Source organism: Hevea brasiliensis, chromosome 18 (assembly GCF_030052815.1).
Source record: "Hevea brasiliensis isolate MT/VB/25A 57/8 chromosome 18, ASM3005281v1, whole genome shotgun sequence".
Classification (NCBI taxonomy): domain Eukaryota; kingdom Viridiplantae; phylum Streptophyta; class Magnoliopsida; order Malpighiales; family Euphorbiaceae; genus Hevea; species Hevea brasiliensis.
This window is the reverse complement of record NC_079510.1, coordinates 10,462,616-10,534,704: the sequence shown is the minus strand read 5'-3', so window position 1 is coordinate 10,534,704 and position 72,089 is coordinate 10,462,616. Positions and strand designations below refer to the sequence as shown.

At 32.4% G+C, this 72,089-nt stretch overlaps 2 protein-coding genes across 2 annotated transcripts; both read right to left on the bottom strand.

Moving 5' to 3' along the window:
• Window positions 1-11,954: 11,954 nt before the first annotated feature.
• On the bottom strand, window positions 11,955-23,432 carry LOC110646069 (AT-hook motif nuclear-localized protein 13). The gene is made up of 5 exons (XM_021799385.2): window positions 22,674-23,432; window positions 22,536-22,591; window positions 20,875-21,006; window positions 14,359-14,520; window positions 11,955-12,584 (listed from the first exon to the last, which is right to left on the bottom strand). The coding sequence occupies exons 1-5, from the start codon at window positions 23,179-23,181 to the stop codon at window positions 12,318-12,320; spliced, it is 1,125 nt and encodes a 374-aa protein (XP_021655077.2). The 5' UTR covers window positions 23,182-23,432; the 3' UTR covers window positions 11,955-12,317.
• A 9,736-nt stretch (window positions 23,433-33,168) lies between these two features.
• LOC110646067 (AP-2 complex subunit mu) lies at window positions 33,169-52,574 on the bottom strand. The gene is made up of 13 exons (XM_021799382.2): window positions 52,200-52,574; window positions 50,839-51,016; window positions 50,366-50,456; window positions 50,040-50,134; window positions 49,751-49,840; window positions 49,630-49,678; window positions 49,376-49,514; window positions 45,527-45,643; window positions 37,882-37,972; window positions 37,662-37,804; window positions 35,816-35,930; window positions 33,569-33,613; window positions 33,169-33,488 (listed from the first exon to the last, which is right to left on the bottom strand). Exons 1-13 carry the CDS (start codon window positions 52,280-52,282, stop codon window positions 33,408-33,410), a joined length of 1,317 nt encoding a protein of 438 aa, XP_021655074.1. The 5' UTR covers window positions 52,283-52,574; the 3' UTR covers window positions 33,169-33,407.
• Window positions 52,575-72,089: the final 19,515 nt, after the last annotated feature.

Genomic DNA, 72,089 nt, shown 5'->3' with positions numbered 1-72,089 from the left:
TATCAACCCAAAAAAAAAAAAAAATTTTTACGAATTGACTTGCAAAGTATATTTCATCATTTTCTTTGAGAACACATTACTTTGATGATCCTACATCAAATTTCTATCTTGATCACTTTATGATCATAATAGTATGGATATACCTACTCATGGGCCAAGGGGGGCATTGGCCTCCCTATAATTTTGAAAATTTTCATTAATTTCTCAAAATAACAGTATTTTATTACTATTGTTTACCAGATTTTGATAGGATACTGTGCCCCTTAAGGATTTAAAATTTTTAGGGGTGTAATTGTAATTTCTTAAAAAATTAGCATTTTTTGCTATAGGGGAGGACCATAATACTTTAGCTCTCATAAAGTCAAGAGTGACATAGACAGCCTAAGAGGTAAAATAGCTAGACTAGAGGATGACATAGATGGAGCAAGACATAAAACATTTGCGTATTGTCCTTTAGCATATCATTTCTTTGCTACCTCCACCACCTTAGTAACATTATATAGAATAGATTTAGAGATATTTTATTTATCTATTTCCTTTTAATTATATGTTACACTTTTATCTTACATTTTCTCTTTTATATATATATATATATATATATATATATATATATATATATATATATATATATATATATATATATATATATATATATATATCCTTTATGTTGGATTGCACAGTGCCATCTCTACCCAACTTTTGGTTACATAGGAGAGGGATGATTTGGATGGATTTACTTTATTTTATGGATGACAGTATATTTACTTTTCTACTTATGAAATTGTGTGATGAATGGATGTTAATGATTTCTTTCCATTATGTTATATGATTAATGAACCCCAAATGGTGGCAATAAGGGAATGGTTAGGCTAGTTCACGATATGTCTAATTCCAGTGCTCATATATTTTGGCAGTGTCTCGTATCAGAACCTACCACCTATAGTTTCTAAACAAATGGTATATAGAATAGATTTAGAGATATTTTATTTATCTATTTCCTTTTAATTATATGTTACACTTTTATCTTACATTTTCTCTTACATATATATATATATATATATATATATATATATATATATATATATATATATATCCCTTATGTTGGATTGCACAGTGCCATCTCTACCCAACTTTTGGTTACATAGGAGAGGGATGATTTGGATGGATTTACTTTATTTTATGGATGACAGTATATTTACTTTTCTACTTATGAAATTGTGTGATGAATGGATGTTAATGATTTCTTTCCATTATGTTATATGATTAATGAACCCCAAATGGCGGCAATAAGGGAATGGTTAGGCTAGTTCACGATATGTCTAATTCCAGTGCTCATATATTTTGGCAGTGTCTCGTATCAGAACCTACCACCTATAGTTTCTAAACAAATGGTACTAAGATTCGTAAAAAGGAAAGAATAGATTTTTCATGTTAATACCTTACTATAGAATGCCTAGTTTTGGTTGGGATAATCGTGAGAGAATTAACAACATAAAACCTAAGAAATAAAACAATGTAGTTTGTTTGAATGTAATACTTTCTTCTAGTTTTGATTGTTGCAACATTTATGAACAAATGTTCTTAGAGGAGAGGGGGGGGGGGGGGGCGCGGGAGAGAAATGGAGATTGTCATACCCTTCATTGGTGTATGTCAGAATATGCCTCGAGGGAATGGAATGTCCTCACGGGACTACGTGACTAGAAACCTAGTTAAACTAATGACAAAGTAAAGAGAGTAACTCAAACACTAACTGATACAATAACTAAGTTAGGGATTCTAAAGTATTCAGTAATAAGGCACTTTGACTACTAAAGAACTTAACTTGGGCTACTGAACATAGAGAGATAGAGATATAAAAAGAGAGAGAACCTTAGATATTTTCTACAACCCATTTTCTTTACACTCTAGAACCTTCCTATTCTACTTCTTCTTCCTCTTCCTCTCCTTTCTCCCACATTTGTCCCTCTCTATGTCTCACTCCCTCTCTCTAAACCATTATAAATAAGAGAAATCTAAATATGCCCTAGTCTAAAGAATGCTAGAGAGAACATTAAAGGAGAATCCAAAGTAAAGGGAAAGAATATAGAAATTGGAAACCCTAGAAGCATAACAAATAAGTATCCCTTATGTTCATATTCTTTCAATTGGATGATTAGGATAATAAATGAGTAAGATTATAGGATTGCTTAAAAGTGATACTTGACACTAGGGTTTAAATGGATTAATTAGTGTAGAAAAGAATAAAATGGTTAAATTAATAGTATTAAGGTAAAAGCTACCTAAGCAAAGAAATAATGAGAATGACTTTGAGAATGTATAATGGGATAGTTGGATGTGTGAAATAAAAGGATAAACCTAAAATAGGCATTCTAGAAAATGCAAGTTTGGCAGCTGAAACAGAGTTTTGATAGCCAAACTATGTAAAGAGTAATATATGCATGCAACTTCAGAAGCCTAATATCCCATGTTCGGCTGCCAAAGTTGACTTTCTCCCAAATATATAATATAATCTAATTCTAATAAAATAGTTAAATAAATACATTTTGTATTCTTTCTTCTCTTATAGTGGGGGATAAAGTTACAAGGATGAGAACTAAAAGAAAGACATCTAATTAGAAGTAAGTTTTGAGTGAAGGAGCAACTGTTAAGGTGAGCAGAAATTACAAAAATTCTTTCTTAATTAATGTTTTACTATGCATGTGTATTGACACATCATTTAACTATTTTAATAAGATATACTGCATGTAGGATTTGCATATATAATTTTATAGTATTTAATTCACAAAGAAGTTGAATATTATATATATTTGTGTTATGTTGGGGGTTATGGATGACCAATGTTTCCCAATGGGAAAGATAAGGAAAGTAAAGGAAAAAGAGTGTGTTTGCAATATGAGCTCACATAAGAAAAAAAAGAAAAGGATGTACGGTTAAGGCAATTTTGTGTCTCTAGTATCTAAGGGAACTAGGCAAGGCAATTATGTGTCTCCAACCCCATTGTTTGATATGATATGTTAAGAGGAAATCTTAAGGAGCTTCTATAATGAACCAAACATATTAGACATATGATATGATATGATATGATATGATATGATATGAAAGTAAAGGGAAAGAGGAACCTTGGATGATATAGCTACCTTGTTATGAATTATTTGTTTTGTGAAACCATTCATGTAAATGATGCATCCACATGCTTGAATTGTATTTTAATAATATGTTTTCCTTCCCCATGTAATTCTCTACTTACTCCCCTTTTTTTATTTACCCCTTTCAGGGACATGAATAAAGGTAATAATCAGCATATTTTTTATCAATAAGCTCCTAGGTTTGATACGATCAAGTCTATATATTTTGTACCATTATTGGTGGAGCTATTTTGAGAAATGTATAATGTTGACTATTTTGACACTACGCTTGCAACTGTACACTTGTAAAGAGTATATTTAAGAGATTTACTAAGAAACCATTTATTTTTAAAAGTAATGATTAAAAGCACGAGAGAATAAAAAGACCCATTTACAGAAATTATAGCTTTAAAGGAAATAATGTGAATGAAAAATGATGGAAAGTCTTACCCAGGCCCTATGAAATGAGCTCCATGAAACGAAAGTGAAATCTGTAGTAATTTAGAGAATGATAAATGAAACGATCAAGTTTGATATGATGTAATCAAAGTTGTAATGTAATCATAATTATATTGCACACTTGATTGCCTTGTTTAGAAAAAATTTGATGTAATGGAATGCCAATTACATAATATAGTTAATTACACTTAAAGTAATATAATGATAATTACACAAAAAAATGGATGTAATCATGATTACTTATTTTTTATTTTTTTTTTTTCATTTATTCTCAACATTATCACCACCATGACTACCTGCCACCATTGTCGCTATCACCATCACCACCACTTAACCACTGTCTTTGCCACCACCACTACCCCTTGACCACCGTCACCACTACTTAGCCACTACCGCTACCACCACCACCACATAGCGACTACCACCAACACTACCCCACCCTACCACCACTACCACCATCAATCTCACCCGGTTACCATTATCATCGCCACCGCCATTACCACCACCACTTAGCCACCACCATTACTACTACCATCCCTACAACCTTAGCTATCACTAACACTCAACCACTAATCACTGTAATTATTACCATTTATTATTAAAACCATAAATAAATTAAATATTAAAATAAAAATTATCATTACATTACTTATATTTTCATTTTGTAGCCAAACATAGTAATGTAATGACAATTTTTATAAAGATATACTTATAAAGATATATTATAAAAGAGCTAAAGGAATGGTCAAGGTTAGGCTTGCTATAGGTTCTAATGGCTTTATGCCTCCTAGTGCTCTAGCGCCGATAATGGTCCAGATTTGGGTTGTTACACTAAACCCCTAAAGGAAAGCGAAAGGAAATAGCAGTCACAAGAGGAATATATTTTTTCTTTTGGGTTATAAATTAACTCTTTTCGCATTATTTTTTTTTCTTATAGGTCTCCAAATTCTCTGATTCCTTACATGAAATGATGGACTAAAGATTAGAGAGAGATTTTAGTAGTCATGGGAAAAAGAAGAAGAAGAAGAATGCAATACTGTCATCGAGGCTAGACAAAACATGTGTAGAATGTAATACTGTCGTCGAGGCTAAACAAAATATGTGTCCGGAGTCAGAATATTCGTCAAACGCCTAGTTAGGGCCGCGGGGCGGGGGTTGGGGGGGGGGGGGGGAGAGAGGGGGTTGGGGTGGTTGAGTTTTAGTGATGAGAGTGTATAATAAATTAATTAAGCGTGAGTTGTTGTGATAAGTAACTTTAACTGCCGAAGGACAAAACTTTGGTTGCCAAAAGTCCTTCTATAGGCATATAAATAATGAATGCCACTTCATTTCAATTATTGATCTTTGCTTCATTAATGCCTAACCACATTCTCCTTCCCACTGCTCCTCTTTTGTTTTCCTCTTTTCCTATAAATCCCTTACTCTAAATTATTCTAACATGTATAAACTCCCCACAAACTTCATCAAGGGTTTAAACCTCCTCTCTCTTCCTATTTTACATCAAAGATTCAAAGAACTAGAATAGAGATCTTTGTTCTAATAAACCTTAAGGCTTCTGGGTAAGCATTTATGTTCTCTACAATCTCTTTTTTACTTTCTCATTGTCTTTTTAGGAGCAGGGGAAGCGTAAATGAGGGTTTAGTTAGAATTGGTGTAAGTTAGAGTTTTGGGTAAACTTAATGGGAGATTCATAAATTTAAGATAAATGAGGTTTAGTTAAGTTATTTATAATTGCAACAATGTATGATAACTTGAGAAGAAAGATGGGATTTGGTTTGATGTTTTAGGTTTCAAAGTTGGCAAACATAAACTGAGAATTATATGTTGTGTTTTGCAGCTTTGATGGTCAAAAGTAAACTTTCGGTGACCTAAGTACATAAATAGTAGCATATACGTTGCATGGCATATTCAACCGTCAAAAATTCACCTTTCAATCACCGAACATTCTTGAGAACATAAATTAATTTCTTTATACTATTCTTTCAAATATATTATCCCCCTATTGTATCTTATACACTTGGAGATGAGAAACTAGAAGGGTGACCATTGACCAATGTAAATAGTGAATACAGTGAGGAAACGATTTGCATAAGTAGGCCCAAGGCCAGTATGAATTATATTTTTATTGGGTTTCTCAAATATCAAATGTAAAAAAGAACATAATGGAAAAAAAAATTAAAATTTTAGAAATTTAAAATGAAAAAAAAAATTATGTACTTTTTAATTAAAGTCAAATTAAACCTCAATTAATAAAATATTATTTTTCTCAATTTATGAATATTAAAATTATATATTATTTTTTATTAAAACAAAATTTAAAATGAAAAGAATCGAAGAACATAATAAACAAAAATTATTTAATATCAAAATCACTATTTTCAATATTTTATTATTAAAAATCAAAGAAAATAATCATTTAATTTTTTTTGGCAAAAAAATAGTCTATTTAACCTTAGTTAGAAAATTATGTCCTTATTTAGCACGAAACTTGATTTTGAGCTTATTTAGAGGGCAAGAGAGCTAGATTTTTTTTTTTTCAAAGGCAAGAGAGAAAGAATGCTAGCATCTTTTGAGAGAGAAATGGTCAAGTTGCTTGAACTTTTCCAATAACTTTTTTTTCCCTTCTTTCACACACTACTCTCTTGTCTTTCTCTACCTACCTCTAAAACTTCTTGTAATTACCAAATTAACCATTAAGTCAGTTAATTACATGTTCAAGCATTTGGGAGATTAGTTTTTTTTTTTTACACGTGCGTTGCACATGCATCTTATTATTTTTAACTCATGTGTTTTTACTATTTTTAATTAAAATTTTAGAAATAATAATTTTGATTTAAAATATAATTATTATTCAATAATACTTTATTTTCAAATATATAACACAAGTGATTCTATATAATTTATTAAAACAATATACAAATATAATTATCATATTGACATTTTGAAAAAAAAATTAATTAATGAAAAATTAAAAGTTTTAATCATTATGAAAGTATAACTTTTAATTATTATAATTCTTCAAATATATATCCAAAAAATGAAAAGAGAAAGCCACAAACACTTTATTGAGAATACTATAAATTTTTTTTTGTCAAATGATTAGGAATTGATTTATATTATCTTATAAGTAAAATTATAAATTAAAATTAAAATTTATTTCAACATGTATATTTGAACCAATTATGAATAAAAAAATACTAAAAAATTGCTAGCACTCTTTGAAATATAATCTTACAAAAAAATATAAATATTTTGATAGTTAGATATTTCATTTTTACCATTAAAAAAGAACAAATACATATTATTTAAATATAATTTCCTTTTTTAAGCAAAACATCCCTTTCTTAAATTTTAATATGTTTTTTTATATTCATCATCTATGATATGTATTATAAATTTAAAAAATAATAATAAATAAACCTACTCAATTATAATAAATGACTTTGAAATTCTATTAGAATTCCTATTTTAGGATTCTGTTAATTAAAATTTACAAATATATTGATTAATTTAATTTTTATTGCCAATTAAAACAAAATAAAATTGATCTTTTATTATCATATTAATAAATTATCATGGGTATTTTTGCAAAGTCAATGCTCTTGAAGGAATCACAATCAATTAATCGCTTTGCTCAAGAGTGAAAATTGTTTAAACTTAATAAAATCACAATAGGATGTTTCTCTAACCTTTTTCAGATCATAAACACCCTCATTTATAGTTCTAACTAAAATATGACCACTGGGGTCCATTCCTAGCAAAAAAAGCAGTTACATGTCAAAAATAGCCATTGTAGCGTTCTTAAAATACCCAAGTTTGGCTGCCCATTCATAAAATTTTGGCTATTGAGCCATAAGAGTTAAATCGGAAGACTTTTAAAAAACTAAACGGTGGCAGCTGAAGTTGCATGATAAGGCTCTTTACCTTACAGGAAAAAATGAATTGGCACCAAAAGTAGGAGGCCAAAAATCAAACTAAGGACACTTCAAAACCTTATAACTTTTGATAGAAAACTTTGATTTTCGAAACATTTATGATGTTGTTCTCCTCTCTGGCGAGTAATGGATATTGGATAAAATCTATAAGAAAAAAAGAGCCCTCGGTAGGTTAGATGACCACTGCTCCAATGTCTAAGTCAGTAATGTGAACTAGATAATAAGATGAATGGAAAACTAGATATTATGCCTATGTGATGACCCTTATATAAGCCTTTAAGATAGACTCCTATTAGGATTAAGAGTTCTATGGTTGAGTAGAATTAGGAGTCTACTTTGCTGATTGAGTCCTTTAACGAGTGTGATTCTGATTATAGTGGATATCTTTGGATCCTTATCCTTGGAAGTGATTTGAGTATCGCTGATATAGTTGGGCAAGTAACTTTCTTCTTCGAGAGTGTCCGGATATCAGGGTTACCTGTTATTCGGTTGCCCGTTCCTTGGCCGTTAAGACTATTTTAGTAATTATAATATTATTAGTCCCCTACGAGTACCCAAGTCTTTAGGCTTGGTGATATTTGCTATTTCGTGTTGATTATCTCCTTCACCTATTGCTTAGGTGTCATCAAGAGATAGGAGGCATTTGAAAAGTTTTGAAATGTCTTATCGCTTGGAGAGATGAGTTCTCAATAATATCAGTGTGACAACCAAGTGTCATTTTAGTGTTTCGAGGAGTTTTTGCATTTAAGGCTTTTGCTATATATATCATATGCTAAAACCTTTTTCATTTTCATATCTTTTTGCTACTGCCTTTTTCTCACTTTCTCTATGTTCTTATTTCTCTCGCTGGAGGCCTTGTCTCGCTTTTCCTTATCGTCAAGTGTTTAAGGTAAATCTTTATTTATTTCCCTTTTTTCACTCTTTTTTCTTCTTTTAATCTTCCAATGGCTGCAACACAACAGAGGATTCATTCAACCTAGCTACTCCACCATGGGAGGTACTTTTGGCCGGGAAGGGAAACCCTCAACAAATTACAAATCACTCCTTTCATAATCAGCTTTGTTTTACAGGTCTTTACCGATTCATTTAGAACTTATTTAGTTCTTAAGAAACCTTTTAAGCTCCCACTAGGTACCATACCCATAGGAAAGTTTACAAGAACATAAATATAGTTCTTAATGATTAAATTCATTTTGGATCTTATGGCTTTTACCATTAATGAAACAAACTTATATCAAATATAATTTTTTTCATTAATGTATGATCATCTCTATGATCAATTTCTACATAAATGGACAACTTTTGTACATTAATATGTAGAATTCTATATCTCTACAATAGAAATTAACTTTAAGGTACTATAATGGTAACATTACTAATAGGTATAAGCTCATTACTGTAAGGATTTACATTCATTTAATCTGTTGTTTAATGATTCTTCATCCAATTTCATCTTCCATCCTTTATTATTCTCTTACCGAAACTTTTTTCTTTAGAGAATAACTCACAACTCTTTGTTTAGCAGAAAGATAAAATTATATCTTAAACTTTCTTTAGGACATCCAACAAATTTATCCTTTTACCAAATTTCTCTTTTAAACAACTTTAATTTTAACACTCTTAAGATTTAGTGTTTAACCACAACATATCATATGTGATGTGGTGGAAACTGATATAGATCATAACGTATCTTGAAGATTTAAAGCTGTTAATAATGCTAATCCATATAATAAAGTTAGCAATTTCTTGTAATTCATTATATTCTGTACTGTGTCAAACACTAGTACAATTTTTCTTTAAGATATCTCATACAACTATAAAATTCTAAGAGGATTAAATTGAGATGCAATATTCTGTTCCTGTAGAAACTCATCAAACTTAGTATTTGAGTATAATTTGGCCTTTGATCAGATGAAGGACCTTAATTGATAAATAAGTCATTAATAGATTATTTTCTATTATTTTTTAAATTAATTGATATATCATATATCAATAAAATGATAAATAAAATAGGAAAGAAAATGTTATGCCACATGACAATTTTTGAAATATCATTATTAAAATTTTTACACTTTAAATATAAGACATGATTTTAAAAATTTTTGAAGTTTTATTGATAATTTTATTGAATATATATATATATATATATATATAGGGGTGGCCACTATTCAGTTTTGAGCCAAAACCGAACAGGAACCAGTTTGGTCAAAACTGGACCAAAATCGAAACCGGCTTTGAATCGGACCAAAACCGTCCTTCTGTGATTTGGTTCAGGTTCATATTTTTTAGGAATCGTGAACCGGCGGTTCCGAACCAGATTGAACTGATGGTTCTGAACTAGACTAAACCGGCGATTTAAATACAAAAAAATTCAATAAATATCTTACCCCTCCTAATTCATTTATATATATCATTAATTCTCTACACAATTATTCTCTACTATCTCTTCAATTCTTAATACTTTTTCAATTTCTCTCAAATTCTCTAAATAATTATTTTCTACACTCCTTTTAATTTCCAGTACTCTCTTATTTTTCCTACTTTATTATTTTATATACTCGCTGAAATTTTCAATACTATCTCAATTACTTTGTTATTAGTTTATATCCTCAATAAAATTTTCAATACCCTCTATTTTAATTTTTTTTCTATTTTATATTTTTTTAATTATCAATTATCATATAATTTTTAAAAAAAGGCAAGCAATAGAACTAGAAATTTTGATTCCTCTAAATCCTAAAAGGATACATATACAAAATTAAGTTCATATACTTTTTGCTAATTTCTTTAAAAAAAAATTAATTTCATCTCTAGTTTTTAATCAGATTCAAGTCTTTACTAATTAAATTTTTCTTAAAGATAAATTATTTTCTTTTTTTTTCCTTATTTTATTTTAATTGAAAGATTTCTAAGAAAAATTAAAATATTTTTACAAATATAACTTAAATTCTGAATCAATAAAATTTTTCTTTAATTTTTTTTTTATCTAAGCTACCCTTACACCACCCCTAAATCGCTCCCAAACCGTCCTCCAAACCATCTTGAACCGTTCTTTTTCGAACCGCTCTTCAAACCATTTTAAACTGTGGCTTTCAAACCGTCCTCTAGCGGTTTGGTTCAGGTTCATGATATCATTGAATTTAAACCGGTGGTTCAGGAACCGTAACCGGCAGTTCTTGAACCGTGGCTACCCCTATATATATATATATAATTTTTTAAAAAATAATTTATCATTTTTTAATCTAACTAAAAATTTGAATAATCACACCCTAAATTTTAACAAGATTTGTTTGATTTATATTGAAATAAAAATGTTCCACTTCCAGTGTGATTCTAATTTCTTATTCGCAAATTATATTCGAAATTCAATTCTATTTCACTTAAATTCAGGAGATTGAAATATAAATAGAATTATTATAAAAATGGTACAAAAAATCTTGAAAAATTTTTTTTTAAAAATAAGAAAAAAATGAGTTCACCTAAAAAAATAAACAAGGTTAAAAAAAATTTTAAAAAAAAAATAAATAACTCTGCAAAGGTTATGAGTAAAACAAGGTTAGAAAAAAAAAATCAAAGGTGGCAAATCGATGTTTTATCTTATTGTATAGGAGAAAAAGAACTATGAGCAGAAATAATAATAATAATAATAATAATAATAATAATAATAATAATAATGAGAAAAATGTTTCATCTTCGAGCAAATTGCACAAATCAGTTATTAAACTCAAAATAAAATCCTTTGATTTTAATTTTATTTTTTAAAAAATCCTCTTTTGAAATTAAAAAAATAAATAAATAATCCTTTCAACATCTTTTTCTTCTTTTTCTCTTCTTACCTTTATATTTAATTTTATTAATTATATATATGATTTTATTAATTATATATATATTATTTATTATTAATTAAAATTTAATTTATAAAAAATTTTAAATTTTAAAATAATATTTATTAATCAATATTTTTTTTAAATAATAATCAATAATAAATTATAAATTTATTTTAATTAGATATTAATTTAAAATTTATTTAAAAAACTGAAAATAATTAAAAAATAAAAGTAAAATTGAGGAAGTTTATTTTAATAAAACAAAATTGAGTTATTAAAATGAAAAGCCACCACCTAAACTACCCCCTCAAAGCGTGGCTTACCCTTCATGGCAGATCTCAATAGTCAATTTCACCCCCAAAAATAAAAAATAAAAAAATAATGGACAACTGACATTTTGTTAAACTGGTAACTTTCAAGCTCCAAGCTCCAACGCTATTTGTTTTTATTATCCATTTTCTAAAAAATTATTTTCTAAAAAATTATTGCCTACACGTAAGCAATACCCCTTTTTTTCATCTGTTTTCTCCTAACCATATAGAAATAATTGAAATAAAATTAAAGCAAAATGGATTTGTACTTGAGTTGATGGCCAACTGGGAAATCAGTTGCTAAAACATCCCACTCAAACCCATTGACGGCCTCTGCTATATTCATTCATAACCTCTTAAAAGAGTGTATATTACTTGCAGAAACTAGAAACAGGAAACACAAAACTAAAACAATTATACCTAAATAGTAAATTGAACTAAGCCAAACTTAGAAGGGGTGACATGCAGCTACCACTAATAGATGTGTCCAAATCAGATGAGAAAGATAACTAAAGCTACTCCAGAAGGAGGAACCTGCTCTTGAAGAAAATAATATGAAAAGCTCATCTGCAGCCTGTATTCAATAATGCATGTTAGCATTAGGATTTGACCTCAAATCTGCTATGCAAGTACAATTGCCATGTCAATGCCTCAAGCTCTTCAATGTGGATTTTGGGTAGCCCATAGTTGGTAAAAATTCATATTAGGAATGGGTTGACTTGCATTACTATAGATTCCAGGATCTCGATTAAGTGGGCTACTACCATTTTCGTCAGATGATTCGCTAGAGGCTCCATGAGGAGGGCTGGATGTTGTCAATGGCGCACCAAAATTCAACATTTGGGATGCAGGTGCTGATGAAGGCCCAGACTTTGATACTGTTGAGTTTGATTTTTTTCCATCTGCAATAAAACTGCCCACAATGACCTGGCAAGCAACAAGGAACATGGTGGCAAAGTTCAGTGATAAAACTAGTATCATCAAAACCATCAAACTATCAATCTGGTCAATTTAGAGATCAACTGCTTCAATGGTTGAACCATTAGTTATCCAATAAAATAAATAAAATTATGCAATAAAATATATCAAAAAACTATTTCCAAGATGTCCTTATAATTAAAATTTTGATTGGTTATGATCATTCATCAAAACACCATTTGTAATATCCTATGGAAAATGACTTTTTTCACATACGATTACATTTTAATTAGTTTAACTACACTTTTAGTTATACTTGTAATTTGTTACTTGTGTAGTATGAAGCTAGAATTTTCAGTGTCACAAAAATTTAGTTTTATTTTTTCCTTTTTAACTGAACATGAATAACACAAAGTTAATTGTCCATTCATGTACAAATAATAATAATAATAATAAATAAATAAATAAATATCAATGTTTCTATGTACCTTAGTGAAAGTATTTCATTTGATATAAGGGTAAAATTACTTCAACATAAACGGATATTTTGATTTCAAGCATATTGGTCCAATAGCATTACCTATAGTATATTATTACAAGTTGTCAAACTCGCTTTTTTAAGCTGGAATCAGTAAATGGGCTTTTTTAAGATTTTACAACTTACTTAATAATACCTTTCAAAAACAATATAATTATAAATAAACTTTTGCATGCATTTAAGCACAAGTTTTAAAAAAAAATCTAATATATTGTTAAGTTTTATATTCAAATTATTTAGTTTTAAATTCTTCACCAAGTTATCAATATGATAATAATTAAAATTACACACACACATACATATATAAACGTCATATTAGAAGGTATAATTCCAAGTTTTCAACTTTGAAAATATGTAAACATAAATAATAGAAATATTTGATGAATAATATATAGAAATTAGACCATATTTATCAAAATTAAAAAACAACAAAAGTTGTTCAAAAAATAATATAAAAAATTACAATATATACATGATAATTGTAGTAGCAAAAATAATAGTTATTACTATATTTAAAAACTTACAAAATCATGAAATGATGTTAAAATAAACAAATGACAATGATTTTGATAAATTAAAAGGAAATATTTTAACTTGTAAAATCATAGAATTGTAAACTCGTACAATTGTGTCTCTTTTTATCTGATTTTACTATTTAAAATCGTGATTTCACTTGATTTCGATTTTATATATGTTTTGACTTGTTTTGGTGATTCCAACTCATAAAATCATTCAAGTCAACTCATGATATAACAATTATATTTTATAACTTATAAACATTGTACATGTATACTATATATACAATTATGCATGTGTGATTACAATGTTTTTCATTATATTATTAATTATTGAAATTTTATAATACAAGCAAATTTAGCAAAGAAATATAGCTGATAAATTAATTTATTATAAGTAAAGAATTATTATTAATTTTTGTAACAATTGCATTAATGGATTTAGTAGTAAGATTAAGAACCATACATCACCTCTTCTGCTCTTCAAATAACTTTTAAGTACTGTCCCACTCCCACTAAATAATATAACCAATCAACTTTAATCATATACAATATTCAAAATATAATAACCAATGGAAATTTAACTTCAATCACGCCTTCATAATATTTCAATGTCTGATGTATTTTCTTGTAAAGCAAATGTATCATACTCGTAGAATCATTGATTAATTATAGACAATGATATTATTGTAAAACTACCAAAAAATAAAACATAGTTGCAGACTTTTACCTGTACTGTTGATGCCGCTATAAGCATTCCAGCAACTCCTCCACCCAAAACCCTACCATCTGAACCTGCTAATGATATACTCAAACCACCAGCTCGGCTGCGACTACCATTATCTTCAGAAGGCAAGAAAGAACCTGATAGAGAAATAATCTCAAAACGGCCCTGCAAAGAAAAATGCAAATAAATAAATAAACTGAACCCCGAAAGACATTCAGATTATAAATGTCATTCCTGACATGATGATAAAACTATAGGCGCCTTGATGGTGCAGACCCATAAACTTGAAAACCTCTCTCTCTCTCTCTCTCTCTCTCTCTCTCACGTGCACATGAAGGTCTGCAATATAAACATTTCATTTGCATTTTCAAGCAAACAAAATAGCAACAAAGATGCATACTGAGAGCATGAAGATATCATGAACAATAAGCAGTTGCAGAATAGAAGCACAGGAATGCACACCTTAGAACAGTTCTCAAAAGTCGAAAGGCTTACATCTTATATTATTATGTCCAGTAGTTCTCTCTTTGTTTAGGTGGGAATTGGGAGATCCAAAAGGACTTGGGCAGTTGGGCTACACAATCAGGCCTTCCCCTCCCTAAACCCCACCCAGAATAATCAACAAGTTGTCTACTTGAGGATAAAGAGATAACAGCCTAAACTACCAATACGGATGTTCCCACCACCTACAATTTCTCATTTGAGAGGGAGAGCCAACACTTGGCTTAGAAAGATGGGTGGCAGCAAGACCTATATTAGATCCAGTATTCTTAAACAAAATGTAGTTATGGACTGAATGTAAGTTTATTTGTTTTGGTGAAGTACAGCACTAAGCAGTCAAACTACTGCAGGTATTCTCAAACAAAATGTAGTCATGGACTAAATGGAAGTTTATTTGTTTTAGTCAAGTCCCTCATTAATCAGTCAAACTACGAAAAGGATGTTCCCACCACCTACAATTTCTCATTTGAGAGGGAGAGCCAACACTTGACATAGAAAGACAGGTGGTAGCAAAACCTATATTACATTCATTACTCTCGAACAAATGTAGTTACAGACTAAATGTAAGTTTATTTTGGAGGTCCTGCATTATGCAGTCAAACTACAGCAGGTTTCTCATATTCACCTAGGTATAAACCAGTTGTAGAGAATGACATAATTCAAGTTGGAGATTTGAGCGTTTAATTCCTAAAAATCATAATCATCATGAAGCTCACTAACAGCAAAACAGAAGAAAGTCAAAATTATAACAATTAGGCTGCAAAGATTATCACATAGAACTTTACTTGCAGTTTCATCCAACCTCAATAACCATATATTCAAAATGATATCTCTTTGAACTTAAGTTGATAGTGCATGTTACCTAAGATCTCAGTGACTTGCATTCAAGAGTTTTTGCAAAAACTTGCAGTACAAAACTAGATGGCACAAAAATGTTACACAAAATTCACTATGTTCTACAAACATCCTCAGGTTATAACAAGAATAGGAGTGGTGATGCTGCAAATTATGCTATTCCACACCCATGCCGTTAGGAAATTGGAGAGGGCTTGGGAGCAGGGCAGTGGGCAGGTATTCCAATTTTACTTTTACAAGTTTACAAATCATTAAAAAATTATATTCTCATATATGATTTGGTTAATATTTGAGGGAAAAAAGAATATATTGAGTAATAATATGGTATAACTCCAAAAATAATTAAGTTTTCATATTTTGTAGATTTGTATGAGTAAATATTATAACATAAATATATTTTTTAGGAATCAGGGAGGAAAGTAGCGCAAGAGGTGGAAGGGGCAAAACCCTTCCCAACCCTGATACCTTTGAAGCAGATTAAACCAGACAAAATGGGATGACATTGACATCTGTACAAAAGAAGGCTAGAAAAAAATGGTAGCCACTTCACAAGAGATGGAAAATAACTGTAAAGCTAACTTAAAGGAGCAAAAAGAAGATATATTAGCATTCCAAATTCTCTAATGGCCCCATTCTAGATGCCAAATCTACCTTAAGCAATATTATGAACATATCCAAAGATTCCCTTGGCGCTTCAATATTCCGAATCAATTTAGGTAATAAGACTAGCCACCTCAGCTAAAATAGGTTATTTCACAACACCACAATTACCATGCCCATACCTCTTCCCAGCTATTTTGGTCAACTTGCTTTCTGCCTCTTGATCTTTTACCACAGCCTATAAAAATAACAACTATGGTGAAATGAAATTCTAACTCTCAACAAGTACATCTAAGTGTGCTCAATTAACCCAAGCCTAATCAACTCAATATCCCTTGGGCTATTTTTTACAGGTTAGCGCAGTATATTGGAAGCCATATTAATTCAACATTTCATTTTACCCTGAGCTACCTGTGCCATTAAGGATACTTGGTCATGATAACAATATTCACACTTCAACTAAACAGAAAATATCTATAAACTTTGGGAAATAGGGGAATAGATACTTATACCGCAGTCAAAATGTTCCAAATAGCTAAAAGTCATAGCCTCCAGAAATTCCAAGGATGGATGGTAATGATAAAAGCCCACAAATCATATGACATGCATTTTAATATGAATAGTGGAGATTTAAATTCCTATTGCCCAAAAGCAATTCTAGAGAATTGTTTGGTACAATATTTCCAATAAGCAACATAAGCATTCATCAAAAGAGTAGCATCTCATGAAAAATTGTAGTTTAAGACTTGAATCAACAACTTCCAACTTGTATGCCTAATTTTTTTGAAAATTACAAAATTTCACTTTTTCTGCAAAGATGTGAGAACCTATAACCAAAATGAAAAAGCTGCTAAAACATAATATTCTTGGACAATAAATTGGATAAGTGTGAGTTCAACTATGGAGGTCATCATCCAGTATCACTCTTCAACAAGGAATATTTCTAAGAGTATGAGGGTGTTCTAAAAACAGTCCTAATTAATCTTTTCATGAATTAAGCACCTTCAAAAATTGATCCATGCTTGCACAAATTCAATGTACATCATAGCTATCAAAAGTACAAGATGCACTAAGGTGTACAAGGTACTTGGGACCTAAACACAAGCCACAGACATGCGCCAAATGGATGTGAGACACATCTATAATCTATAACATATGTAAAAGTATGGAGAGAGAGAGAGAGAGAGAGAGAGAGAGAGAGAGAGAGAGAGAGGAGGGGCGGGGGAACCAAAATTATTGGGAAAACCTTCACACGTTCATATGTATACCTAATTAATTTACCGCTGTATGTATATATTTTAATTTTGTATATATTTATTATTTCCTATTAAGATAAAGCATCTACAAATAGCTTCTAATATTAGAAATAAAAAAACTAGCTTAAAATTTAGTCTTAAGATAATATCTTTTTTTTTTAAGCATTTCATTATTTCAATTCAATAAAAAGGAATTGCGAAGATGTCAACCTCTTAAAATATGTTAGGTAGGAGAGAACAATTATATAAGGAGTTGGGAAAAAATTTTCCAAAATTCATTTGTTTTTAAAGTACATAGGTTTTCCGATTATGATGATGATGATGATGATTATCTCACGTTTCCATAGGATTTAGTATACAAAGTATGATTACTTCTACGTTAGGACGTATTACTAGTTTCATTACATTTATTGTGGACTATAGTTTTGCTAAAGAACTACTTTTTCTAATTTCCAATGTTATGGTCTATATTTTTAACTGAAAAATTAAACTTTGGAACATAACATATTAATTGAATGCGACCATTACATGTCTTTTTTACTAGCAACGAAATCCCATCTGCTACTTGAGATACCCCAAGGTTTTGTGTACATGCACATGAGGAATTCTTACATTTGCAAAAATTCAGGATTATTCCCTCATGTTTATTAAAATGCACGTAATTTGTATATTGGTCCAACTTGTGAGTAGGAATTATTGAATATAAAAACATTAAATAATTCATAATCACAAATGGATACTACACAGGTAATAACAAATAAAAATAGTTCAGCACAGGCGATATTCACACTAGATTACAAGGGAAACATGGACACATGAGCTGATCTGAAGCCATATTTAGTAAAAAAATTCATGCGAATGCAAAAGTGCAAAAGACATAAAAGCAACACTAAATAATGTTAGAAACACAAATCTACATTTCCTCCTCTTCATACATTTCCCTTAAAGTTGACCCTTCATCTATAATTTCTAACACAAAAGAACTCCCTATAAGGACTGTGTTCCATACACTTGAATATGCTAGAAGGGAAAGTAGCATCCAATAAAGGAAAACCAACTAACAAAGAGCATAAAAAAAGAATTCCTTGTACAAACCCCTTGAATGTGCATGCCTAGGTGCCTAGCATGACTTAGGAATGGAGCCTGCCCAAGATCACTAGAGGTGATTAGGGGTGTGCAGTTCAGGTTCAGTTCGGGGAATATCTAATAGCTGGAACCAACCTGAAATTTTGGTATGGTTCTGGTTCGGTTCTTCATTATTTCAGTTCCAATTCGGTACGGTTCTTGATTCTCCGGTTTGGTACGATTCTTGGTTCTTCAGTTCGGTACAATTTTAATTCAGTTCTAGACTTTTAAAACAATTTTATGTAATTATTTCCTTAAAAAGTCATACTTTAACTAGCATTTAAGTTTTAAATTTGGTTATTAATACATAATATATCATATAATACATCTTTTAGCTATTTCTGAATTATATAATCTTTAACAATAAGGAGCATATATAATTAGGATTAAATATAATATACATATAATAGTATAAGCATACCATATAATATATATTTTAATTATTTATTAATTATGTAATATTTAACTATAAGATACAAATATAATTAAGAATTATAGGGCAATTTAATATATTTATAACTAAAATTATTAAAAAAATATAGAAAAATAAAATTTAATATTAGGTTATATTTAGTTCATAATTATATATACATATATAAATATATATAATTATATTGAAAGTATATAATATATCTTAAAAATATAAAAAAATATATGTATAAATTCAATTCTTGATTCGGTCGGTTCGATTTCGGTATGGTTCTTAGTGAAGAACCTGAACCAAACCAAAATATCAAAATAATTTCGGTTTGGTACGATTTCCGTTGGTTTCGTACAGTTCCTCGATTCTATTCGATTCCCCCTAAGAACCATGCACAGCCCTAGAGGTGATTGACCTTGACCTAAATGCACTTGGAAATCATATACACTTGAGGAGTGTCTTCGACAACTATGATGTATATGCTCGTGTTCATAAGAAAATAATTGCAAGTCCCAAAAAACTACATTAAGTAAACTAGTCTAAATTTTAAAACCAATTTCATAGTTGACCACACACACACACATATCGAAACAACTCTGGTCTCTCCGTCCTATCACCCTTTATTCTCCTCTTATTCCTATACTTCACATTCCCATTCATATGCACCAATTATAAGAATGTCATTCCAACATGCTACAGTAGTAGCAAGGGTGGTAAGCAAGTTTGAGAGTGATAGAAAAGTTGAAGAAAGAGAGGAAGGACCACAATGTGAGAGAAAAGAATAGCCAGAGCTAACCCTACCCATTTTTGGCCATTATTGATGGCATTGAAGATTGGAAAGCAAACCTCAATGCCAAATGGAACCCCAGAAACAATTTCCAGACAATAGTTTTGCTAGTAATGGTGGCTGGGGAGAGAGAGAGAGAGAGAGAATGGAAAACTTTGGCTCCAGAGCATCAAAGGCCAAATTCAACCAATCTAGGGGGAGTCTCAGCATGTGGAAAAGATGGACAGTGTTACTAGTGGAGATCCGTATAATGGTGTGGTAGCTGTCATCAGTATTCAAAGAATTTTCCAGAATTAAGAGCATAGAAGAAGGAAGACAGGAAGGGCAGGCTGGGATGAGATAATGTTAGGAGGTGTGGGGAATGGAAAAAAGGAAAATAAAAGCCACTGAAAATTCATTTTTGTTCTAACTGGCAATAAAATAGCATTTTATCTCAATTTGAATTGGCTGGCTATAAATGCATTCATTTCCTTAAATCAAGCTAAAAATGAAAAGAAGCAAGCATAAGGGTTTGGATTTTTCTTTTTTTTTTTTTTAATTAGGCACTTTGTTGAGGCTCAAATAAAGGGTATGTTAAACCATAAATGAACTAAATTAATATATTATAGTGATGGTAGTAGTGACAAAATCTCATAAACTACACTTGTAGCAGTGGTGATAACAGCTATGAAGATTCATCCTCTTCTTTTTACTTTCGCATCAGCCTACTCCCTCAACCTCATTTTTAGGTTAAAGGGAGTTAAAGGTTAACCCCCTTTCCATTTTCCCCTCCCTCCGAATTATACCGGATAAAATCCTACTGTAATAACAGCTAACCCTTTTAACAACCAAACAAATCCTTAATGTTGAAGCTAAAATCTTCCTAGGCTTCCATGTCTTTAACCTTAATATCGAAGCTAAACCAAAACTAACATTCATTTCACATGAGTCTAGATATTGTTTATCAATGAATCTTATACAGGCATTTGAAGTACCTCATATGTCACAGTACCACCAGACATTGCTGGCTGACGAAGGGTAACATTACAAACGGCACCATTCGCAGAAAGAATACAAATGGTCCGTGGCCCTTGCTGAGAGAAAGCCATGATCTTCGATGATATGTCCTGCATAACAAAAAGGTATACTAATTAGATGGTTTATATAACTTGAAACTTGAACTTATGACCCCTCAAAGAGAGAAGAACTTTCATACCACATTAGCAGATCACAAGTTAAAACTTACTCGAATATAAATACTATATTTCATCATCCTTTTGGATATCATTCACTCATTCTCAATAACATCTGCTGAGAAATGCAAGAAAAAGAAATTTTGATTTCCAGGATTTCATGCTAACAGAAGTTTTCACAGTATTACTTCATAAATTATTGCAGATCTAAACCTATAAAAAATTGATGAGACCTACCTAAGAGAAAGACAAGAAGGGATGGAAAAAAAACAAGAGCAAAGGTCACAAAATAAACTTCAATGGTCAGAATCCCACATCAGATAAGCACAACAAACCAAGCATCACTTTATTTCACATACTTGTTAAAACCTTGGCCAACCATCTCAATAAATGAGCTGAAGTGAAATATACAAAATTTTCATATCATTTTATTACACCACGTACGAATATAATATAAGTTAGTAATTATGTTAAATGCAAATCCCAATTCATGACGTTGGACAATCCTCTCATTCACATAACGTACATAAACCTGCTTCATTTAAAATGATACCATAAACTAGCTATCAAATTGGATATGCACTATGCACACATGAACAAGTTTCATTCACAATGATCCCATATTAGATTAGTTATCAAATTGAGCACACCTCAAAAAAAATAAAAAAGGAGGTACAATTCAAAGGCTTCAGAATCCCAGGGATGCGTAATTCACATGGTACAAATCCCTCTTAAATTACTAAGATTCTTGAAATCAAGACCATCGAAACTAAGACCGTCTCCTTAAACTGTTAGAAGCAGAGCTGCTATTTGTTATTGGTTGCTCATAACTAATATATGGTAATTGATAGTTGATGAATGTTAAGCATTTGCCATTGGTAGAATTATTATTTGTAATTGTTGTTAACCAATATGGATATTGACAACTTATGGTTAATGTTCATGCAAAAAAAGTGCATTTATCCTTAAAATTAGGGGGAATAAGAAAAAAAATGAGTTGTTGTTTGGAAAAGGGAGGGGGGGGGGGGGGGAACCTCCAAAGAGGAGCATTTGCATTGGCGGATACTGAGAGTTCAAAACAAATAGGAGGCTAAACAGCAATCAGCTAACCTCCATTAAATGAGCAAAACCCTAACAAAAACCTCTAAATCCTCATCAAATTGTAAATCTACATTAAACAGCTTCAATAATTGCATGTCTAATGCAAACTTCAACTATTAGGCCATTTCAACATTCCCTATGCTCTTTGGGGCATTTGCATTTTATGCTTACAATTTGCAATATCATAAAATTCGATGGGATGTATATTATTCTATTGGTTACCATAATAACTTGAATAGCCACAAAAATATCAAACTCTCTATTCTTCTTCATTTTTTTTATAGATTTCCTTAATTTCTTTTAAAACTCTTTGACTAATTGCAATTTACACAACACGATAAAAAAAAAAAAAAAAAACATACCTCCCCTGCTTTCACCGTTATCACATGAGGTGTAAACCCAACACCTCCAATCCCTCCTGTGGAATAACAAGCAAGTATAGATGAATTAAATAATCAAAACAAAATATTGTTCAATTACATAAATGTAAACAAAATTACCTAAAGCATCAAGCTGCTTCTTGCCAGAACCTGGCGGCCTTCCTCTATTACGCTTAGAAGGAGGCTCAGAGGCCACGCCAGGGGTGCCACCCCCAGAATCGGCATGGACTAACGAATTTGGGGAAGAAGAAATCGGGGTTGGCGACAACCCCAATGCAATGTTGCCATCAGGGGTGTACTTCCTGGGCCTCCCTCGCTTCTTCTTCGCCGGCTCCATGCTAAACCTCATCCCCGTTGAAGAAGGCGGTGATGATCCATCAAGAACACCATCCGAAGAGAGAGGCTTAGATTGTGGGCGTGGCGGGCCCACTGAATTAAAAGGGAAACCAGCGGCAGCAGTGGAAGGGATGTTGGGGTTGATCATACTCATTGCAGCGTGAGCGGCGCTAGTGTTGGAGTAAGAGGAGGTGGGGCCGCCGAGTAATATGTTTGGTTGCGGTTGGTGATGGTGGTGGTGTTGTGGATGCGGTGATATATGCGATAGCGGCTGCGATTCTCTCGAGTCCATTATCGCGTTTCTCTTCCAGTTTGTGATACGGAGAAAGGGTTGTTCGAAATTGTGTTTGGAAGGTGGGAAAATGCGAAGGAGAATTGGGGAAGAAAGAAAGCGTGCGGGTGTGAGTTGTGGTAGTAGAAGTAGTAGTAGTGATGGAACCTACCACTTGGAAGAGGTGAATGAGTTTGAAAAGAAGAAAAAGTACTGGTACTTGCAGGGATGTATTGTTAATGTAGGGTTTTTTTAGATTTTAGGGTTTTAAGTTCTCTTTTTTTTTCTTTAAATCATTAAATCTGGTCCTACTCTTATGATAATTTTCAATTTAATTCCAAATAATCATGTTATGTTTTTACTTTGTGAAATTTATTGTAAAATATTAATTTAGGCTAAAAGCGCATAATCAGTGATGGGTCAGAAATTTCATTTAAGGTTTCACTTTAAAAATTTATATATCTTCACTTATAAATAAAAATAAAAAAGTCTTATTCTAAAAAATTGAAAAGCCTTGAAATTTTATATCAAATTAAAAATATTTTAACTTATTATAATTGGGACTATTAATAAAAAAATTATATTTTTTATAGTTAAACTTAATATCGTCACAAAATTTTGATTATTATTTAATTCTTTCAATTACTTCAATTTTTATATTAAAAAATTAAGAAATTAGAGAGTATTTTGCATAAAATTGTATATCCAAAATCTATAAATTTTTTACAAACTCATTAAATTATATTATTAAAGAAAATAATATATTTGGTCAAATAAAAACTCTCAAAATAAGCGAGATAAAAGAAACCCTTGTTAATTTTTTAGTATATATACATTTTTTTTCTAAATTTCTTAGTTAAAATCGTAAATACATCGTTAAAGATAATTGAGTTGAGTTCTCTTTATTGGGAGATTGTTAAACCTATTAATAATCAGTGAAATTTATATTTGTATACTTTATTTTTAAGAATTGAACTAAATTGTTATTAAATTTAAAAATATAAATTTAATCCTTTTACTACATTCTAACCCTTACTATTTAAGTTAAGTAACTTTTGATTCTCTTTTTTAGATAATATAACAGTTTAGTCTTATTTTTTTATTTTTCTTAAAACTAAAAATTAATTTTATTTGAAAGTTAAAGGACTAAAATGTTATTTAAAGCAAAATTGTATAAGTAAAGTGTTACAAAATTAGGACTTGAGTTGTTGAATTTCTCAAAATAATAATAATAATAATAATAATAATAATAATAAAACTTAAATGTAAATTTTATTAAAAATCAAGGGTCTTAAGGTCATTTGTACTTATTTTTGTTCTAAAAATTTTCATGGATGACAATTATTTTATTTAAGATAATTTTGTCATTTTATGAAACTTATAGTATAGTTAGCAAAATTTAAAGTACAGTTAGCAAATTTTAGAGTACGGTCAGCAATAAGTGGGATCATTTCTGACTTTTTTACAAGTCGCCATTTTATTTAATTATTGTGATTTTCGTAAGTTCAAGTATTTGATAGGTTACAATTTTGGTTCAGGTTTTCAATGGGTTAATTGGTGGAGCAGGAATTGGGAAAAAGAATGTGTTGAGAGAGTTGGGATACATATTGTAAAGTGCATGAATTCTCATGAAGTTGGGAATATTGGTGTTATAAAAGAAACAAATGGTGTCACTAGTTTGGGTCCTTATGAAATTGTGAATGCTAGTGACAGCATGCAGAATTCATCACAAAATGAAGTCGTATAAAATGATCAAACTCCATTAAATATAGAAGAAAGTTTATTAGTGGAGGGTGTGATAAGAGTTTGAGACGTCACTGATGGTGATGGTGTTAATGATGTACAATTTCCAAAGAAAGCAGATATAGGAATTATCATGAGCTTTGGAACAACAATTGCAAAGAGTGTTGCTAGTGCGGTTTTGGCCGGTTATAGTTTTGCTTCTATTGTTATGGCTGTTAACAAATAGACGGATGATGGCCACAAAGCTAGTTGTCCTTAAGAAGGTAATAATATATTTGATGGCCACCTATCATTATTGTTAAAATCGCGAGTCGACTCATCTGATTTTACGAGTCAAAAACATATATAAAATCAAAATCAAGTAAAATCGAGATAAAATCATGATTTTAAATAGTAAAATCTGATAAAAAATAATACAATTTTACAAGTTTATGGTTTTACGGTTTTATATTTTTTTAATTTTAAATTTTCCTTTTAATTTATCAAATCATTGTATTTTTTTATTTAAACATCATTTCTATAATTTTTTAAGTTTTTAAATTAATAATAACTATTATATTTGCTATATATATATATATTGTAATTTTTATATTATTTTTTAAAAACCTTTTGTTACATTTCAATTATCATAAATATAATCTAATTTCTATATATTTTTCATCAAAAGTCATTTTCTTGCAAATGCTTCTTGGAAATTTGCAGCAAAATTAGATTTCTCGAGGACAAGGAATCATGAGGAGGGGATTATTGATATGAACCAGTAGCGCTATTGATTCAAGGTTCAACGTGAAGAAGAAAGGCCAAAACTAACAAACCCTTGACATGCCTCTCAACAAGCTTTGTGATTGGTGGAGTCAGATGAAATAACAACTTGGAGGAGAGAGAGAGAGAGAGAGACAGAGAGAGAGAGAGAGAGAGAGAGGTTTTTGTAATTGTAAATGGGCGGGATGTGCCATTTAATAAAACCCATAAGAAAAATTAGATAAGGGAGCATATATGCCCAATAGACTTGTAATATCATCAAATAGAAGCTATTACAAACCTAAAAGGTAGTCTTCTATGCCTTTTTAAACATATGAACCACATTAACACATTAATCCTGTTGCAACATTTGAGAGTAAGCAGCCTCTAGATTTGAGTCAAACTTCGATGTTACCCTTCTAAATTCCTTATTTCAGCCCATCATTAGCCCTTTAAGGGCATCCCATAAATTAGCCTCAATAGTTGTACGATGTCTGATGTTCATAATAAATCCACCTAGTCATCTCCCAAAGTGATACCTAAATTAAAACCATAATCTTAGCTAAATTTGGGTTATCCTTAGAGCAACCAATTGTATTAATCTTGACATAATCCACAAGAAGGAACTACCATCATGCAAGCTTCTCCACATACCCACTATCCTCAATTATAGTTGTGCCATTCCTCCAACTTTGGTCAACTTGCTGTGCATAGTGAGTCAAAATTCTTTTTGTACACCACTTCAGTCTCTACTCTAGCAAAAAATTGAAACATTCCTCCACTTGTAAAACCACTAGATGGAGATTGCAACAAGGCTATTCTAAGCCCTCTCATGGCCATTCTCGTAAAGCAAATTAAGATTAGAAAGTAACTAGCAAGACGATTTTAGAGTGAGAGCTATTGATAGCTTCTTAATGAGTTGCTTATTCTTACGCTGCTCCAACCCAAGCACATTTAATCTAGGACTCCTTAGGATCATGTCCAATCATTTCAACCAAAAGCAATTACTAATGGTAAAGACACACCATCTTTAAAGCATTACAGAGCCTCACATCTTATATGTTGCAAGTAGGTATAAGGGCTTCACAATCATTCGATACTTATATGACCAAAAATCTTCCCCTCAACAATCCTCTTGAGACTCCAATCCAAAAACCTACTATGATTCACAATAGGTCACCTATCCTTATGTTACTCCAACTTGAGCACATTTAATTTGACAGCTCTTAACGTCATGTGCCACTATTTCTACTGAAAACAATTATTAATATCTTTGTGGTTGTTAGGAAATTCCACCAAAATAAGAAAAACGAAGAGTCGTCATTCTAATTATGAGGGAGATTAGAGAAAACATATTTTATTTTCTCAATGTCCTAAATTAATGCTTCTATGCCAAAGGTCCAAGGTTTGGAGTCTTTATGCATGTCGACAAAGTATTAGGCACCACATGATTGTCCTAAAAATAAGGTGGGTAGATTTAGATTTGATAATATGCTTGCCAATAAGTCAATACCAATAGTTCTTATGGAGTTTAAGTTATAATATTGATTCTTTGTATTTATTCAAGAGCAAATAAAGAACACATTTAAATAAAAAGCTAAATATGAGCCAATAGTCACATAAATCCTTTAACTTTTTTAAGGTCTGAACAAATCTTTCAAATTTTAAAAAAGATCAAATAAATCTTTCAAACTTTAAAAATAAATCAAATTAGCCCTTTATCGAATAAGTAAGTTCTTCAAATTTTAAAAATAAATTAAATAAGATGAGCAAAAGCAAATGCAATAGAGATAGTGAGCCACTAATAAAAAAAGAGGATAATGACGAAGAGAGAAAAATGACAAAGAGAGAAAGAGAGGTAGGGACAATGAGAGAAATCAACGAGAAGTATTAGGAGGATCGTGCGAAGAGCTTTGGAAGTTTGAAATACTAATTATTTTAAATCTTTATTTTTTGATCCTCTAAATTAATTTGAGGCTTCCAATCAAAATATTTGGCCCAAATTCAAATCCAGCAAACCAAACATGCACTAGATAAAGAACTCAAGTACACTGGATTTATAATTTCATCAATTAAAAATTAAAAAAAATAGTGGCAAAAGGCAACAAATATTTGTGTAATAATAATAATAATAATAATAATAATAATAATAATAATAATAATAATAATAATAATAATAAATGCTACGAAGCACAGAAATGGCACTGGATAGCGTTTCCCAAGGTTCTAAACGTTTCCGATACGGAAACGAGACATGGCTCGGAGATGTTTCCGAGCCATTTCCAAAAATACTACAAATCATATTTGCGTTTCTAGCATTTCTTTAAAAAAAAAAGTAGGTTAAAAACGCAAATAGAAGTTGCGCTCATCGCAAGGTTCACAACACATCACACTGAACAGAAGACATAAAAGCAGAAGGAGGAGGAGGACAAGATCAAAGAACTTACCTAACAGTGCAGTGTAGAGGAGATCGATGGCAGAAACGACAGTTGGTAGTGACGGCACAGGTGACGGATCTCTTCTTTGCCTTTTCCTTATCTCGCGGCCTTCGTGCTTCTCCATTCCCTGATGTCCTATTGTACTAATTGTTTGATTGGGTTTTGTTTATCTCGATTGTTTGATTGGATTTTATATTGGAATGAGTTTGATTGGTTTGAGTTTTTTAATCTAATTTGGTTTGGTTGGATATTTGGTTTATCATTTATACGGGAAGAAATTATGTATATATTTGCTTAGAATTAATTACTTTTTTTTCCTATCATTTAATTCATTATTTTCCTTTTTATTAATTTTCCTTTTTTTAATTTCTCTATAAAACAAATTTATAAAAAAATTTCCACAAATTAACCACAATTTTGTAACATTTAATATCAATTTTCTCTCTAAATGTATGTGCCATAATTAGATTTTTCTCAAATGAAATTTGAAGAGTTGTCATAAATAAATTTTTTCCCAAATTCACTAAAAATTTCCAAGATTTTCCATATTTTTACAATCAAAGTTTTAAGGGAAATTAAAGACAAATATAAATATATATTTAAAGTTGCCTTTAAAATTATAGATTTCAAGTTTAAATTCTAATTAATAATAAATAAAAAATTCCAACATTAAAATTTTGTGCAATAAAAAGAATATGTAATCTATAGTTATATTAATATATTTTATGTTTTTATAATAATTTATATGTAATTTGTTTAATTCAATTTGTTTTATGTTTAGTTATATTATATATTAAAATTTTTTGTAATAATTTTTATAGTTAACATATTCAATTATATTGTTTAATTCCTTAATCTTTTAATATATAATTTGTATTGTGTTTTAATCTTTAGTATATAATTTGTTTGAATAATTTGTAAATTGTGTGAAGTTGCATTTTTTTTTGTCATTTTTATAGGACAATATTTGAATGGATTATTCAAGCAAATAGTACTAGCGTCATTTCCTCAAGAACTAGGGAGAAAGAATTCAACTCTTTGCAGAGATATGTGACTGAACTTGAGAAAATTGGAGAAGAGGGTAATTTTAAATGGATATGTAATTTTGGTGGATATGAAAGCGGATAAATTTTGACAATTGTCCCTGAACTTATTTAGTTGTAACATTACAGTCTCTCATTTTAAAAATGTAACATAAAACCCATCAACTTTTAAATTTTGTATAATAAAATCCCTCTAACCTTCAATTACTAGTTTTTCAGTTAGATGCTGACCTGGATAGTTCCAGCATGAAACTTAGTTAGTATTTTTCTTTTCTCTCTCAAACCATGTGTAAATTGAGTCATTTTTCTCTCTATAGACAGAATAATTTTTCAAGTGTAAAGAGAATAATTTTATACTTTGCATAAAAGAGGAGAGAGAAATATTGACTAAGTGTCATGCGGGAGCTATTCACATCAGTTTCTAACTGAAAAATCAGTAATTGAAAGTCAGAGAGATTTTACTGTGTAAAATTTGAAAGTTTATGGGGTTTTATGTTACATTTTAAAGTTAAAGGACTGTAGTGTTGCAATTATATAAGTTTAGAGACAATTGTTGAAATTTATCCATAAGAAAGCCAAGGACTTATACTAGAGTGATAACTCATTTATTGAAAATCACTAACAAAGGGATTAATGTGTATAAAAAAGTAGGGAATGAGAGTATTTCTAAAATGAGAAAACAAAAAGATGAGGTAACAAATATAATTACCAATTCACAATCTAGACGAGTTTCTTTGCATATTAGTATAACTTTTGTTTCTTCATTGAATATAGCTGAACCAAGTATTTCAGCAGCTTTAAAGAGAAAAAGAGTTAATGATTCTCCTCTTGATAGAGCTTTTCACTTGCAAACTAGAGCTTAATTAGATGTAAAGATTGCTAGAATATTTTACACTAGGAGTCTACATTTTAATTTTGCTAGAAACCCTTATTATATGAGTTCTTATTCCTTTGCTGCTAATCATGCGTTAGGTGGTTATGTTGTAACGATCGGGCTCTAACCACTAGAGGAATTGTCCGCTTTGGCCATAAGCCTCACGGTTTTGTCCTATAGGTGGAATGGAGAACTTCCCAGGAGGTCACCTATCCTAGGATTTCTTTTAAGCGAGCACGCTTAACCCTAGAGTTCTTCCAACTCTCCAGGCCATTCCACCAAAATGCGCCTCTAGTGATTAGTTCCCCCATTTTATATATCATTACTTTTTGAACCCAAGACTATCTCTATGCTTTGCCGATGTAGGATTTGCCTAAGGGACCTTTCTCCCCCCTTTTCGGGACTCAGCGTCCTCGCTGAGGCTTGTCCCACCATCGCTCAAGAGGACACGTGAGCGGCTCTGATACCAATTGTAACGATCGGACACCAACCACTAGTTGAATTGTTTGCTTTGGCCATAAGCCTCACGGTTTTGTCCCATAGGTGGAATGGAGAACTTCCCAGGAGGTCACCCATACTAGGATTTCTCTCAAGCGAGCACGCTTAACCCTAGAGTTCTTCCAACTCTCCAGGCTATTCCACCAAAAGGCGCCTCTAGTAATTAGTTTCCCCATTTTATATATCATTACTTTTTGAACCCAAGACCATCCCCGTGCTTTGCCGATGTGGGATTTGTAATGGCCCGACCTACAAGTGATATTGTCCGCTCTGGGCCGAAGCCCTCACGGTTTTAAAACGAGTCATTAGAGGTTACGAACTATCAACTTATAAACCTAGCATCTCTCCCGTATTTTACCGATGTTTGATTTGCTTAGGGTGTTACAATCCACCCCCCTTATGGGACTCAGCGTCCTCGCTGAGGTTTGCCCCACCACCGCCCAAGGTTGCACACAGAGCGGCTCTGATACCACAAATGTAATGGCCCGTCCTACTAGTGATATTGTCCGCTCTGGGCCGAAGCCCTCACGGTTTTAAAACGCGTCACTAGGGGTTACGAACCACCAACTTATAAACCCAGCATCTCTCCCGTGTTTTGCCGATGTGGGATTTGCCTAGGGTGTTATATATGTACCTCCTAGTTACGACAAAATGAGAACCATATTACTTTAGCAAGAAAAGACAAATGTAGAAAGGTTGCTTGAACCTATTAAAAGCACTTGGTTAGAAAAAGGTGTTAGCATTGTGAGTGATGGATGAAGTGATCCCTAGAGAAGGCCTTTAATTAATTTTATGGTTGTTTTCTAGTTTAGCCCTATGTTTATCAAATCTGTAGATTGTTTTGGTGAAGTGAAAGATAAGCAATTCATTGCTAATTTGTTGAAGGAAGTAATTAATGAGGTTGGTAATCAAAAAGTGATACAAGTCATTATTGATAATGCTTCGAATTATAAGGGTGCTGGAGAATCATTGAGGGAATGCTTTCACATATTTATTGGACTTCTTGTCTTTTGCATACTCTTAATCTTGCTTTCAAGAATATATGTGCAACAAAAAATATGGAAACTAATCAGAAAACTTACGATGTGTGTCATTGTATCACTGAAATTCATGGGAATGCTATGCAAATCCAGAATTTTATAATGAATCATTCCATAAGGCTTGCAATTTACAATCGGTTTAGTCCCTTAAAGTTACTTTCAGTTGCTGACACTCATTTTGCTTTTATTGTTGTAATGCTTAAAAGATTTAAACTCATTAAGCATTCTTCAGAAGTAATGGTTATGAGTGATTAATGGGCACAATACTAAGAAGATGACCAAGGCCAAGCTAGATTTGCTCATGACAAAGTGGTGGATGAGGAATAGTGGGAAAAAGGTTGATTACATCCTTACTTTTACGGTTTTCATTTATGACATGATTAGAGTTTGTGACACATACAAGCCATGCTTTCATTTGATTTATGAATTGTGGAATTCTATAATTGAAAAAGTGAAAAATATTATTTTTGATCATGAAGGAAAGCAAACAAATAAGTTTTCTCCTTTCTATTACATGGTTCATTGAATTCTTATTAATCATTGGGTAAAACGCAACACTTCATTCATTATTTGGCTCATTCATTAAAATCCAAGGTAAATTTCTAAATTACATACTCATCTTCTTTCCATAATTTTTTTTTTTACTTTTTCTTATTTCTTAAATTTATTTTCTTGTTTTTGAAGATTTTACAGTGAAAAAATGACTTCAAGAGGAAGAAAATAGAGTACCTCCTTGTATGTATAGAGAAATATCCACTGAAAGAATTAAGTACTTTGGGAAGATTTTTTTTTTTTTTTCTAATAAAGATGAGCGAATTATAATAAATGATGAATTAACAATTTTTTTTCTTAAAAGTGAGCCTTTAACATACCTCGATTCTATTGGAAGCATGCATTCTACAAATCAACATGTTTTAATTCTAATGCACCTTTACTTCAACAGTTAGCTTTTAAATTGCTTAGCCAACCTACTTCATTTTCTTGTTATGAAAGAAATTAGAATATTTATTCTTTTATTCATTCATGTAAAAGGAATAAATTAACTCAAAAATATACATAGGACTTAATTTTTATCCATAATAATCACTGTCTTATGTCGATAAACTCCTCTTAATATTATGATAAAAAAACAAAATTATAAGATGTTCGCTGCGAGGAATTTGAGAGCATAAAAGATGAGTTAGTTCTTGAGTTTGCGAGATAAACCAAAGTTTGAGTTTTTTTTTTTTAATAAAAATGTAACTACAAATATAGATAAGGCACAAGACAATGCAATATAGAAAATGTCATAAATTTATTATCTTTTCTTTTTTTAACATTTGAATCTGAAATAATTTATATTTTTTCTTATGAATATAAAGCTTCTAAATATGTATATTTATAATTGATTTTAAATATTAATTTGGACTTTATTTATTATTAAACATCTTTTATAACACACATACACACATATATATATACCCTTATATTTTTTATATTTACACGTTTCCCCACCTTTTCGTTCCCTATATTTTTAAAATGCCATTTTTCCATATCTTTTTCCACGTTTTCCTATGTCCGCTTTTCCGATTTTGTGCTATATATATATATATATAGAAGGAATAAAAAAAAAACGAAAAGAGAAACTATCCTGCTCTAACAAGGGACTAGCCTTTACAGCACAAACAATATTCACCCAAAACAATAATATTGACAACACTACCAGCAATAAAAAAGAATCAACACAAGAAGAAACCCAGCTGCATATTTTTCTTGTCAACAAGGCATTTTCTATGCAATGGTTTCTTTGAACTTGGCAAGAATGGAGAGCAGAGAACTCCATCAACCCTGTTTCCTCTCAAGAAAGTCTCACAATTGAGTTTCCATGTTTCTAGCACCTAATCTCATATGAGCCTGCTTTAGTTATATAGCGGACCCACTCAACTGTGTTGTACCCACTTTTTTCCCATACCTACACAAAATATCCCATGGTCAATGCAGAATATTTGGAGCAAAATTGGCATTACAAACTTTTAAGTTAAGAATACTCGCCTTGAGAAAACGAACACGTAAACCAGATGCCGTAAACATGGGAACCTGCAAAAACAATGATTTGGAATGTAATCATCGAAATGGTGAATGATTAAAGGAAAAAATTACTATTTAATCCATGTATTTTAATAAAACTAACTATTCAGTCCCTGTATTTTCAAAAATACACTATTTAGTCTTTGTATTTTATTTCTATTAAACTATTTAGTCCCTCAGTCAAAATTTTCGTTATTCATGCTAGTTAAACTGCTATTTAATTCCTTCAATTTAAGAAAACTAATTAGTTGATTATTGTATTTTGAAAAACACTACTATTTAATCATCTATTTTAGTGAAACTAATTAGTTGATACATGTATTTTGAAAAATACAATATTTTGAAAAATATACTATTGGATAAAAATAGAAATTTTGCTATATAATGACTACATTTGAATTCACATAAATATTTTTTAATTTTCAATTCCTTAGACAATATTTTTGTGTTTTCTGTGTCCGAAATAATTTTCCTTGATTACTTTTATATAAGGAAACTGATTAATTTTTTGCGTAAACAGCTCGTACCATTTTTATCAGCGGATGAAAACAAAAAGAAAATGAATGAGAGAAAGGTGTGAGTATAGAAGAGAAGAAATATAGAGACAAATAAGAGAAAAATTGGAGGTAGAGGATTAAGGTAATTTAAGTAAAAAAAATAAGCATAAATTTTAACAACTGTCCCTGAACTTATATAATTGTAACATTACAGTCCTTTAACTTTAAAATGTAATATAAAACCCCTTAAACTTTCAAATTTTGCACGGTAAAACCCCTCTGACTTTCAATTACTGATTTTTCAGTTAGAAAATGATGTAAATAGCTCCCGTATGGCACTTAGTCAACATTTCTCTCTCTTCTCTTATGCAAAGTGTAAAATTACTCTCTTTACGCATGAAAATTTATTCTGTCTATAAAGAGAAAAATGATTCAATTTACACATGGCTTAAGAGAGAAGAGAAATACTGACTAAGCTCCACGCTGGAACTGTCTAGGTCATTGTCTAACTGAAAAACTGGGAATTGGAGATTAGGGAGATTTTACTGTGCAAAATTTGAAAGTTGATGGAATTTTATGTTACATTTTTAATTTGAGGGACTATAATGTTACAACTAGATAAGTTCAGGGATAGTTGTCAAAATTTATCCAAAAAATAATTATGAGACTAAATAGTTAACAGAATCAAATTAGAGGGACTAACTGATGTGTTTTTTCAAAATATAAAGACTAATTAATTATTTTTACTAAAATAGAGAGACTAAATAATAATTTGATCAGTATTAACTAATAAAAAATTGATGAAGAGACTAAACGGTTTAACAGAAGCAAAATATAGGGACTAAACAGTGCATTTTTCAAAATACGGGGACCAAGTAGTTAGTTTTATTAAATTATAGGGATCAAATAGCAATTTATAGATTATTAAAATGGCATACATTTGGATGAAGAAATTGAGCAGTTAAATGAGTGTGCATGCGTGTATCAAGACAACCCTTTTTTTCTTATTTTGTTTACCAATAACCATTACTGAATTAACAAGGACTAAGGTATTTAAAGTTCACTAAAACAGAAATACTTAGCTTTTCTAGTTCTGTAACATCTGGTTATGATGCAGGTCATTAACAAAACGGATAAATTTTGACAATTGTCCATGAACTTATCTAATTGTAACATTAGATTCCCTCAACTTAAAAATGTAACATAAAACCCCATCGACTTTCAAATTTTGCACAGTAAAATCTCTCTAACCTCCAATTACCAGTTTTTCAATTAAACGCTAACCTGGATAGTTCCAGCATGGAGTTTAGTCAGTATTTCTCTTCTCTCTCAAGCCATGTATAAATTGAATCATTTTTCTCTCTATAGACAGAATAATTTTTCATGCATAAAGAGAATAATTTTACACTTTGTATAAGAGAGGAGAGAGAAATGTTGACTAAGTACCATACGGAAGCTATTCACATCAATTTCTAACTAAAAAATCAGTAATTAAAACTCAGAGAGATTTTACTGTGCAAAATTTAAAAGTTTAGGAGATTTTATGTTATATTTTAAAGTTAAAGGACTGTAGTGTTACAACTATATAAGTTCAGAGACAGTTGTTAAAATTTATCCTTAACAAAACAAAAACAATGCATCTGTTATAATTCAGGGAATGAGTGGAATTTAACTTCTAATTCAGCACAATAGCAACATATAATGCATTAGGCACCTGAAACTCCATCTGAATTGGTGGCCTTGTCCAAGACTTCTTCTCTGCCATTGTAGAAATCAGCTCAACTTCTGCACTCAAGGTGGGCTCAGTTTGTCCAGGAAATTTTCTTATCCTAAATGATAGCATGGATATGCCGTTAAGCAATGGTATTCAGATAAAAAGATTATTTAAAAAAAAAAAAAAAAAACAACAACAACAACATAAAGAACTAAACTAATAAGTAGGAGTTAATAAATCTACTGGCGAAAGAATTCATCAATATCAATTCCAGGGACACCATAAGTGATGCTAATGCCCAAGGATACCCGAGTTTTATGATATTATTGCATGACTTTATCTATTAGATCAAACTGCATTGCCAGAAAAGCTATATAACATTCACCAGTTATGAAAAACAAATATTGACTGGGTTAACTAAATCTAACCAGAAAAAGATCACTTTCAGTTCCAGAAAGAATAACTTGGTCCAGCTTTTGATTGGCCCTTTTTTTCTCTTTTAATGGGACACCAATAAAATCTTATGCACATCAATGATCTCAGATTTCTCGTCTCGCTATGTCCCCATTTGGGCCTGGGCAGATTTTGGAAAAGGGTAACCATAGAAAAAGAATAAAAAGACTGACCTCAACAGTCAATACCAGCTCCCTCCCAGTGACATCATTGTAAGCATAATTAAACTCCAGGCATTTACAGATCAAGGAAACTCTTTTATAGTATGTAATTGGATTGTTGGAGATTCAGTTAACACTGCATTTGCAACGAGACATAGCTGCAGCCTTTGGTTTGATCTAGGGAAAATATATTATTATCCATATAAACACTATCATTCTTGGATCCAAATGCCATACCATTAACTTAGGTTATTTTCACTGACAACCTAATACTTGGGTAGGCTATAAGTGTGTAAGATGTTCCAAGTTGGGTAAGCATGAGTTCTAGAGTTGTAAGGCTTTAGACTAAACTTGGTGAGTTCTCTCCCTGTTTATAGGGGTTTGGTTTAAGCCGAGATTAGAGGTAATTTGCAGTGTCTTTGTTGAGGATGAGGTTATCTTCTCTTCTATTTGATGTTTGATGATTGGCTCTTCATGGTTGTCCACCTGAGGCTATGTTCTTCAATATATACTTGATCAATGATGTGGTGGTAATTGGATGGTTAGGACAGATGCAAGTATATATGAGAGCAGAGTGCATATGACATGTTATTTTTGTATGATGCTTGCTTAGATGAAATGCTCCCAATCTCACTTATCTTCCAAGTAATCGCTAAGCAGGGAAGAGCATAGCCAGCTTGGACAATTCAATGGTAGGCCCTAAAAGTTCATCTTCAGCAGAGGCTAGGTTGAGATATTGAAGAGTTTTTTTTTTCTTTTTCTTTTTTGTAATATATTTATAAATAAAGTAATTAACTCCACATGTTAATGAAGTTTATGTGAGTTGTATGGATAATAGTTTTTGCATTTGAAGTATGGTGATGTATGGTTTATGAATATACCACACCCCCCCCCCCCCCCCCCCCTCCCCTCCTTCTCAAAAAGAAAAAGGGGGGGGGGGGCTAAAAAAAAAATTAAATGAATAAAAAAGCACATGCAAGCTTATATGTATGTGTGTGTGTGTGTGTGTGTGTGGAACGTGCATGAGTGCTTTTGTTTGTTATGAATGGACAGGTTTACAATTGTTTCAGCCCTGCTACAGACTTCTTGAGCCTTCAGCTGACCATGTTTTAGCACAAGTCCGTTGGACACAATATTGACATAGACAACATTGCGATCCTAATATAGACAATATGGATTAAGTGGAGACAAGGAATAAGAATTTCAAATTTTAAAAAGCTAAAAATACTCACTTCCAAACCAAACAATCAATTGCAGCATTGTACTTTGCTCGACCTGATGTCACCCGGAAGCTTGCTTTAGCAGTTTGTTTGGGTACAGGAATTTTGATGACAACTCCAAGTGCAAACATTTTTGCACCAAAGACACTCTTGACCTGAAGATTAGTCTACATAAGATAACTAAAGAGCTGCAAAGGCACACACAGCAAGCTTGAAAGTGTAAACTACAAACCTTAACATTCACTTCCATTCGCGTTCGACCAAGTTCCTTGATTGTTGGGAAAACCCGAAATGGAAGATTAACTCCCTCAGTTATGCGATACCTACAAAAAGATGAATCAGCAGACAATTAAATAGGTCAAAAGATTTAAATATATATATATATACTGACACCACTTCCAATGAGAATCAACTATACATTTGGAGAAGTGAAATAATAAACCAATTGGACTTTTTAACTATGAGAACAACGGATAGAAGAAACAGTTTAAAATAAGCATTCTAAAATATACAAGTGCTGATGGGACATTTAGCGATAAACTTCCAACTGGAAACAAAAAAACAACATACATTCTCAAGCAAATGGCAATAAGAAAGGATGGTTACCTGACAAAATATAACTGCTGCACATTATGCAAAATTATAGCATACAAGGAAACATAAGAAACACAAAATATACATTTAACCTAATTTTTAAAAAAGAAAGGAGGAAAAAAAAGATTAATGTAATCTAGGAAAGGCCTCAATGGAAGATAAAATTGAAAAAGAAATTTAAAGGTGGTCTAGATGTGTTGCAGAGAATAAATACTCAATGCAAAGAGATGGCTCTAAGTAGATTAGGCAAAACAAAAATGAAATCATATTTTAATTCCTAAAAATTGAGATAAATAATCCATTGTTGAGACAACATGCTAGACTATTACATGTATGATTGGAAATTTCATTAGCAAAACAAAATCCATTGTTAAGCACAATAAGTTATGATTGGAAATTTCATTAGCAAAACAAAATCCATTGTTAAGCACAATAAGTTTGTACTATATTGGTTGCGGTTAATACAACAATAATAATAACTAATCATTAATCCCAAACTAGTTAGAGTCAGTTATATGAATTATTTTTCACCATTCAACTTAGCTTGAAACCAAATCTACATCAATATCCAAAAAATTATAAATTTTTTAATAATACTTCCCTCTACATCGTTTTAGGTCTCCCCCTCTCCCTTTTGACTCCTTCAACACTAACTTATTATACTTCTATGCTAAGGCATTCAATATTCTACATTGCACATGACCAAACCATCTTAATCGACCTTTTTTCATTTTATCCCCCATATGTGCTACATACACTATCCAACGAATGTGATCATTCCTAATCTTATCCATTATCATGATACCAGACATCGATCTTAACATTTACATTTCTATCACACTCATTTTGTAGGCACATTGTACCTTAGATGTAATAAAACTTCGCTCCATATCGTTTTAGGTCTCCCCTTTTTCCTTTTCACTCCCTCTACCACTAACTTATTACGCTTCTGTACTAAGGCATTCAGTAGTCTACTTTGACTTGACCAAACCATCCTAATCAATCCTTTTTCATTTTATCCCCTATTTGTGCCACATACACTGTCTAACGAATATGATCATTCCTAATTGTTGAATATACTTTTTTTTGAGAAAAAAAAAAATAGTATATATTATTATATTTTTCAGTATGAATACGCTTTACACACTCTTCCTATTTATACATAAGAAATCTAGATACAACAAGAATTTTAGACTAACTAGAAAACTAAAAGAAGAAGATAAATGGAAGAAATAAAACTTCTACAAAAACAGGGACTTTAACAAACATATTCCAACACTCCCCCTCAAGTTGATTTATGTATATCATACATGCCTAACTGGAAAACTAGAGTATGGAATATTTTGTAGCTTAATCCTTTAGTGAACACGTCGGCTACTTATTCCTTTGAAGTCACATGCGGGACACTTAAAGACCCATCCACTATTTTATCCTTTATGAAGTGTCGATCAATCTCTATATGCTTAGTCCGATCATGTTGAACTGAATTATAAACTATACTGATTGCAACTTCGTTGTCACAAAACAAGGACAAGCTATTTGCATCTGATAGTTTCATTTCCCCCATCAATTTTTGCAACCATAATAACTCACTATTTCAGGTCTAGTACGAGAGAGATAAATCAATCTCCCAACCAACCTTGATATCTTCCTATGTTAACTGATTCCCCAACTCCTACTTGTAGCTTGCGATTCACTTCGATAGGAGATTCTGCTGGTTTACAGCCAAATATGCCAATCTCATCTAGGAGATCCAATATGTACTTCCTTTGAGAAATAAAAATTCTTCTGTCTGATCTGGCGACTTGCATTCCAAGGAAGTACCTTAACTTACTCAAGTCTTTAATCTCAAATTCTTGGGCCTGGAGGAATCTCCATCTCTTCCTTCTCTTCTAAATCTCCATGCAAAAAAACATTTTTAACATCAAACTGCTATAAATCCCATTCAAGGTTTGCAACGCATGACAGTAAGATCTTGATAGTATTCATCTTTGCAACAGGCGCAAAAGTCTTCTGATAATCTACCCCATATGTCTGAGTAAAGCCTTTTGCCATTAGCCTGGCCTTATATCTCTCAATGGACCCATCTACTCTATGCTTCACAGTAAATTTACATCCAACTAGTTTCTTTCCCAATGGAAGAGTAAAAAGATTGCATGTCTCATTTTTGCCAATGCATTCATCTACTTTACCATGGCTGCCCTCCATTTTGGATTAAGATATGCTTTCTTCTAATCCTATGGGATAAAAACAGAAGAAACAGACAAGACAAATGCTCTATAGGAGGGATATAAGGAATCACAAGAAACAAATTTAGGTATAGGATGTTTAGTGCAATTCCTACCTCTTTTTCTGAAAGCAATAGGTATATCAAGATCATCAGAAAGAGAATTAGAATCAGATTGAGTATTAGGAGACTCACCACATACTTCTTTAGGTTCAAGATATTCAGGAAATGAATCCAGGATTTCTGACTGATTAGGTGTATCAAGCTCAATAACTGCATCCATCTTTTCACGAGGAGTGCAAGTACTCAAATCCACCCTATTTAGTCTCTCTCTCTCTCTCTATGGGTTGAGAAGCAACTGATTGGGCCTTATCCTCACTACTTTGGGCCTTATCCTCACTACTCAGATTGGGTTCAAGTCTAAAAACCTCCCCTTAAAAAGGTGTAGGGTTAGAAACCTCTTCCTTCTTATTCTTCCTCTAAAGAGGTGACTGGAAATAAGGTTCAAATTCCCTAAAGGCGATATCCATGCTCACAAAGTATTTCCTTGAAGGAGAATGATAGCATTTATACGCTTGCTGAGTTCCAGAATAACCCACAAATTAGGCTCTAGGTTCTAATTTCCCAACATGTGACCTATGAACAAAACAAACACACCAAAAAACGTTTTCAAGAAACAGTATAAGAGTTCTTCCCTTTAAGAACTTCCAAAGAACTCTTAAAGTTTAATCTGTGAAGAGGCATCCGATTGATAAGATATGTAGCAGAAAGATCAGCATCCCCCAAGTAAGATGTAGGAAGGTTCATTGTCAACATAAAGCATCTAGCCACTTCAAGTAAATGCCTGTTTTTCCTTTTAGACACTCCATTTTATGCACTGGTATTCACACAACTAGTTTGATGTAGGATCCCATGGGAATCTAAATAAGACTGAAAGTCTTTGTTCATATACTCTGTCCCATTATTAGTTCTTAAAATTTTGACCTATGCATCAAACTAGGTGCGAATCCTTTTATGAAATTATTGAAAAAAAGAAAAGACTTCATTTTTAGTTCTCAATAGATAAACTCAAGTCACTCTAGTGCAACAATAAATAAAAGTAACAAACCATCCATAACTAGATAAAGAGATTGTTTGAGTAGAACCCCATACATCAGAATGAATAGTCATAAATGGAACTAAAGCTTTATTATTTATTGAATGATAAGAATGCCTTGTGTGTTTAGAAAGTCCACAAGCATCACAAACTAATAATTCTGATTTGCATTGTCTAAACCAAATGAGATATAACCTTTCTAAGATTAAAAAAGAAGGATGTCCTAGTCTCCTATGCCACTGAATGATCTCCTGAACAGTTGTTATTGAATTCCCTAGCAAAGCTTTAGGATTTGAGAAATCAACATTGTCATCTAGCAAACACAAGTCATCCTACATTCTATCACTGTCAATCATTCTCCCTATTTTTAGTTTCTGAAATGTACAATAGGCAGGAAAAAATTTAATTTCGCAGTTAAGGGCTTTAATAATAGAGCTAATAGACAAAAGGTTAATAGAAAAACTAGGCACATGTAAAGCTGAATTGAGATTTATAATGGGAGAACATTCAACAAAACCTATTCTAGAAATATTGACTAAGGATCCATCCGCTATGCTGACTTTTACTTTTCTAAACATGGGGAATAGGTTGTGAACTTATTTACAGAGCCTGTCATGTGCCTGTTTGCTCCAGAACCCAAAAAGAAATTTTTAAAGTTGACAATAAAAGCATTACCTAATTTAACAAAATTAGAAGAAGCAACTATGGCAGCTTGAGATTTCAGTTATGACAGCAAATGCCTTATGCACTGTACTTCATTTGAGAAGATCCCAGTGGTATTTGTGCTTTTAGAACAATCCACTATCTCAAACACATTTGCTTGAGGTCTTGTTGAGCCCATCCGTTTACCACCACGCCCTTTAGTTGGGCGTCCATGCAATTTCCAGCAATGCTGCTTTGCATGTCGGGATTTCTCACAGTAGTCACAATTGAGATGATCCTTGTCTGATGGACCATTATATGAGGCAGGTGACTGTTCTCAAGAAGTAGCAGCAGCTAACACAGCCTTGTCAGTAGGTATAGAATGGATCATGACACTTTTACAACTTTCTTCCTGTTGTACATAGTATAGGTTGGCTGTGGCCGGAAAAAATCAATGGAAAATGCTTCACGCGCCAGCGCGTGGGAATGATGCCAGAACTTACAGCAGCGCGTGGGGTCACATGTCACCAGACGATGGCGAATCTCCAAGGACAGGCTGATCGCTGGCTGGTTGTCCTTCTGAGGTAGGCGTACTTCAACTTCCCTTGCAGACATCACCTAGAAGCTTGACCCAAGAAAACCCTAACCCTAACTCTGATTGCTCACACTAATGAAGGATAGCAAAGCTCTTATACCATATTGAACAGACTGGTTTTTGAGAAAAAATTAGTATATATTATTGTATGTTTCAATATGAATATGTTTTACACACTTCCTATTTATACGCAAGAAATCTAGATACAACAGGAATTCTAGACTAACTAGGAAACTAAAGGAAGAAGATAATTGAAAGAAGTAAAACTTCTACAAAAACAAGGACTTTAACAAACGTATTCCAACACTAATCCATTATTATGGTATCAAATATTTATCTTAACATCTATATTTCTATTACTCATCTTGTAGATATATTGTACCTTAGATGTCCAACATTTACTTTTATACAACAAAATTGACCTAACCATAATTCTATAGAAATTACCTTTTACTTTGTCAAGTATCCTATAGTTGCACACCACACCAGTCGCACTACTCTATTTTATCCATCTTGTTTTGATCATATAAATTACTCACTCATCTATTACTTCGTTCTTCTGGATGATAAAACCTAATACTTGAATTGGTTACATTCTGCCATTCTGGCACCAAAACTCTATCCAATCAAATATCATATCCACCCCTTTTACGAGTCTGTTTGGCATCGCTACTGAAGCTATTATCAGGAAAACACTTCTTCAAATATATTAGTTAGAGAGTGTTAAAAACTAATTTAAAATTAAATTTGATAAATTTTAGTCATAAAAAAACTAAAATAACAATATAGCCTTTTTCTAAACTATTTTTTTCAACAACTAAAATGTTTCTTTTTCTAAAAAGCACTTTTTGGCTGTCCAACCACAATGCCAAACGAGCTACATGAGAACTAAATTCACAATGTATATATTCTGACTAAAACCCTTACTCTAAGAGTCTTCCACAACTCTAACCTTTGGTTAACTCCTTCATTAGTTTCTTTCACAAAGATAATATCATTATGCACCATGGGACATCATCTTTAGTATAAATAATTAGCTCATCCATAACTAACATAAATACATACGGACTCAAAGCCAATTCCTGATGTAAACCCACTGTTGCGAGGAACTCATCTGTATCCCCTTTCAATGTTCTTACATTTGTGATTGCTCCTTGATATATCTCCTTAATGAAATCCATATATTTGAGATGGGCTTCTCTCTTCTCCAGCACTCGCTAAAGAACATCCCTTAATATCATATACTTTTTCTAGGTTAATAAATACCATATAGAGTTCCCTCTTCCTCTTCCTACATATTTTCATTAATCTTCTTAACAAAAAGTAGACTCTATTATAGATCTACCAAGCATAAAGCCAAACGCGTTCTCTAATACATTAGAAGTATCCCTAAGTTTGCATCCAATCATTATCTATCATAGCTTTATCGAGTGACTCATCAAATTTAATGCCACAGTAATTTGTACAATCTTAAATGCATAATTTATTCTTAAAGATATTTCACTCCTTCAGCATTTTTTCAAATTTTAGTATGCCATCGAATTGCATTGTTAACCAAGCAACTCCAACCTCCCCACAACACTTCCATATTTTTATCAGGACACCAACTAGGCTACAAGTTCTACCTATCTTCATATTTTTCATGACCTGTTCAACTTTAACAAACTTGATTCCATGAGTATAGCTAAGGTTCTTCTCTATCAAAGGAACAATAAGGTTTGTAAAATCATCCTCATAACTCACATTGAACAGCTGATCAAAGTAGCATCTCCATCTCTCATTAATCTCATTATCTCTAGACAATACTTTATGATTATCATCTTTAATGCATTTGACTTGATTTAAGTCTCTACCCTTCTTCTCCTTCAATCATGCTATACATATACATCTCCTTCTCCCCCTCTCTTATCCCCAGCTTTTGATACAAATTAGCTAGAGATTACCACAAGCGTTGCTAACCATTTTCTTAGTTTCTATCCTTGGCAACTTATATTTCTCAAAGGCCTCCCTATCTTTCATTGTTGGCAACCGGTAACTTTATATACCATTCTCTTTTCATCTCAATAGCCTTTTGAAATTCCTCACTAAACCACTAAGACTCTTGTGCACGTGGTCCTCTACTTTTGGATACGCCTAGTATATTCACTGCAACTTTTTTAATGCAGCTCGCCATCAGACTCCATAAGGTATCAACATGATCTTCTATATTCCATACACTTTCTATCAATATATTCTCCATAAAAGCTATTTGGTTCATGACTTCTAAGTTCTACCATCAAGTTTTAGATTACATAAATCTTTTCTTCTTCACTCCACTCTTTATCTTCACATCTAAGGCCACTAGCCTATTGACTGTGGTTAATACAATTAAACCTTATACTTATAGTTAATAAAATTAAAAAAAAAAAAAAGAGATCTTCATCTGATTGTTATGAGAATAATCAACAAAAATATAATTCAAGAAAAACCCATAATAGGGCACTTCAACTATTGTCCATTTTTTAGGTAACATGGTAAGCCAACAATATCAAACTAGAAAGTGGATTGCTTATGCGGAATCTAATAATTATAATTAACCAAGGACAAATGAAAATAAGAGTAAACTCATAAAAGAAACTAAAAAAAGTTGTGTTTAGCAATTGCTAATGTACACCACAACACATTAAATAACGAAAGTTTCAACTTTAAAGTATATACTCAATCATAAGGATTTCTGATCTTACTTCATCAATTCAAATTCACCATCCGGTGGGACAAAACTAACGGTCTTCTCTGAGTTGAACCTTGTCAAATTTACACATTGGTGGAAAGTAACATCATCAAGCTCGATCGTTTTACCACTACATGAAACAAGATCAAGTTACTAGAGCAAGCTTTAAAAAAAAAAAAAACAGTGCAAGACCACTAGCAAACAAATTATTGAATCAATTGTTATATACTAAACAAGAACAAAATTCAACCTAAATACAGCGAATGAATTGACCAATTACAAAGTTGAAGAATTTTATTTTTTTTTTAAAAAAAACTAAGGAAAAGAAGGAAGGGAAGGGGGAAATTGTTGACAACAAGGTTAAAAACTTTAAAATAGCGAGTTTTTGAAATATCTTACATAAGATTCAATGTGAAATTGTCAAAATCAGAAGTAGTAGCAATACGCACTTCCTATTTGTGGAGGGGGGGGGGATGGTTTTTGTTGTGTGTATATCATGTGCTAGAATCAGAAGTAGCAACAGTAAAAAGCACTTCTTATTGGTGTGAAAATCAAACATGTTAACTAATGCCATTTGGGGCATTGTTTGCATTTCAATAGGCTTCCAAAAAAATTGAAGCCAGAAAAAATAATCAATAAAATATGTTTTTCCTTAATAGTGTGTGTATGTGTGTGTGTGTGTGTGTGTGTGTACATGCATATATATAGACACACACAAAATTTTGACAAGTAAATAATTTAGCAATACCAAAAGGCAGTTAGGTTCACGAGGAGCAAACTTGACTCAATAAAATTACCAATGAGATGACAAGCACTCCAAAAAATTTAGGATGTCGATTAACATTATATAGATTTATTGTTGTCAAGGCATGTTCAAGCAAGATGCAAGGCGCATGCCTAGGCACACCTCTACAGAATTTCATTGAAATTTCAACAAAATTCTCCAATTATCTACTAAAGATTGACTTCTGTATATCTACACACGCATACACAAAGTTATACAGGTTAAAGGAATGTATACAAGATCAAAGCTCATTAGAAAGAAAGAGGCTAAAATTATGTTTGTTAACATAAGACAAATATAGTTGACTTTGAAATGAGATTAATTAATTCCTAAAATCATGTTAATATAAGTTTTTTTTCCTATTTTAGATTTTATTTGACCTTGACCTATTTGTTACAAGTTGATAAATCTATTTTTAAATTTCCAATTAGCTAGTTGTCATGAGTTGACTATCCTTTTTCCATTTCTTTTGCTTGTCTTATTTTTCCAAATTTAATTACTTTTTTTTGGTTTCTTTTTTTTTTTTCTTTGCTAGCCCATTTTCTCTTTTTTCTTTTTCTATGTGCCTCTTCTTTTCCATCTCTTTTCTAGGTGACTTGTTCTTTTAGATGTTTTCTATTGCTTTTTGCTCAATTTTTATAGATGAAAATATTGCTTATTAACCTAGCTTGTATGAGGTGATGTTATATTGTTTATTTGACCATAAGCAATCTATAATTAAGGAAGGAAAAGAGGTTAGATTGACAATAATAAACTTAATTCTTCTGTCACAACAAAGAAGACTAAGTTACTCTTGACAATAAGCATTTTCTTATAGTTTTTTTTCTGGGAATTACTGCTACTTAGTAGGAAATTTGGAATATGATTTAAGAGTTTTAAAATCTTTTAGTTTTATTTTCATTTGGATTTCTAAAACATTAGTATTTAGTGCTAGAATCCTAAATGATTTATGCTATTAATATGAGTTGACCTACATAGGGTTAGTTATCTTTCTTTCTTCCTTTTTTTTTTCACCTAATGTCACTCAAGCACACCCGCACATGTGCCTTGTGCCTTGCACTTGTACCTAGGCTTCAGAACCCCCTTAATGCACCTTACGCCTTTAATAACTAGGCAAAAGACCCATTTTGGCCCTTTAACTTATAGCTAATAGTCACAATATCCCCAAACAAAAACTTACAATCAAACATGCCCCTCAAATTTTAATTTCGACTAAACAAGTCCAAAATTTAATAGCATTAGTTAATGGCGTTTAAAAAATTAACAAAATAAGTTATTAATTAATAAAATAAGTTATTAACGAATAAAATATTACTTTTACATTTTAAATGATTAAAATAATTTTTAAACTTTACAAAAACAAAAAAAAAAAATCGACATGATCTCCATAAACCCTTCCTTTTCTCACCACCCAAACACAAACCAAATTTCTGGGCCTCAATTCATTAAACCTCATCTTGGAACTTGGCACATAGGGGCTCTGTTTAAGGGAGATTCCATGGACTTCTACAACTTGGAATTGAGCAGCCCAAAGATTGTGGCTATCAAACAAAATCAGGTGAATTGGTAGGCAAGTTCAAAGGATCAATCAATTGCCCACAATTATTGAGAAAAGCAGAATTATCATTGTTGCCTTTTCAAGAAACAGAGAAGGAAGATGACAAAGAGGAAGAAGGAGAAGATGAAGAGGCAGAGGAGGGGAGAAGATGTTAGATTGGAAGACAAGCCATTGGTATGGTGGCTCAGAGTCAAGATGACAAAGATTACACTGAGCCACCAGTAGCATCGTTGTTTGAGCTGACTAAGCTCTCTTCTAGGTCCCCTTATTGCAGAGTTAATAGCCACTTGTTCTTGTTTCTGTTTTGACACTGATTGTGTGGTTAAGGCACCCAACAAGTGTTCAACTGTAGTCTGCTCTTAACAAAGGCGTTGTTCTACACAGTGATGCAGTGCCTTGGAGCCACATGTGGTGCTAGTGCGGTGAAAAGATTTGAAGCACCACTAGAATTCTTTGTTTGTTGATGGTGTCTATAGTGTGAACCTAGGTTACACTAAATGTCACAACCCATTTTTGGAATTGGAGCATTGGACCAACACTAGGGCCTTGGTAGGTTTAAAGCCACCAACGCCCATATTAAGCCTTGATCGTCTCTTTACAAACCTGAATAATAACTCGAAATTTTTATTAAAATGTAATAATGCAAAATGCAACTTTGAACTAAATATTCCAGCCCTTATAACACAATCTATTATGGGGTGGCACAGTACAAACCACAACTTATTTCAACATGGAGCCGACGCTCATTAGTTTTCTTAGGTTAATTTGAGGATATCACAAGGCACATAAGAAAGAACTACTAATAATAAAAATGTTTACGACATTGCTTTGAATTATTTTCAAGAGCAAATTACAAAAAATTATTTACATAAATTAGCAAATAAATAAAAAGCTTAAGTGCTAAGTATAATAAGAAAATTTGTATCATATTCAGAACAAGTCAGTAGCTATGCTCAGTGCATAGGTGAATCTAGCTTGAATGAAGGGACAAAAAATGAGAGTGACGATAATATGAGCTAACCTCTAATTCCAATAAACCTTTCCAATCAACAATAAATTTTAAAACTATTCAAAACTTAACACAAATGATAGTTGATATTTAATTGATAAGGAAAACAGATAATGAAAGATGACAAAACTAAACCAGAAAATGGATTATAGGATACTATGCTGTCACAACTGACCAAATGTAGTATTCAGAATGTTCTGATATCATAACATGATAAAGGAGAAAAGGTAATCTCAGCAAATAGCCAATTTCAGAAACAAAGTTTAAAATTTATATTCTTTGTTCATCAAAAGAATGATATTCTGGAGCCATGGATATAGAAAGGTGGAAAAAAAGCACAAGCAAAAATCTGCTATCTTATGTAATTTTCCCTACATGCTGAAAAAATGGAAATCAAAAAGGTGAAATTATATACTAATGAGCTGAAAAAGCAGGTACAATACAAATAAGAGAATTACAGCAAAGTAAAGGCAACCTGCGAAGGATTATAATCTTGTATCATGAAAACTACCTTTTAGCAGGACGGGATTTCAGTTGCGACTCTTTCTCAAGCCCAATTTTATCATTTAAACCCAACTTCAAATCAGGCATTCCAGAAAGGAAGCACTTCATAAGAACCTTCCCGGTTACATCACAACGTAGAACGCTACCTATAATCACCAAATTGTTTATGAACAACTGAATCAGTCCTAACAAAAAAAAAGAGACTTAATAATAATAATAATAATAATAATAATAATAATAATAATAAACACCATTTCCCACCTTTTGAAGACATGAGAAGATTTACGCTTTCCACAATATCAAGAAAAACCTGTATGGAATGAAGATGAAAATCTAGAAGAAAGGCAAAATATTAATTGAGATGCACAGACAAATTAATCACCTCATTCTTTTTATAAACAAGGCCCTCTCTCCGCCAACCAACAGCACCTGTGACTTGTAACGTTGCATTAAGAACGGGTTTATCTGTAGGCTATTTTATTTTTCACAATGGTAAAGAGGAAGAGAAACATAATCAGACTGTTTATCATAGCATGACATAAGAGAAATTCACCAACTTTTATAGTCAGGTCAGATTTATATATTCAAAGTTAATAGACATAGATATCCAAGAAAAACAGCAATTGTTCTACATTTTTACTGGATAACTTTTCTTGAAATAAACATCTAACCTTGGATGAAAACGGTGAGCGCACTCCTTCCTGAGTGATGTAAAGCTTTAAAATCTCAGGAGACAGATTTTGTGGGTAACCAAAGTCCATGATTTCTGCAATTTAAAGAAAGATATAAACCATTCATCAGATTATGTTATAATTCATTTCCGAAATAAAAAATAAACAATTAATGATTTGGCCTTTCATTTCTTGCATGATTAATGGCAGGAAAATTCACAATGCACATAGTTGAGTAGAATTTCATCAAAAAACTACAAGAAAGAACGAAAGGAAGATACAACTGCACAGCATAGTACCGTTCAAATGAATTTCAAACAACATACCATCCAACAGCTCATAAATCAGGACAAAATTATTTCTGATGGCATCTTCATCAAAAGCCCCACCAAAGTATGATTTAAACAATGTAACAGCCTGTTTGCAACATAAAGTGAGCCATTAAAACAAGAACATGTTACTTGTGTCTTCTTGAACCAAAATGTCTCAGAGAAATACTACTGGAACCTAGGAGCATTATTTAACAACAGAATCCAACCAATTTTGCCAATTGCATGAACTAGGAACTAGAATTATTAATGAACTCAACAATCTTAAAAAGCAATTTTTCAGTAAAACTATTAAATTAAGAGTACTAATTCTTGTGATTTTACACTAACAATTTAAAAAAAAAAATCATCAAATTATTTAATGTAGAAAAAAAAAATTATGCTCTCTAAAACAGCAACTAGACCAATCATTACTCATATGGATGATGAGGCCAAATCTGAAGGGATATCAGCAAAGATAAGCTAAGCACCTCAACGACAAACTTGAATGCACAAGCCACATTAGCATTGCTGCTGACAACAATCACAATGTAGACATTGCTAATTCTCATGTAAAAGAAAGAGCAACCTCCAATCTGCCGTACTGGGCAGGTGCCAAGTTCTTTTGTTTGCATTATATGCGTTCGGAATGCATCCACCATATTTCCACTGATAGAAATTGTATGTGTTAGCCCACATTAAAACATAAAGCCACCATATAATGCAGCAGAAAAAATCAATTCATTGGGAAATGAGAGGAACAATCGAAAATGTATTAATAGAGAAATAAGTAGCATAAATATAAAAGTATATAGTTAATCAGGCAACAAAAAGAGAGAAAAAAAAAAGAGAGAAAAAAAAAAAAGAAGCCAATGCTTCCAACTAAGTCCTTTCAAAGAGATACATGCCATTCAAGCATGTGGCAGAGGTAAAGCCTAATTGGTGCCACATCTGCTTTTAAAAGATGAGGTTTTGAGCACCTTACCAATCATCAGAAGAGGGGGAAACCCCATAAATATAAAAGGATATAGTCAATCAGGTAACGAAAAGAGAAGGAGAAAAAAAAAAAAAGGAAGCCAATGCCTCCAAAGAAGAGCATGAGGATTCCATACTAAGTCCTTTCAAAGAGATACATGTCATTCTAGAATGTGGCATTGGTGCCACATCTGCCTTTTAAAGATAAGGTTTAGAGCACCTTCCCAATTATCAGAAGAGGAGAAACCCATCCTGAGATCACTAAACCTCAGGTTTAGCTTCAGTCCTTCGGCACCTCCTTTTCTGAAGGTAAGGACTTCAACATTTCAATCCTAACAGGTATTAAACAGACTGATACTTTTGTTACACATTAATCTGAGGAGTACATTTTACTAGGTCCAAAACTGCAGTCTAACCCCCTCATCATCACTAATCACAAATAACAGAATGTTGTCAACGCTAGAGTAAAACCTAACCCCCAAAAAAAGGCAGTTCTACAATAAAATCAATATTGCGCAGCAAAAAAACAGTATTCCCACATCTTCAAAGCAAAAGCTCGGCTACATACTGAAGCTCCCAATACTGTTTTAAAGATTCTGTCGATTCACAGGTAAGTTCAAACCCTACCAACATTAAAAGCATACGCATTTGCTCCAAACCTTCCCTTAATGCACAATCACACAGATTACACCAGACCCAGAAATGTTTATGCACAAAAACACATAACCCTTCGCACAAAAATCATCTCTTTAAAGTAATAAAACCACCCATTAACAGTAAAATCATCGTAAAGCCAGTGCTCATAAAATTTGGTACGTTTCGCTAACATGGTTCCTAAAATTCAAAAGCACCCAACAAATAAGTAGATATTTATTACCCGACATCGTCACGATAAAGACGATTGATGAGTACATCTCCACGAAGATTTAAGAAATAGATCGCAGATGCAGCCACCGGCATCGCTGAACCAGTGTATCAAGGAGACACGAGGATGATGATGGGTGAGCACAGATCTGGGGGTTTTGAGTTTAATGGAGCGAGTCGATTTGATTGATTAGGATTGCATATGGTGGACCGTGGACGCCGGATGAGAAGACCTGCTATGGAAGAAAAAGAAATTTTCTTCGTGAGTTGCAGAGCCGTAGTCAGCATTCAGCAACGGCACTTTTCGGTCTTTCCTTTAGCACGCGCTTTAACTACCAGAATTTTTCTAGTGCCAAATCCTGCTCCATCATACTCTAAGCTTTTATTTGGAAGGAGGTTTTTTTAAAGCACAAGTCATTTCGAGCCTCTCAAATAAATTAGTTGATTAATAAATTTTTCTCATTAAAATTTCCATATATTTTAAAATAATTTTTTTTCTTTCAAATACTAAAAATTATAAAGTTTAAACATCATGAAAAATCTTATTTTAAAAAACTTTATTTTATAAAATTTTATTTTATTCCACCTCCTTCTAAACAAAGCATGAGATACTAAATATATAATAGACTAATCTATTAAATATTTAAATTTTATATATTTATATTTTGGGTCATACTTTAACTATCATCGAAAACAAAGAAAACTATGAAACAATTTCGATATATCAATACGGGTCCGGGAGCCTCATACCATATACTGTATATTTATACTCATACTCTTGTGGGCATCAGTGTCAAGGAAGCCAAGGACTGAAATAAGCTGAGAGAATTTTTCTGGAAGGATGGATAATGAGACTAGGGGAACAGGAATGGCTTGGTGGACATATTGGTGGATTTGGGCCTGTTTGGCTAAGTGGAGGCCAAAATATGGGCTGTCATCAGAATCTGAGTCTGATTCTGAAGTTGAGATTTCTGTATTAAAGTTGTCCAGTGCAAATACTGTTTCATTGTTAGGTTCTACTTGTTCTAAAAACAGTGATTCAACATCATGGTCATCATCATCAAATGGGCAAATTTGTTGAATATGTTGAATGAGCTTATCAGCCTTATTTGGATTCTTTAGGTAGTATTTTGCATAATGGCCCTTATTGCCACATATGTAACAACGATCAGATTTGGAGGCAGTTTTGCTATGAGTTATTCTTTTAAAATATCTGACCTTCTGTCTATGCTTCTTTGGGGAGGATAACTTGGAGGGATGCCACTATTTCTATTGAAACTTCTTGTGATGTTTCTTCTTCTTTGTCTTACATTCACAATTTCTGTCTTTGCATTTGATTAACAAATGAGACTTTTGGCAAACATGTTTGAGTGTCTTGCTATTATCAATAATGTCTCTAAACATTTTCTGCTAGTCACACATTTTCTCTAAACAAGCTAGCGTGAGCTGGTGAATTTCTTCGATAGAGATTGTATTGAAATCTCTTCTGGTAGCTGTGATAGAACGATGGAGCTCTGGCTATAATTGTTTTGCCAGAGAGGCGATGAATGTATAACGCAGATTTGCATCATTAAAGCCATTAAGCAGATAATAGCGTTGCATCATTCTTTGACAGTGCTTTTCTATGTCTGTCCTTTTGAGAGAGCAGCAGCGCATATCAAAGAACTCTTATCTGAGTTGTTTGTTGTAAAGAAAAGCATCTCTAAGAAATTCAGTAAAGATGTCATTTACTGTGGCAAGAGGGGTAAGATGGTAGAACTATAAAAGATGATATTCTCCTATAGAGGAGAATCAATCTTGAAGCTTTTCAATAGTTCTGGATACAAACTCTCTGAGGACTGCATGGGAATCAATGTCAGTGCCAATAACTTGAGTATTAATCCATGCTTTAAATTTCGCAAGACAATTACACCATTGGGAAGGTGGTACATCATCTATAGTGAACTAAGGTCCTGAAGCAGGCTGGGAAGGCTGTTGAGAATTGGGTGGAGCAAAAGACAATTATTTTGCATCATTATTTAGAATTTCAACATGAGAGGTGCTGGCAGTAGGTTCTGCTGTTAGTCCTGGTGGAGGAGGAGGTCCTGTAGCACCAGTTTCAGAGGCAGAAGGAGCAGTAGGGTCTGCCATAAGCAAACCAGTGAGGTCTATCAATTGTCCTTCAGAATCAGAAGAATCATATGCATCAGAGTCATCCGAGGGTGATTGTTCAGTAGGTGTTATGGGTAATTGAGGTGGTAAAATGGGAGGATACTGGGAAAGCATGTGCTGTGGTGAAGGAGGAGGAGCAGAGCTTACAGGTGCTTTGCCTTTTGCTAGGTCTCTGGGTAATGATTCATTAGAGGATGAATGGGTAGGTTTCGAATGGAAAGGTCGTGTTTGAAATGTTGAAGTTAGTTTAGGCAGAAAAGGAGAGGGAAAATATGCAGATGAAGGTGGCTCTATTTGAATGGGTGAAAAGGGAGAATAGGCTGGAGCAGGGGTGGCTAAAAAGGGATTTTGGTTTTTTGCAAAGGTAAATGGATTATATGGTGTCAGTTGTTGATGCTTTGTTGGACGATGTATGTCAGCCTCAATTTGGGCAATTTGTTTCTTTAGCCTCCTGATTTCTACTTCCTTCTCATTGAATTCAATCCCGAACCTTCTCTGTTGTATCATAGATCGGAGATCCTTATCAAGATGGTAGATCTTTGATTGAAGATCTTTGTACATGTTTTCAACATACAAGGAGAAGGAATCAACTTTCTACTCAATAGTTTGGGAGTGAGACAGAACCTTGTCAATCTTAGAATCAAGACATTGGAGAGTTTGGTTCTAAGCTGTGGCATTTTTTGTATGCCAGTTGAGAACTTCTTCAGCATGGGTCAAAGGACTTGCTTGTCCTTCAAGAGTAACTTTGGTGGACTGGATAAATGGTCTTATTGTGACACCAGAAGTTTTGTCCGTTTGCTGAGAGAAATGAGGAAACTCAAATTCATAGGAAGTGGGTGAGAACATCATGAAGGAGTGGAAGCGTGATTATTGGGCATTAGAACCTTGAATTTCAAAAATTATTTCTAAGGTTACATGCACTATACCAAGTTTCTTATGAACCTAAACAATTTCCAATGCCTAATTGCATACCAAAATATATTTTAGCATGCATTAAAATTTTATTGCCATTAAAGATTATGAATTAACATTTAATTCAATTAAACCCTAACTAAAAGAGGGATTGTTAGGTACTAACCTCTTGATGGACAATTGATGCAATCTTAGGATGTTCTTGGAACCTCAAATGTTGTCCCTCTAGTTTGTCCACCACAAGCACACACCAAAGTAGCTATGGCAGCCCCTAGATTTGCTTCTCAAGCCTTGTCAACCAATTTTGAGATGGGGTTTGTGAATGTATTGGGTGTTATAAATACTTTCTAATAATTTAATTTAAGAGGAAATCTAAGTTTTTCCATTTGAATCAATTGAGAAATTGAAGAGGAGAAGAGAACTCCATGTTGCCATCCAACATGAAGAGAGGAAGAGTGAGTGTCTAATTTTTCTTTATAACTTTTCTTTATATACTTAGGTCAAATCCTAACTCCCTTGCCACATGTCATCACAAGATCCCATCTTGTTATTATTTGATTTAATCCTATGAAGCCAAGTGTCAAGCTCCATTTAAATCATGATATGTGGTCTTCCATCATAGGAAGACAAGTGGCAAGATCATATGGGGCCATGTGTCACCATCTCATGGTGCCATGTGTCACCATGTGAAAAGACAAATTTGCCCTTATTTTTTAATTTGAGTTCTCAACCCAAAATTATAATTTTTCCTCTTTAAATCAATCAATTTATATCAAATATAAATTAATTAATTAATCACCATTAATTAATATCTCATAATTAAATTTATATTTAATCAAATTAAATATAATTTTAATTTATACTATGCATCAAATAACCTAGATTTGGTTTTAAGTCACGCTAGGGACTTTGCAATCTTATTGCAAATCAAACCTCTTCAATTAATTAATTAAACTCTTTAATTAATCAATTAAATCACATTTTAAATGTGTTAGTAGTATGTCTTAGAGCATATCATTTTGTATGTATCTAGTATATATTTTATTAATAAAAGGCAATTTCACTTTTCCGTTTATATAATATATTTATGTGTAATAAAAAAGATCCATTGATATTTTGTTAGAAATTTCTATTTCTAAGTTGTTAAGAATATGGATGACAATATTTCTAGTATAAAGTATTATAAATTGGTTTACAATTAAGGATACTTCACAAAGGACATGACTTATCCAGAAAGATTGTAATCATATTTGTTCCCAAGGTATTTATATGAGATATAAATAAGATGGAGTGGTGAGTCTCATGCCACATAACAAACATAATAGGCACTTATACATGATAAGTAGGCCGAACCAGTGACGCTTATAACAAGCACATGGAGTTTACTCTTGTCAATGCATTGTCATATATCATATCAGTGCATATAATCTTTAGACCTGAGATAATATAGTTATCTTATATATAGGTGGTTTGAGTTTGATACTGCTTTCATACTTGTATTGTGTATGGGTATATGGGCATGTGTTGGCTCCTACTAGTAATATATGGAGATAGGTGTTGATTAAGATGGAATCCGTTACCCTAAGTAACTAGGGATAAAATCCTACATTTATTTAATTATTCTTGATGTTTCAAGTTCCTGGCCAGGATAGACAGATTTAGTCAGAAAAGAGTTTCTAACAAGAAAATCTAATTAATCAAGAACTGGAATTAAAAGAGAACATAATGTTCATAGCAAATGGGGTTTGACATTAACCATGACTCCTGCTCAAATTGGGATTTTGTAATGAAGAGATTATAGTGCATGGTAACATATGATTAAAGGTTCATTTAAGGTATTCCTTGTTACTGATTGGGTAGCCATAGCACGCTATACTAGGTGTTAACCATGGTCTATGAGATGCCTAAATGGATTTAGAGAAATCATTTATGGTAAGAAAGAGTTCTGATGATATTAAGAGTTAATATCATATCTCATTGCTAATTAGTGATGAGCCTAATGAGTCACACACATACATAAGTTAATCACAAAATAAAATATAATTTAATTAATTAATTAATTAAAGAGTTTAATTGATTAATTAAATTGGTTTGGTTTGCAATAAGATTGCAAAGTTCCTAGCATGGCTTGAAACCAAATCTAGGTTATTGGATGTATAGTAAAAGTAAAATTTATATTTAAAGTGTTTAAATATGAATTTAATTGTGAGAAATTAATTAATGGAGATTAATTAATTAATTTATATTTGATATAAATTGATTAGAAGAGTAGAAATAATGATTTTGGGTTGAGAACTCAAAATTACAACATAAGGGTAATTTGGTTATTTCACATGGTGACACATGGCATCATATAAACTTGCTATTTGTCTTCTTATCATGCAAGATGATCAAAGTCAAGATTAAGTCTAGCTTTGACACTTGGCTTAATGTGATTAAGTAAATTAAAAAATAAGATGCAATGTGGTGGTGACATGTGGCAAAGGGTTTAAGTGATTATTTGACCTAATTATAAAAGGGAAAGAAAGAAGAAGCAAAACACTCTCTCTTATCTCTCATGTGTGACGGCACAAAGGCTCTCTCCATCTCCTCTCTTCTTTTCTCACTTGATTCAAAGAAAAATCCATTGGTTTCTTTGAATTAAAATTGCTAGGAATTGTTTCTAGTGTCCTATATACACATATAACCTCTCTAAAAGCAAAACTCCAAATTATAATTAGTTGGCAAAAGCTTGAGAAGCAAAATTAGGGGCTGCCATTGGTGATCTTGGTGTGAACAAGCTAGAGGGATAACACTTGGGGTCCTAGGAGCTTCTTGAATGTGTCAATTACATCCATAGTGCATCAAAGAGGTTAGTGCCCAAATTCCTCTTTCAAACTTGGGTTTAATTGAATTAATTTATTAATTCACAATCTTAAATGGAAAATGAAGATCCTAATATATATTAAAAGTATTTTAATATGCAATTGAGCATTGAAATTAATTAGGCACCTAAGAGATGTGGCATGATGCATGAAACCCTAGAAGAAAAATTTTGAAATTCAATGCTCTAATGCAACAATTACCATGCTTCTGCTCCTTCAATTGGTATCAGAGCCACTATATTTTCCATTAGGATTGAATATGATGTTTAATTGTATAATTTGATCAAATATGGATTGATTCAAAGCTGTTTGGATAATTAGAGGTGGTGGCATGTTGTGAAGAACACCCCAAAGGAGTGTTTGGTTGTATGCGCTTGGTTTATGGCCTCTTTATGCAATTGTTGTATATTTTAAGACCCATAATTAGGCCCATACCTAATTAAATTATTTAATTAGGAATTTTAATCACACAATTAATTTTTAAAAAATATTTTCAAGGTATTAAATTTGGAAAGAGTTTCTAAATTTAAATTTGTTTGAATGAGATTCGAATCTGAATTTTTTGGTTGAATATATGATATTCAATTTAATTTTTTAGTATGTATATTTTATTTAATTATTAAATTATAATATGCATGATGGATGATCATGGACAAAAAAAGACCAATGTGATTGAATTTATTTCTTTTATTTTTCTTTGGGTTGTAAAATAATTAATTTTATTTTAGTGGCATGTATTATAAATGTTGTAATAATTTGGGTTGTAATTTCATTTATTTGAGGACTTTAAAGTCCATATTCTTGTAAATTCGCCTTAGTATGCCAAGGATTACAATGTAATCGGATTGGAAGAAGATCAAGGAGGTCAAAAGCATTGGCGGGACCAGTGGGAGAAAATCAAGATCAAGTATTGATTATGTACTCCTTCAGCAACTTTTGTAAAATGAATGAATGAAATACACCTAGGAATGTCCTGATTCAATTATTGGTGGCTCAGAATTGAATCTCTTAAAAAGTCCATGACCATACCATATTATTTGTTTATCCATGTATGCATAAGATGTATGGGAATGTATGCAAGTATATGATATATGCATGCTAATTAGATAATGTGCAAAGTGAGACCATAATAGTAATTAAGCCGACCACTAAATCTTCCAAATAAATGATTAAGTTGGAAATTGTATAATTAAAGTAATTATATCATGGTCCTCTATTGAGGTAATTATTTTTAAAATTTTTAAATACTTGCATGTGATGCATTTAATTTAAGAGATTTTCTTAAGAATAATTGTTAAGCATGAGATGTTGTAAATATGTAAATAGTTGATGGCCGATAATGGATGTGCCTGAGGACATTAAAATTATTTGCATATTTACTTGCTCAATGGGATCAACTTAACTAATGCAAGATAAATTAATAATGGATGTGCCTGAAATTTTGAGCATTAGGGGCTAGATAAACGATTGAACCTCACATGAGATGTGATGGGTAAGAAGTTGCTCACTTATAGTTTATTGTAATTCCAATAATGAATGTGCCTGAGAATGATCAATAAGACTATAAGAATTCAATCACCCACTAGAAATCCATCCAACTAGGATTTTCGTTTCCTACTATGGAAGTGTAGGCTTCGCCAAGTTAGTGGGAGGACCAATTTGATTAAAAAATCATAATTATTTTGGTTAATTACTTGATACATTTACTAATTAATCTAGTTATTTTCTGCAGTTAATTTTTTGATAATAATGCGCACAACAACAACCACCACCATCCAATATCCTTGCAAGCATACTTGATCACAATAGGTTGATGGGACTTATTCTTTCTGATTGGCTAGGAAATTTAAAACTTGTCCTGAACCTAGGATGTATTGGATATGTTTTATACTCAAAGGTTCCTGGTCCCTTACCTCCAAAGGCCACTCAAGAGGAACTAGATACTTTGGACAAGTGGAAGGAGCATGATATGAGAGCCAAATGTTACATGCTTGCTTCTATGAGTAATGAGTTACAAAAGTAGCATGAAAATATGCAAAATGCAAGTGAGATCCTCCTTTACCTGCAAGAGTTGTATGGTGAGCACAGCAGGAATGCTAGGTATGAGATATCTAGACAGCTATTCTGCATGTGGATGTCTGAGGGACAGAATGTAGGAGATCATATCCACAAGATGATTTGGCTTATTGAGCAACTGGAACATGTTGACTTTTACATGGATTTCCAATTGCAAACGGAGTTGATCCTTCAGTCCCTGCTTGAGTCATTTGGGAATTTTGTGATAAATTTCATATGACAAAGCAAGAGTGTACTTTGGCTGGGTTGCTTAACATGCTGATTATTGCCCAAAAGAATATGCCGGGCAATAAAGGAAAAGAGGTGGCTTTGATTGCATTTTCTTCTTCTGCTGGAAAGCCCAAAAAAAAGAAGGGTAAAAAGAATAAGAAACCTCAAATTCCTGGACCTTCCAAGAAGATAGCCAAATAGAAGGACAAGACCGAAGCTGACAAAGGCAAAGGAAAGTGTTTCCATTGCCAGAAGGATGGGCACTAGAAAAGGAACTGTACAGAGTATCTTGCTTCTCTGAAGGATAAGAAAGATAGACCTTAAGAAGGTATGTCTATGTCTTATTATTTAGATTCTGATGATACTCATAGTTTATCTACAGCTTGGATTTTAGTTACTGGTGCTAGTTCTCACATTACTTATGATATGCAGTGTCACACCTTACCCCTCCGTAAGGCATAACATGATCCCGTAGAATACTTAATGAACTACCGAACTTCACCTACCGATAACTCATTAAGTACCCTACAAGGGATTTTAAAACGATTTTCTTACATTTTGGAAGTGGTGAGCATTTTAGTGAGAATTAAAAATCATTTATTCAAGCTTAAATACTAATAAAAATTTTGTCCATTTTAAATTTTACCGCAATTTTTATAAAAATTTTGACAGAGTCCTGTTTGAAAACTGGAGTAAACAGTTCTTCAATTACCTAAAAAAAACACTTCCAAAAATATTTCACAACTCCCAACCTTCAATAACTCAACCAACTCAGTTCAACACACTTCAAAATAATTTCACAATACAAAACAAGATTTCTCATCTCAAAATATTTAATATCTCCATTCACAAGCATAAAATGAGAAATTCATAAGCACCAAAATTAAATTTACAGAAGAAATCAAAAAAATATTATTACAATTTATTTACAACTGCTCAAATACATTGATACATACAACATTTTTATATTTACATCAAGATTATCTACGAGGGTATAAAATAATACCCGTACAAAATGGTCAGAGTGGTCTTCGATTCAACAGCAGCTCACTCTTCTGCTTTCCCCTTGCTCTTATCTGCAACAGCAAAATAAGCTATCGCTGAGTATAAAAATACTCAGTGGTGCACAATAAAAATTTAAAATGCAATAATTAAATCATTCATTGCCAAACACAATTCAAATGTTTCTCAAACACATTTCAACAATTATCAAAGTTCCTAATAACACCATTTTGTCAAATAATCTATTAAACACAGTTTAGTCAAACAATTTCATAAACACAGTGTTGCCAAAGTCATAGACAACTTAAGCCATGACACAAAATTTCCGATCAATGCCGCGTTGTACACCACGACAAAGCAATCTCAACCCCATTAATGAAAATCAATGAGGGAGGTGGCTAGCTAGCTAATGAGTACTCATTCGATCTACAACCTCAACTGGCAAGCCAGAGAGGGAGGAAAATAAACGATCTCAACCCCATAAATGGAGGAGGAAATGTGATATTGTCATGCTAAGTGTGAATCCAAATCAATTTAAAACAATTATTTTCAATAATTTATAAGAGATCCCAAACAATTTTCAAAGTCATTTTTTTGTAGTCACAAAGTGGTAACACAATTCGTAAATAACACAGCGACTTCATAAAGTATAGCAATTCAAATTTTCAATTGGAAAACAATTACATAAATTTATTGTGCACAAACCTGACTGGAGTCGCCTCTAGGCCTTGACTCAGTCTTTCAGGGCTTCCAAGTCTTTTTCAGCTGAAACACACAATTTCACAGTGTTTCAGTACCATAACTTAGCATAAATCCAAAAATAAATTTCACTTCATTTTAACTAGCTCTATTGCGTTAAATTCGACGTTCTCGAAATTTTTGTATTTCGGGTTACTATTCACTACACTATTCAAGTCAAATTGTTGACTTTTTAAGGCTTAATAGGTATGGAAACTCCAACTTCACCCACATACCACATTTTGGTCATTAAACTTGTTGGTTTTGGTCATTTTCTCAAAGCTTAGGTCATTTTGGCAAAATTGCCAATTTTCAGTTTTGGTGCTCTGAAGTTGCACTGTTCCATTGGTCAATCTACTGTTGGAATTTGGCAAAACTTCCTTCATAGAAAATGTTTCTTATTGTCTTAAGTGTATTCTCATTTTTGGATCACCCTAATCGGAGTTTTGTAGCTCAAGTTATAGCCAAAATACAATTCTTCATTCACGTCGCTCATTCATCGCAATTTTGGTTATGGCAGATTTTTGGTCCAACTTCATTCAATAATTTGATCAAGTTAAGTCCATAATTTGGTCTAACTTCCTTCATACGAAATGTTCTACTACGTCTTAGGTTTCCATCGGTTCAAGAATCGCCTAAATTGGAGTTTTCTAGAGAGAGTTATAGGCATTGGAACTTTACTGTTCAATGGCAATTCTGCAGAGTTGCAGGTTCAATAATTCAACTTTGCTCAATAATTTGACTAGGTTAATGGCATAATTTGGGGTGGTGTTCTTCATGAAAGTTTTAGATCTATATTTATCTAATTGCTGGTAAAATTTCAGGTCAATTTGACCTGTCTAGCTCGAATTATGACCAAATGAACAATTACTATTCATTTGGTCAGTTTGGTCTTGATGTGACTGCTCTCTCATTTCACTTTGGTCAATTGGTTCACCAAGTTTTAGTAGTTTTTGGCCATGGTTCCTTAATGAAAATTGTGCTATTTTATGTTTATTTTCATCTCCAATTGGTGGCATATCAATTGGACTTGTAAAATTTCCGTTTTGGTCCTTTAAAGTTGGTTTGGTCATGCTGCCAGCAGCATGACCAATTGACCTACGAATTTGTCTTCCATTCTAACAATTCCCATACATTTCCTTTGGTCATTATTGACCATTTTTCAGTCCACAATTGGTCAAAGATATCATTTATGCATTTCTCCAAAATTTAGTTCACAAACCCTAACATTCAAACCCTAATCTCACTAATTCATTGTATTTAACTACATTAATGGTTTTAATGCTAATCATTCAACTAATTAAGGTTTCTACACTCATTCAAACTCCTTAAATTCATGCAATTCATACTCCCTTCAACCAGATCAAAATTTCAGCAATGGTCCTTCCCCCATATTTGTTTCATTTAATGAAGTTCTAAGCTCTCTTTCACAACTAATTATGCATTTAAAGAAGTAAAATGGTAAGTTAGCACACTAACCTTTCTTAAATCCTTCAAACCCTATCTTTAACTCTTCTTTCTTCTTGTAATTCTTCTTCTCAAGTTATAATAACAAGCTTTAATGAAGTTTTTAGGGAAGTTATGTTGATTGAGTGAAGCAAATTAAGCTTAAAAGTAAGCTTAAAGAAAAAGCTTTCATGGAGGGTTTTTGGGAAGGAAGTGGGGCGGCAATTGGGAAGGAAGAAGAAAGGATTTTTGTTTTTTTTTCCTTTTCTTTTCTTTATTTATTTAGGCTTATGGAGGACCACAAAAAGTCCAATTAAATAATTCAACTAATTAATTTATTTTTGGCATCATGCATGAGATCATGCATGATGTCATCACTTTTGACTTTTTCATTTTCCTCTCTTTTTTTTTTCTATTCGTTCTTTAATTTAATTCTCAATTCCGAAATTCCCTTTTCTCCGATTTTATTTGACAGTTAGGTCAAGAGTCAGCTCTCGGGGTCAATTGACCAAATTGCCCCTCGCCGGTTCAACCCGGTTTGTAAATAATTCCATATTTCTTAGGCTCACGACCTAATTATTTGGTAGCTTATGATTCTTTTCATGATTTTCTCTTTTCCACTGTGTTCATAAGGGTCCTAAGGACCGCAGCGTCACTTTTTACTGTTCAAAATTTGAGTTTAAAATGACTTCGCAGTCATTCCCGAGGAGGTCACCCATCGCTGTGACTCTCGGTTCGTTTAACTTTTTATGTTATGTTTTTCTTATTTATACTTAACTAATTGAACATTACTAATTATTTGTGTTTATGGCTTCTCTAGTTGTCTTAAGTATGGTTCTAATCCCTTTAATTATCCGGACTGATACCGGTCACCGGAACAGTGAAATCTACCAGGCTATGCAAACGGGGGTGTTTCATGCAGGAACTAGCAAATAGTAGCAGCTTGCAGTCACAAGATATTAGACTCCATGTTGGCAATGGCTCAACTGTTGAAACTTTGGCCATAGGATTTAAATCTTTATACATGTGTGGATATGTTTTGTATTTAAATAATGTTTTGCATGCACCTGATGCTTTTAAAAATATCATTTCTATATCTAGTTTGATTAGAAATGGTTATAAATTTCAGTTCACAAATGATGTTTGCAATATTTATTTTGAAAATAAATATGTTAGGACTTTATTATTTAGATAATAATGTTAAATACAAATCTAATGCAAGCAATCTAAATGAATGTAATACCATGATGAAAATTAACTCAAGTTCAAAATATATTTGGCACTTAAGATTAGGTCATGTTGCAGAAGATAGGATTACAAAACTGGAGAAAATAGGGATTTTATCCTCATTGGGTGTTGAACCTACTCCAACTTGTGAATCTTACCTTCAAGGCTAAATGACTAGATCACCTTTTGTTGGACAAGGGTTAAGAGCTGAAAATATTTTGGAATTGATACATAGTGATGTATGTGGTCCATTTAAGGAAATGGTTAGAGGCGGTTTTCATTACTTTATTACCTTTACTGATGATAATTCAAGGTTTGGGTATTTATATTTGATGAAATACAAACATGAATCCTTTGAAAAGTTCAAAGAATTTAAAAGTGAAGTAGAATATCAAACAGGAAAAAGTATTAAGACTCTTCGATCAGATCGCGGAGGTGAATACATAAGTACTGAATTTGATGAATACTTGAAAGAGCATGGCATTGTCTCCCAACTGACTCCTCCAGGAAGGCCACAATTGAATGGTGTATCTGAAAGGAGAAAGCGTACCCTATTAGATATGGTACGCAGTATGATGAGCTATACTGATATGCCAATCTCCTTTTAAGGATTTGCATTAGAATCAGCTTTGCTTATTCTGAATAGGATTCCATCAAAATCAGTTTCTTCCACACTTTATGAGATATGGCATAGAAGAAAACCGAGTCTTAAACATGTTAAGATTTGGGGTTGTCCAGCTTACATTAAAAAGCTGAACACTGATAAATTGAAAACCATATTAGAAAAGGGTCAATTTGTTGGTATCCAAAAAAAAGTTTTGGATTTTATTTTTATTTTTATTTGCCTGCATCACAAAAGGTTGTGGTAAGCAAAGGCGCCATATTTTTTGAATAACAGTTTATTCAAGAAGGTGGCAAAGGAAGGCAAATAGAGTTGGAATTGGAGAATTCTGACCAACCAACAGATCAAATGGATATAGATCCATTTAGTCAACCTACACCTATTGATGAAACATCTACAGTAATTGCTCACAGATCAACCAGGATATTTCCCCCACTAGTGAGATATGGTTTTCTTCATAAAAATGAACAAGAGTTGTTTACTCATGAAGAAGTAGATCATGGAGATGATATTTTTATCTATGAAGAAGCTATATCAGATATAGACTCTTCAAAATGGATTGAAGCTATGAAATCTGAAATTGATTCCATGCGTAAGAACCAAGTTTGGTACCTTGTTAACCCACCTGAAGATATTGTATCTATAGGAAATAAATGGGTTTTCAAGAAGAAAATTGGTTCTGATGGAAGGGTAAAGACCTATAAAGCAAGGCTAGTAGCGAAAAGGTTTCGCCAAAGGTAAGGAATCAACTGTGAGGAGACTTTCTCGCCTGTTGCTATGCTTAAATCAATTAGGATCCTATTAGCAATAGCTGCATACTATGATTATGAGATTTGACAGATGGATATCAAAACAGCTTTTCTCAATGGATACATTGATGAAAACATTTTCATGGAACAACTTAAGGGTTTTGAATCCCAAGATGGTTCCAAGGTATGCAAGCTAAAGCGATCCATTTATGGGTTAAAACAAGCTTCGAGGAGTTGGAACATCCATTTTGATGAAGCCATTAAGTCATTTGGTTTTATATAAAATGTGAATGAACCATGTGAATATAAGAAGATTAGTGATAGTGCTGTCACATTCCTTGTCTTACATGTGAATGACATTATGTTGATAGGTAATGATATAGGTATGTTGTGAAGGAGCGAAAGCATGAAAAACATTAGTTTAGATCATTTAATTCAAAAATTTTTCTCTTAGGGTCTCATGCATCATGCAAGATTTGTTTTTATCTATTTAATTTTAATGATAAACAGCATATTAAAACTCTTTTAATATATTTTTGGATCTACATTTGCCATTTAAAATTTTAGAATTAACAGATTAATTCATTAGAACTCTAGATTAGATCAAGAACAAGTGCACTAACCTTTTGATGCACTGCAGTTGCGTTTGGCACCTTTGGGATGCGCCTAGGACACCAGATGTTGTCCCTCTAGCTTGTCCACACCAAGATCACCAATGGCAGCCCCTTGAATAGCTTTTTAAGCCTTTCCAATCAATTAGAAATTCAGGTTTTGCCTTTAGAGAGATTACAGATGTATACAGGACACTAGAAACAATTTCTAGTATTTTTAATTCAACAGAATGTTGGCAATTCTCTTTGAATTGATGAGAGATGAAGAAGAAGAGAGGAAGATGACTCCTTGGGTGGCGGCACAAAAGAAATAAATAGCAGCTTGTAATTTTTCTTTTCATCATTTCCCTTATATAGCTAGGTCACCACTTAAAACCCTTGCCACATGTCACCTTCTGATTGGCTCTCAGTTTAATTGACCCAATCACATTATACCAAGTGTCAAACTTAGATTTAATCTTGACTTTGATCATTTTACATGATTAAAAGACAATTGGCAAGTATATGTGTAGTGCCAAGTGTCACCATCCCACGGTGTCACATGTCACCCTGTGAAATGACCAAAATACCCTTGTGTTTTAATTTTGAGTTCTCAACCCAAAATAATTATTTATCTTCTTCTAATCAATTTATATCAAATATAAATTAATTAATTAATCTCTATTAATTAATTTCTCGTAATTAAATTCATATTTAAACACTTTAAATATAAATTTAACTTATACTATACATCCAATAACCTATATTTGGTATCAAGCCATGCTAGAGACTTTGCAATCTAATTGCAAACTAAACCTATTTAATTAATCAATTAAACTCTTTAATTAATTAACTAAATCACATTTAACTTGGTGATTACTTGTGTATGTGTGTGACTCACTTGGCTCATCAATAATTGGCAATGATATATGATATCAACTCTTAATATCATAAGAACTCTTTCTTACCATAAATGATTTCTCTAAATCATTTTAGGCAGCTCAGAGACTATGGTTAACACCTAGCATAGCATGCCATAGCCACCCAATCAGTAATAAGGTTTGCCTTAAATGAACATATGATCATATGTTACCATGCACTAGAATCTCTCTGTTACAAAATCCCAATTCAACCTAGAGTCATGGTTTATGTCAAACCCCATATGCTATGAATATTATATTTTCTTTTAATTCCAGTTCTTGATTAAAAACATTTTTTCATCAGAAACTCTTTTCTGATTAAATCTATCTGTCCTGGCCAGGAACTTGAAACATCAAGAACAATTAAATGAACATAGGATTTTATCCCTATTTACTTAGGGTAACAGATTCCATCTTGATCAACACCTACCTCCATATATAACTAGTAGAAGCCAACACATACCCATATACCTATATACAATACAAGTATTAAAGCCGTATCAAACTCAAACCACCTATATATAAGATAACTGTGCTATCTCAGATCTAAAGATTATATGCACTAATATTATTTATGACAATACATTGACAAGAGTAAACTCCATGTACTTGTCATAAATATCACCGGTTCGACCTACTTATCATGTATAAGTGCCTATCATATTTGTTATATGGCATGAGACTCACCATTCCATCTTATTTATATCTCATATAAATACATTGGGAACAAATGTGAATACAATCTTTCTGGATAAGTCATGTCCTGTGTGAAGTATCCTCTATGGTGAACCAATTTATGATACTTTGTGCTAGAAATACTGTCACTCATATTCTTAACAACTTAAGAATAGAATTTCTAATAAAATATCAATGGACCTTTTCTATTACCCATAAATATATTATATAAACGGAAAAGTGAAAATGCCTTTTATTAATAAAACATGTATAAGATACATACTAAATGATATGCTCTAGGGCATACTACTAACAATCTCGCACTAGCACTAGAGCCATTCATTACAATATCTTAGACCCATCTTCTCAAGATGTCGGTCTAGCTGAGTTTGTAACATAGGCTTAGTGAATGGATCAGCTGGATTTTCAGCTGATGCTATTTTTTGCATGACTACATCGCCTCGCCTAACTATTTCTCTGATAATGTGGTAACGCCTTTCTATGTGTTTGGATTTCTGGTGAGACCTGGGTTCCTTAGCTTGTATGACTGCTCCATTGTTGTCACAGTGAAGTGGAACTGCTGACTCAATGGAAGGAACTACTATAAGTTCTGTCACAAACTTCTTTATCCAAACAGCTTCCTTTGCAGCATCTGATACAGCAATATACTCAGCCTCGGTAATGAAATTTGCAGTCGTACTCTGTTTGGAACTCTTCCAACTGAATGCACCTCCATTACAAATGAAAACATACCAGAGGTAGACTTTTTATCATCGATATCTGATTGGAAATCAGAATCAGTATAACCATCCAATTGCAAGTCTTCACCTCCATAAATCAAGAATAAATCCTTAGTTCTTCTCAAGTACTTAAGGATATTCTTGACAGCTATTCAGTGTTCCAAATCTAGATTGGATTGATATCTTCTAGTCAAACTAACAGCATATGCGATATCCAGCTTAGTACTCAGCATTGCATACATCAAACTTCTAATAGCCGAAGCATATGGAATCCTGGCCATTTTATCTCTTTCTTTAGGTGTCTTTGGAGACATCTCTTTAGAAAGGTGGATACCATGTCTCACTGGTAACAATCCTCTCATGGAATCAAGCATGTTAAACCTCTTTAACACCTTTTCCAAGTATAGACTTTGGGATAAACCAATTATTCTTTTTGCTCAATCTCTATAGATGCGAATCCCAAGAATATAGGTTGCCTCCCCTAGGTCTTTCATGGAGAATGTATTTGACAACCATACATTTACAGTTGTCAACATACCTGTGTCATTACCCATCAACAAAATGTCATCCATATATAAGACAAGGAAAGTGACAGCACTATCACTAACCTTCTTATATACACATGGCTCATCCTCATTTTTGATAAAATCAAATAACTTAATGACTTCCTCAAAACGGATGTTCCAACTCCTCGAAGCTTATTTCAACCCATAAATGGATCGCTTCAGCTTGCATACTTTGGAACCATCTTGGGATTCAAAACCCCTAGGTTGTTCCATGAAAATGTTTTCTTCAATGTATCAATTGAGAAAAGCTGTTTTGACATCCATCTGCCAAATCTCATAATCATAGTATGCAGCTATTGCTAATAAAATTCTAATTGATTTAAGCATGGCAATAGGTGAGAAAGTCTCCTCATAGTCGATTCCTTGCCTTTGGCGAAACTCTTTCATTATTAGCCTTGCTTTATAGGTCTCTACCTTTCCATCAGAGCCAATTTTCTTCTTGAAAACCCATTTGTTCCCTATAGGTACAATACCTTCAAGTGGGTCAACAAGATCCCAAACTTGATTCTTATACATGGAATCAATTTCGGATTTCATAGCTTCAATCCATTTTGAAGAGTCTATATCTGATATAGCTTCTTCATAGGTAAGTGGATCATCTCTATGATCTACTTCTTCATGAGTAGATAACTCTTGTTCTTCTTCATGAAAGAAACCATATCTCACTGGTGGGTGAGATACCCTAGTTGAACCTCGAAGAACAACTGTAGATGTTTCATCAATAGGTGTAAGTTGACTAGATGGATCTATATTCATCTGATCTGTTGATTGGTCAGAATTCTCCAATTCTAATTCTATTTGCCTTCCTTTGCCTCCTTCTTGAACAAACTGTTGTTCAAGAAATGTGGCATCTCTACTTAGCCATCCTTTTGTGATGTAGGCAAATAAAAATAATATCCAAAACTATCTTTTGGATATCCAACAAATTGACCATTTTCTGATCTGGTTTCCAATTTATCAGTGTTTAGCTTTTTGATATAAGCTGGATAACCCCAAATCTTAACATGCTTAAGACTTGGTTTTCTTCCATGCCATATCTCATTAGGTGTGGAAGATAATGATTTTGATGGAATCCTATTCAGAATATACAAAGCTGATTCTAATGCAAATCCCCAAAAGGAGATTGGCATATCAGTATAGCTCATCATATTACATACCATATCCAATAGGATACGATTTCTCCTTTCAGATACAACATTCAACTGTAGTGTTCCTAGAGGAGTCAGCTGGGAAACAATGCCATGCTCTCTCAAGTATTCATCAAATTCAATACTCAAGTATTCACCTCCACGATCTGATCGAAGAGCTTTAATACTTTTTCCTGTTTGATTTTCTACTTCAGATTTAAATTCTTTGAACTTTTCAAAGGATTCATGTTTGTATTTCATCATATACAAATACCCAAACCTTGATTTATCATTAGTAAAGGTAATAAAATAATGAAAACCGCCTTTAGCCATTTCTTTAAATAGACTACATAAATCACTATATATTAGCTCCAAAATATTCAGCTCTTAGCCCTTGTCCAATAAAGGGTGATCTAGTCATTTTATCCTGAAGGCAGGATTCACAGGTTGGAGTAGGTTCAGAACCCAATGAGGATAAAATCCCCATTTTCTCCAGTTTTACAATCCTATCTTCTGCAACATGACCTAACCTTAAGTGCCAAATATATTTTGAACTTGAGTTGATTTTCACCATAGCATTGCATTCATTTAGATTACTTGCATTTAATTTGTGTTTGTCATTATTATCCAAATAATAAAGACCATCATTCATATAACCTGAACCAACATATTTATTTCCAAAATAAATATTGCAAACATCATCTGTGAACTGAAATTCATAGCCATTTCTAGTCAAACTAGATATAGAAATGATGTTCTTAAAAGCATCAGGTACATATAAAATATTATCCAAACACATAACATGTCCAGACATGTAAAAAGATTTAGATCCTATGGCTAAAGCTTCAACAGTTGAGCCATCGCCAATCCAGAGTCTAACATCTCGAGAACGCAAACTGCTACTATTTGCTAGTTCCTGCATATCATAAGTGTCACACCCTACCCCTCTGTAAGGCATAACATGGTCCCGTAGTATACCTAATGAATTACCAAACTTCGCCTACTGATAACCCATTAAATACACTACAAGGGATTTTAAACCTTTTCTTATTTCTTTTTACAGTGGTGAACAATTTTGACAAGTGTTAAAATATTTTTAACTGAAGTAAAACCAAAAAACAAATCTGAGTATTAATAATTCCTATAAAAATTTTGGCAGAGTGCCATTGGTATTTTAAATAAAATAGTTCTTCAAAAACCTGTAAAAAATACTTCCAATAAATTTGTTCAATCCCCAAACTCCAATAACAGTTCAACACAATAAATTTCTCAACTCAATTTAACATTA

Bases quoted from the DNA above. Each gene is read 5' to 3' on its own strand.
- LOC110646069 (XM_021799385.2), bottom strand. From the start codon at position 23,181: ATGGACTCGAGAGAATCGCAGCCGCTATCGCATATATCACCGCATCCA. The intron at 22,592-22,673 runs GTAATTTTGTTT...GTTATTCCACAG, and splicing joins GAAGCAGCTTGATGCTTTAG to GAGGGATTGGAGGTGTTGGG. The intron at 12,585-14,358 runs GTAAAAGTCTGC...GTTGCTTGCCAG, and splicing joins TAGCGGCATCAACAGTACAG to GTCATTGTGGGCAGTTTTAT.
- LOC110646067 (XM_021799382.2), bottom strand. From the start codon at position 52,282: ATGCCGGTGGCTGCATCTGCGATCTATTTCTTAAATCTTCGTGGAGAT. The intron at 50,135-50,365 runs GTATGTTGTTTG...TTTAAATTGCAG, and splicing joins GATTTATGAGCTGTTGGATG to AAATCATGGACTTTGGTTAC. The intron at 49,679-49,750 runs GTGATTAATTTG...CATTCCATACAG, and splicing joins TTGTTTATAAAAAGAATGAG to GTTTTTCTTGATATTGTGGA.